At 34.0% G+C, this 72,089-nt stretch overlaps 2 protein-coding genes and 1 long non-coding RNA gene across 6 annotated transcripts; 2 read left to right on the top strand and 1 right to left on the bottom strand.

Annotated features, from left to right (window-relative positions):
• Nucleotides 1–29,033: 29,033 nt before the first annotated feature.
• Nucleotides 29,034–30,321, bottom strand: LOC140439441 (uncharacterized). Its single transcript, XM_072529346.1, has one exon. The coding sequence runs from the start codon at nt 30,101–30,103 to the stop codon at nt 29,048–29,050; it is 1,056 nt and encodes a 351-aa protein (XP_072385447.1). The 5' UTR covers nt 30,104–30,321; the 3' UTR covers nt 29,034–29,047.
• Nucleotides 30,322–30,504: 183 nt separating this feature from the next.
• On the top strand, nt 30,505–67,416 carry Bap111 (Brahma associated protein 111kD). 4 transcript variants are annotated; one of them, XM_072529343.1, is made up of 14 exons: nt 30,505–30,712; nt 34,093–34,168; nt 38,561–38,605; nt 42,282–42,322; nt 42,380–42,457; nt 43,784–43,993; nt 50,459–50,543; nt 54,067–54,159; nt 61,846–62,120; nt 63,141–63,311; nt 63,423–63,707; nt 65,151–65,361; nt 65,422–65,808; nt 67,301–67,416. In XM_072529343.1, exons 2-14 carry the CDS (start codon nt 34,105–34,107, stop codon nt 67,330–67,332), a joined length of 1,977 nt encoding a protein of 658 aa, XP_072385444.1. In that variant the 5' UTR covers nt 30,505–30,712; nt 34,093–34,104; the 3' UTR covers nt 67,333–67,416. The 4 variants fall into 4 exon arrangements, with proteins under 4 accessions (XP_072385444.1, XP_072385443.1, XP_072385442.1 ...); XM_072529342.1 differs by having other exon boundaries at nt 54,061–54,159; XM_072529341.1 differs by having other exon boundaries at nt 54,052–54,159.
• LOC140439442 (uncharacterized) lies at nt 44,002–50,223 on the top strand. Its single transcript, XR_011950624.1, has 3 exons — nt 44,002–45,778; nt 48,759–49,261; nt 49,319–50,223. It is a non-coding gene; the product is annotated as an uncharacterized lncRNA (long non-coding RNA).
• Nucleotides 67,417–72,089: the final 4,673 nt, after the last annotated feature.

Below are 72,089 nucleotides of genomic sequence, written 5' to 3'. Positions count from 1 at the left end.
AGACTAATATTAGACATGCATCGTCTAAAACATATATCAACTAGAGTAGTAAAACAAACAGTTAATTACAGAGAAACTTCAAACTAACTTTTGGAATGTAATAATAATACTTTATCACACGTCGTTTCTGTTCTAAGGCTTACTGCATATTACGAAATCGGTGGTAGTTGAATTTGAAGCATATTAGAAATATATCTAATATTTTATATTGCTTTTAAACTCTCTTATCATTTATTATAATAATTCAATTACGAAAGTTTAATTAAAGACTTATTAACCGAAGCATTAAAAAAAATTATACATCTAGACTTAGGAAAATATGCAAATTGCATATTTTGCATATAATCCATAAAAAATGCAAAAATGTAACATTTTGCATATTTTATAAAAGTGAGCATAAAGTGCATATACTTTGAAAATTTTGTGTTTTATATATATATTTTTATATTCAAACTTACAGATAGCACGAAAATGACAATATTTTAATTTTTGTTTTATAATCACTTGGTATTCAAATTCTTGGTATAGTAACTAATAAAAGACAGCGGCTTATAGTTTTGTCACGTTTTGTCCTGGAATTAAGGGTTTGTGTTTGCCAGTTTATGTCTCTAAAAATAAGAAAAATTTTTATTTTGACGGTCAGTTTCACTTGGTTTCACTTTTGTTGGTTTGTAAAATTGGAGGCGTAAACAACGTGTATTTCTAATTGTGAATAATTATTGTGCTTTGAAAATTCAGAAAATAAGGAATGTTTCAACTAGGATAAAATCTTACAAAGAGCTATTTATGGATATGGATAAAGTTTATTGCTCATGTTGTGGCAAAACCGTAATTACATAGGTATTATTTTTTATTTTATTTTAAGAATTTACACGGTGGTACAAACAAAGATTTTAAAATTGGAGATTATGTTTAAGAAAAGAACTGACACAAGGCTAGTTCGCAATAAATCGATGTATTTTTTCTTGTTTGAAGCATTTTTTAAACTTCTTGCGATACAAAATAGGACACCTATTTAAAATTTTAATCATTCAATAATCTACTGAAAGGTAGCTAACATTTTTTTTCTAACAATAGCACAGTTTGCTTTAATTTTGCTAAAAACAAAAACATATCATATACTGGACTTAATTAAGTGCTTTTAATTTATGCTCACAGTATTTTTTCTTTAAAAGTAAACAGAAAGGACCAAGAGCCTTTTGTAAATATTTGAGGGTTCTTCCTTCTTGCACAGTCATTTCTTGACATTTTCAAGATTACTACACCAATTTTTATTCGATTTAACTTAAATATTTTAATTGTTATGCAAAAACAGTTCATTTTTGGTTTATTTCTACAATCTTAGATTTTAAAAATCGGTACAACTATAAAATATGTATATTCTTTTTTAGATTTTATCTGATAGAAAATTTCAAATAGATCAGCATGTCAGAACCGCGAAACATTTAGCTAAAAAAGTAAACCTTCAGTGTCTAAGTGCTTTCAGTCAAGTTCCAAAAACCAAACCGAACAAGAAACTTTTAACGAAGACTTATGTCGTGCATTAGTATCTTCTAATATACCGCTTTCAAAATTATCTAATGACAACTTTAGTTGTTTTTTAAAAAAATTTTGCAAACAAAACATTCCCAAAGAACTCCGAAGAGAAATAATGTCAATTATACAGGATTTTAACAAATTTTTTTTGTCAATTTGTTATACTCCTCAGTTATCCACAACATAAAAGCCGAAATAGCTAATAATTACTTTTACATATATGTGGACGAGACCACTGACTCGTCAGGATGATACATTGTGCACTTATTGATTGGTGTATTTAGCGATGAAACCTTTCCAAAATCGTATTTAATTTTCTGTAAGCGAGTGGAAAAAACCAAAACACTTTAAACAATATCACGGTTTCTACAAGAAGCATTAGCAAACTTTTTTCTTCCTGCTGCTGTGCCCAATGGCAAATTATTGCTTATTTTATCTGATGCCGCACCATATATGGTGAAAGCAGGACAAAATTTAAAAATATTTTATCCAAACTTAATACATGTCACTTATTAAGCGCATGGAATAAACAGAGTTGCGGAGAAAGTAAGAAAAAAATTTTCTAGTTAACAGTTTAATAGCGAGCATCAAAAAGGTATTCCTGAAATCACCTGCAGGAATACAATATTACAGAGATATGCTTTCTGCTGTCCCATTGCCACTGTAATCCATTTTAATACGTTGAGGAACATGGTTGGAAGCAGCTTATTTCTATGCTGATTATTTTTTTTATTTAAAAAAAGTAATTAACCTTTTAACGGATGATAGTTACCAATCTTTGTTGGAAGCTAAGCAAGCCTCCAACAGCAACTGTCATTCATAAAATCAAATTATAGTTTTGTCCAGAAAACTATAACTCAATTAGAATCCTCCAAATTATCATTGTTAGAGAGTACAGTTTTAATAATGAATTTGAGTCATTGTGTCAAAATGTTAAAGATAGCATTGGAAAGGAAATTTTTCAAAAATTTAAAGCAACCATGGAAAAAATAGTGGTTACCAGGTTCTTTCTGAAGTGGTTCAAGTACTATCTGGGACATTTTCCGAACCACTTAATTTAGAACCATCTATTATAGTAAATTTGAAAAATGCCCCAGTTACATCAGTTGATATCGAAAGAAGTTTTTCTATTTACAAATATATGTATTCAGATAGAAGCCATAAACAAACAATAGATGTGTAATACCCACAATAAATACTATCGCAGAACTAGAAGACAGTGTGGTAAAACTAGAACAAACCATAATAAACACCATCGATGCCAGTTCAAAAGAAGAAACAATAATAACAAAAAAAGGTAGATTTAAAGACATAAGAACTGAATTAAAAGACCTGATTAGAGAGAAAAATAGGAAAATAAGAAGAGAATATGAAGAACAGGAAGATAAAAGGATTGCAAATGAGCTAAATAGAGAAGTCAAAAAATAACTACAAAATCACAACAACGAAAGCTGAGGCACCTATATCCAGGAATTAAATCCAAAAAGGCATTAAAAATACCAAAATAGGTACCACTAAGATACGGATTTAGAGACTGGCTAGAAAAGAAACCTAAGGATAATGGATGAAAGAGCCTATGACATTTTCAACGGACTCAGAAACCACCCCAACAGGATACTAAGAGAGTTGACAGACTACGACGCTAACACAAGAATGGTGCACAGACGGCCGAAACAACAATTAACTGCATATATAGGGAAGAAGAAGGATAATGAAGAATTGAGATAGTCACAGACAAGTTAAATTAACGTTTTTTAAACAGTGAGCACCAAAAAAAATGGGGCAGAACTGCTGCAGCCAATCAAGAGATGGTTTGGTTGGATGAGTTTGGATGACTGCAGCAATTCGGTCACAGTCTGGCGAGACTAAAATGATAGTATATAAAACCAAACCACGTCTTCAACCGAACATCGAATGTCATGTAAATGCTGTTTCGTCACAAATAAAAAACCCAATTCAAAATGTATAAAAGGCCCGTCAGACCTTTTATACCAGCCGTCAGGCATAGGCCCCTCAGGCAAATCGGAACAAAATTTATTTTGCCAAATCTTTTTTGTGCCAAAGAGCACACACTTTTTTCGGACAGAGTTATGAGTCCAGGCTGGTGGCTCTGTTCAGAACACACACTTTTTTTTAGGGACACCAGCTCCGATGTCAAGTTAGAGTAACTTCAATAGAGTCAGTAAAGTAAATAAGGAGAAATGCCGATATGTACGCTACCCCTACAGTTCCAGAGCAGAGGGGACACCCAAAGTAACTTTCAGGTCATAAGCCTCCTCACGTAAGTCACACGCTGAGGAGGGGTGGAGGAAAAGCCTGGGGGTCAGATAGGTACCACTTTCAATAGCGAAGTGTGACCGGTTTGATCTTCGGACATGTGGATCCCACTTTACAATGGTATACACATGTTCCTCAGGGGCAGGTATACACATGTTCCTCATGTGTGTGTTTGTGTTTGTGTGTGTGTGTGTGTGTGTGTGTGTGTGTGGGTGTGTGTGTGTGTGTGTGTGTGTGTGACAGAAGATCTAAATAACTTGGATGTTTATTAGTAACTTTTTGTCTCATTACTGTATGTATTTATATATTTAATATAAAAGTTCACATATTGTATATGAGAATGCCACACGATAAATAAATACTCTTTTTTAGATTCAGTATGAAAATTCTATCAATCAAGCAATCGCAAAAAGGGTAACAAGCAAAGAACACTTGGTATAAGTAATAGATTGTGCACTACTAACAGCAAACAATAAATCCAAATCCGTCGCTTAATATCTGTAATAACGCTCCTCATAAATCTTCCAATTTGGGGGTAATGTGATAATGCACCATTATATCGATATTGACTAAAGCATAGACATCAAATAACTAATTTTGTTTCATTGCGGTAATTAGGATTAGGGAATTGACGACATAAAAGACTGGTGTGATTAAATTAAATTGGAACAAGGTTTTTTCGCACAAAATAAAATCAAAAAGAATCTGGAATACACAGCAAATACAATTTTATAAATTAACAGGTAGATTTTAAATATTATGTTTATATGGGATTAATGGTTGTAATGACAATTTGATACTTGTTTTTGACGTTTCGACATCCATTTCTGAAATTGGTTTCAAAAAATTAAAATAAATTTAAATGAGGTAGTGATTATAGATTATAAATATACTTTATAATATGAACGATTAAGAATAAAATGAGTTGTATATTTGTGTATTGTGTGTTTATGTATTGTGTATGAATAGATGATGTGTCTTCCATTACTCCACTAATGTTTGTATGCTCTTGTTGCTGACTGCTTCTTTTAATATTATCAACCAGAGCCTGGTACATTCTGATGATAGGTTTACTACACATTTTTTTTCATTAAATAAAGTTTGTTAAGTGAATTTTGTTTCTTTGATTTTTCTCTTTTTCATGTCTGTTTCTTTCTTATCTATTGACGCATCTTTCCATTGTACTCCGCGCTCATTATCCCAGGAATGTTTGTGCATATATGTGATCTGTCGGAGTCTCCGTTTTTATCCTCGTTTATTCTGACACTGAGAATCTTTCAGTTTCTCCCACGTAAAAATCGTTGAATTCATAGGGTATTTTATATACAGTATGTCAATTTTAAAACTTACCATGGGCTATATCTCACGAACAAAAGCTGATATCGAAAAATGCTTGAAACAGTTTCTAGAATAGTAAGAGGGAACTTAAATAATATGAAAGAGAACTCAGCCCCCTAGGCCCCACCCACCACAACCAAAAAAGTTTAAATTGCAAACCCCTACTTGTGATACATCATTGAAAAGACTATAAAAAATGCTATCCAATAGTATAAATAATAATTATACAAGGTGAAGCAATAATTGTAAAACTTTGGCTTAAATGGAAAATTTAATGAGGTTTTTGTTGAACTACAAATTTGTTAAAAATGTCAATTACGTAAATGTCCAAAGTGGGTTCCGTTGTTTTGTAAACAATAATACAGCATATTTAAGCCTATATAAGAATCGAGGCTTTCAAATTCTGGTTATACCGCAAGGTATTAAAAATATCATGGACTGATGGAATTACAAATAAAGAAGTTCTGAAGAGAGTTGGTAAAGAAACAGAACTAATCACTACCATACAAACCAGAAAACTGGAATACCTAGGCCACGTGATGAGGGGACCAAAATATGAAATTTTGAGACTCATAATACAGGTAAAGATTCAAGGAAGAAGATCTGTTGGCCGTAGGCAGAACTCATGGTTGAAGAGATCTGCAAATTCAAAAATAAAAATAGCCATTATGATTGCCAACTTCCGTAGGGAGACGGCACTCTAAGAAAAAAACCAGAAATATAAATAGTAATCATCCCATGTTCCTGTGTTTTGCCACGATTGCAGTGTCATCTGCATAAAGGCTTATTAGTATTCCGGGTGTTCTTGGAACGTCTGCTGTATATGTGCTATACAGGAGGGGTGATAAGACTGCCCCTGTGGTATTCCAGCTACCGGGATTCTGTGTTCAGATAGGACTGATCCTATATGGACCCTGAATCTCCTGTGGCTTAGGTACTAGGAAATGAGTTTCGTCATGGCTCCGCTGTATTCATAATCTCTCATTTTGTATGTCAGTCACTCCTTCATGCCACACTCTGTCAAAGACTTTGCTTTTATCCAGGAGGGCTGCTCCTGTATATTGCTTGTCGTTAAATATCTCTGCTATGTATTTTGTAAATCTTGTAAATCAAGTACTTGTAGTTCGTTGGAATGTTGAGCTCCGAATCCGAATTGTGCTTCTGGGGTTAATCTTAGCCTTTCAGTCGATAATTGGAGTCTGGTTTATATGACTGGCTTTACTATAATACTGACTGCTGAAAATAAACTAATTGCCCTGTAATTTGGCGAAAATGGCTTCCAGGATTCCTGGCATTTTTATCATGATTATATGGGCTTCCTTCCATAGGTTTGGAAAAAGCTTTTGTCTTAGTATTGCATTTGTTGTTTGTCAAATATACCATTGCTTCCAAAGGAAGATACTTCAGAGTTCTGTTAGAGATTTTGTCTGGACCAATTGTTTTCTTTGGTGAACTTGTTTTGATTTGATAAATTCACTTATTGCTCTTCATAGTGGAGGATTTATTATTTCTTTTTGTTTTGTGGGCGTTTCTAGTTATGTTTCTTCGACTTCTTGGATAAAGTCTATGTCTTCATCTCGTTAGTAATTCAGTGTACACTCTCTCTCTTTCAAGAGTCCTACTCATCACCTTGGCTTTCTCTTCTACAGAGTAGACGGTTCCGTTTTCTACATGTAGTGGAGGAACGGATTTTTTATCGTTTCTTAAAGTTCTTTGAAGCTTCCATATTTCTTGCATATTTTGGCCCCCTTTTTCATTTCTTTTACGTAATTGTCTTGCTTTTAGCTTTTTTGTCCTATTAGTGCCTATTTGACTTGTCGATGCAGGTTTCTGATTTCTTATTCTTCTGGCTCTCTTTTTTTCTCTGTTCTTTTTCCTTATCAATTGGTTAATTTCCTGATTAATGTCTCTAAATGTTCCCATGTGAATTTCATATTCTTCTTCAGTAGTGCTATTTCTTAGTGCTTCTATTATGAGGTTTTCAAGCTTTAGAACGTTATCTTCTATTGTTTATGATTTTTTAATTTTGGGAATGTTTAAAATTCCTATGCTCACTAATCGTTTAAAGTTACACAATTTTTTTTTTCCTTGTTTCGTTATCTTCTTCCCATGTACCTATTTCTAGAAGTATAGGGTTGAAGTGTCCTGTTCCTTTGTTTAAGGTTCGGATGTTCATTTGTAGTCCTAGGTTTTTAGCCACTACTATATCCAAATGGATTGGTGGAGAATTTCCTGGAAAGTTGGTTGATTCGATAAACTCAATTGCCATGGTGCGTTGTTATATAGATAATTATTTAATATTCTTCCGTTTCTCTTTGTAGCTATATCGTTCCATGTAAGAGATCTGGCGTTAAAGTCTTCTATTAATATGGACAGTTATTCTAGGTTCAGGAACACATCCAGATCGTCGTCGTTTAAAGGATGTGTTGGCCTTAAATATACTGAAGTAATCCTTATTATATATATAGGCTAATAAGAACAAAACTAATAATTAACAAAAAACTAGAAAGAAAAAGAATACATGAAAAAAGATACAAATGGACATCTGAAGAAATCAAAAATAGTGAATTTAATAAAAAGATAGCGCATGCATTAAATCAAGTTAGCATGCAGCAGATAAACTCCAATGATATTGATGATTTGAATAACCTTATTACCGAAACAGTGAATAAAAGCCTTCTGCAACTGAAAAAACCAAAAACAACATACAATGAATTAGACAAAGAAATATTACAACAAATAAAAAGAAGGAAGATCTTAAATAAATCTAACAAAAGGGGAACCGACGAATATAGAGAACTTAATAGCAAGATTAGAAAAGGAATCAGACAACAAAAAAGAAAAGAAAACGAAAAATTAATAACAACAACTATTGAAAAAAATAAGAGTATGAAATGCCTCAGACCGACACTAGGACGACGTCAGATGATATCATTAATGGGAAAAGACGAAAATGAAATCACAACTAGAGAAAACATACTGACACGAATAGAAGAATTTTACACAGAACTTTACAGAACACATCAACAAGATGATGAAATGAGACCAGCACGGAAATTAATAAAAAATGTTGGATCAGAAATAATGCCAAAAGTAACAATTTCAGAGGTAACTACAGCATTGGAAAATATGAAGAGAAATAAAGCTGCAGGAGAAGATAATATTACCACAGATATGATATTAGAAGGAGGTAAGGAACTAATTGCAATTGTAACTAAGCTTGTGGACAGTTGTTTACATCAGGGCAAAGTCCCTAAGAGCTGGAACAACTCTAAAGTAATCTTATTACACAAGAAAGGTGATAGTCGAAAATTGGAAAACTACAGACCCATCAGCCTACTGTCACACCTGTTTAAAATACTCACCAAAGTCATAACTACTCGACGAACAAGGAAATTAGACGAATACCAACCATATGAACAGGCAGGTTTTAAAAAAGGCTATTCAACTTCCGATCACCTGTTAACCACAAAAATATTAATAGAAAAATGTAACGAATACAAGTTTCCAGTTTTCCTAGCATTTGTAGACTACGCAAAAGCTTTCGATACCATAGAACACACGGCCGTAATAAACGCAATGCAAAATTGTAGAATAGACAGCAGATATATTAACTTAATAAAAGAAACTATGAACCAAGCTACAGCTACATACTACCTAAATGAAAATGAACACACGAACCCTGTACCATTAAATAGGGGAGTCAAACAGGGAGATACTTTATCACCCAAATTGTTCACCTTAGTTTTGGAGGACGTTTTTAAAAACCTAAATTGGAAATATAAGGGAATAAACATCAATGGCCGCTACCTCAGTAATCTACGATTTGCAGATGGCATAATCCTGATAGCTACTGACCTACAAGAAATGCAAACCATGCTTTTAGAACTACATACCGAATCTTCTAAAATAGGACTGAAAATGAATTAAAACAAAACAAAAGTCATGCACTCCGAAGACACCGTGACAATAATAAACAATAAAGTTATAGAAAAAGTTGAAGAATATATATACTTAGGACAAAAAATAATACTAAATAGGGAAATTCAAACTGAAGAAATAAAAATAAGAAGAAAGTTAGCTTGGGCAGCATTCGGTAAACTGAACTATATACTCAGAAATCAACAAATTCAATTACATCTTAGATCTAAAGTTTTTGATGCATGCATTATTCCGATATTAACTTATGCGGCTCAAACATGGACAATCACAAAAAAGAATATGAATATACTTAGAGTCACTCAACACGCGATGGAAAGAGCAATGCTAGGTATATCACTTAAGGACAAGAAAACAAACACATGGATAAGACAGAAAACCAAAGTCACCGATGTGGTGCAAAAATCATTAAAGTTGAAATGGGAATACGCTGGACATGTAGCTAGGAGCGATCTAAACAAATGGCACAGATCAATTTTAACCTGGAGACCATACCAACACAAAAGACCCAGAGGCAGACCTCCTATGAGATGGACAGATGATCTGAAAAGGACTGCCGGGAAAAATTGGCTACAAGTAGCGTACAATAAAAAACAATGGAAAGGAAGACTTGAAGAGGCTTATGTTCAGATGTGGACGTGAATGGCTAGACGAAAAAGAAGAAGAAGAAGAATCCTTATTCCACCTTGTCTTATCTGTACTTGTATTGTTGTTGCTTCCATACTGTTTAGTGTTGGCGTCTGTTGTAATGTGTGGAGATAAAAGTTCCTCCTGAATTTGCTCTGTAGTCGTTTCTATAGATGTCATATCCTGGAAACTTGATATTGATGGTATGAGTCAGTTTGGTTACTTGTGACGTTACGAGATCCATTGCATATCTGTTTATTAGTTTATCCAGCACGTTTGCATTTGTTCTTATACCGCCTGAGTTCCAGAAGCCTATACTCAGCAGTCTCCTAGCTTCATACTTTAGTTCAGTGCTTTTTTACATTTTTGGACTTCCTAACGGAGTCGGAGTCGATGGAATTAATAGTCGATAGACAAATTTAGATATACGTTTGCAAACCTGTAATATGTCTATTTATACATACGTATATGTGGCAACACCCTTAACATAAATAAATAAATTTTAGAAATAAAGAATAATTATTATTTATAGTTTGTTGTACTTACATTTTTCGGTATTTTAGTTTTAAATTTTTTTAATTTCGTAATTTGTTTTTTTGCTTATTTGAATCTGTCTTTATGTAGGAAACAATTGAAAAAGGAAGTAAGGAAGAAATTTTCGTATTGACTACACCCTATTATATGCCTTTTCTATCGATTTTTTAAATATATCTGTAACAAGTTTTTAAAGTTGGCAGTGTGCACTGACATATATTCTGAGCTAAAGACAATTATTCTAGATCTTATGTATTCCCGAAACCTACATTCCTCTACTATATACGTCATTGATTTGTTTTGAAGTTAGCCCAGTTGGCGCCTCATCTCCACCGTTTCGGCGCCAAAAGGGCCGGAGAGCGGCGTCGGATCCACATTCAATATTTTTAGAGACGCTTCGGAGAGGAGAAAGAGCTGTTTACTTTTTTATTAACGGTATAGCTATAAATATGGTTTATTTTCGTATTACCAAGATTGAGGAAACTTTAATGCCTAAAATTAAAGGAGGATCTAACACATAATATTTGAAGATATTGTTTGAGTGAAGTGTCCTTATCATACAATCTCATTCAAAATTTCAAATTACGAATTTTCGAACCAAAAATAATCCGAGTACCTGATATTAAATCTTCATAGTGATTATTTTGAGGTAATACATTTTGACAAGAGCCATGAGTCATACCAACGCACGGCACAAGTTTACATTTTTGAGAAATATCTATAGTACATTTCACGAATTTGCGACAATTTCTCATTTGCTCCAGATTTCGCCGTTTGATTGATTGATTGATGCAAAGGTCAATCGAGAATAATGTTTTTGCAAAATAGAACTTGAATCAAGTATCAGATAAAGACAGCTCAGGTATCAGCTCACATAGCTCGAAAATGGCATACAGGATTCGGGCGTCGGTACCGTTAGTACCAACATCCGCTGATTCTGTTGTAATATAAGACTGTTTCATCCCACAATTGGCCTAAAATATACAGGTGCAGTTTTCTACACTCACTAACTTCATTAAACAGTATATTCCATGAATATACGATTGTTTTGAATTCGGTATGAAGGTATCGATTTAAATGGTCCAATGTGCTTAATTGTACAATAGTAAATTCTCCCGATTATAAGTGACGAGGGCATACCAGGAAGAAATAGATAGAAACCTTCAGAATGACGTGCAAGATAAAACCGATATTGAACAACTTAACGAAAGGTTGGTGGACGCTCTAAGGAAGGCACATAAGAACTGTCAAGTTAAGCAAACAAGGAAAAATGAAAAACTTACAGAAGGCACAAGGAACCTAATGCAAAAAAGAAGGGAAATGAAAGATAAGCAGACAGTGGTGAACATCGCAGAGATGAGGAATTTAAATAAAACCATTTCAAAAACTGTTAAGAAAGACATAAGGGATTTTAACACTAAAGAAACAACTAATACCATAGAACAAATTAAAAGCCTTAAAGTTCTAAAACGAAAGTTGAAGACAGGAACCAGGAACATTTATAAGCTAAAAAAATAGACAAGGACGTGCTGTATATGAACAACAAGAAATTATGAAAATTATCAAAGAGTACTATAGAACATTATATCGTCGAGATGCTTACATTCCAGAGGTGGAAATCCCAGCCATACAAAATCAAGATTTAGAGGAATTTCCAGATATAACCGAAGAGGAAATGGAATCTGCGTTGAAAGGTATGAAGAACAGCAAATTACCTGGAGAAGATGGCACTGTAAGTGAAATGATAAAATTAGGAGGCGAATGCGTCATAAAAGCTTTAAAATCAATTTATAATGCCTGCCTCTTTGAAGGTGTTACACCAGAAAAACGGAATAGTGCCATTATAATAATATTGCACAAAAAAAAGAGATGTAACAGAAATTGGAAACTACAGACCTACCAGCTTGTTATCTCATTTATATAAGCTCTTTATGAGAATATTGTGATGATTTTATTTCAATGTCTATTTAATTCATAATGTCTTGTTCTTATCTTAATTCATTAAAAAGCACAATAACTGATATTAATTTATTTATCACTAAATATACATAATTTATTAAAAAGCGAACGTAACATTTTATCGCGAGCGCGTCTTCAGAATTAACTGTTTTCTATTCTCCAAAAAGTCCTGTTATATATTCACTACTGTTACACTGGAAACGTCTACGGCCTTCTAGACAGAGCGGCGAATTGTTCTCAGAACCGGTATGGTTAAATCGGCTTGTCTCCAGAAGGTTCGAATTGTTGTTTTTATTACAAAGGGGGACCCATCGTGTGTCAGGTAGGCATTACCTAAAAAATACGTGAATGAATGAAAATATTAGTAATAAATATATTTACGGTTTTGGGTCAGAATTTATCGTAACATTGCCCCCCTCTTAAAAGATTGTTCCTCCTGGAACCTTGTCGGGACTGGAACCGGAACGGTATGCTGGTATCGGCAACTGGACCCTCTTTTACAACTTCCAGTTGTATAAAAATGACAAGGGACGGTTTTCTCTCCGCACCAGTAACTATGCGGATTGCAACAGACTAACACCTGGACTTCGGTGTCTTTAAAGATCTCTTCCACCATATTTCGGATAACCCTCCAATCTAATTGGCGGCACTCCAACTTTGGCATGGCTAACTTTTGCACGTCGGACTCCAGTACGTGCTCTCTCAATTGAAGTAAGGCTTTCCATACATCTCGGTAGGTAGGTTGGTCAAGGGCAGTGTCTTTTGTTACCAGGTAGAAAAGGTAACGTGATGCGCATCTTGGAGTTTCAAGGTTTTACCGGGAGCTGGCACTTGGCATTGAAGTTCTGCAACTCGACCAAACTTCCTTCGAAAGACGGATGCCAACCCTGGTGCGTCTTTGATACTGGCCGGGATGGTAAGGGCCAGCGAGTAGTCATCGGGGAGCGCGAGTAGATCTTGCTTTTCTTCAGTAGTAACACCATGTCTCGCTTTACCGGTACCTCCATAGGCACCCATGAATTCCTCAAACGTGAGGTCAGACACATCGTGGACTTGGTTTACTTCCACTTCTTCATCTACGTTGTGGTCACCTTCGAAAGACGCCAACCGGTTATGGTGTACTATCATCGGCTTTTCCCTCGGAATCTTGCTTATTCGGTAGATCACATCGTTGATCTTCTCCATGATGAGGTATGGACCTTCCCAAAACTGCTGCAATTTGGGAGAATAACCTTTTCGCTTCTTGGGATTATACAGCCATACTTTGTCGTTCTTCTTAAAGAAGAATATTATGTCGATCACATAATATTCACCTGCTACATCTTCTCCAGGTTTACATCCAAACTCGAGATCACAAGGTAGTCGCATTTCGCGTCCGAATAGGACTTTGGCTGGTGTCTGGCCTGTTGATTCGTTAACAGCAGATCTGTAGGCCATTGTGAAGAACGGAAGGTATTGGTCCCAGTCTCGCTGATGATCGGACACCATCTTTGTCAAATACTTGCCAACTGTCCTATTCATTCGTTCTACCATACCATCCGATTGCGGATGATACGCGGTAGTTCTTGTTTTCTTCATGCCTAGTCTATCACATATTCCTTGGAATAGATCGCTTTCGAAGTTCCTGCCTTGGTCACTATGTATCTCCAAAGGCACTCCAAATCGGCTGATATATTCTTGGATCAACTTATCTGCAACGGTGGCGGCCTTCTGGTCGGGAAGTGCGTAAATCTCGACCCACTTAGTGAAGTAATCCATTACTACCAGCATGTATTTGCCTCCATTTTCACTTTCTGGAAATGGCCCAGCGATGTCCAAAGCTATTCTTTCAAACGGGCTTCCAACATTATATTGTCTCATAGGAGCTCTCCTTTTTCGGTAAGGCCCGTTACTCGTGGCACAAATAGTACATTTCTTACACCAGTCTTTTACATCGTCGGAACTGTTCATCCAATAAAACCGTTCCCGAATTCGCTGAAGGGTTTTCCTTACACCAAAATGCCCTCCCGATGGACTGTCGTGTAACTGACGAAGTACTTCGGCTATTCTGCTCTTTGGGATCACCAACTGTCTTCTCTTCTCTGAACCGTCATCGTTTTCCAGGACTCGTTTGAGCAAGCCATCTTCGATGATAAATGAGTCCCACTGGGCCCAATACGTCTTAACTACTGAGCATAGGTTTGATATTTCCTGCCAAGGTGGTCGACGGTTTTCCTCTTTCCATTTTCGGATTTTCTGTATAACTGGATCTCTCTCTTGTTCTGCCCTTATCTTAGTAGGCGTCCAGTCGTCGTTGACAATCGTCGTTCTTAGCACTGCTGCTTCCTTGGATTCCGTTTTGTTGCAGTGGGAACACTCTGCTGGGCATGGCCTTCTGGAAAGAGAATCAGCGTTTCTGTGGCTAACTCCGGCCCGGTGCTCAATCTTAAAATCGTATTCTTGGAGTCGTTCGATCTACCTGGCTATCTGACCCTCTGGATTCTTAAACTGCATCAACCACTTAAGGGCGGCATGGTCGGTTCGGATTAGAAACTTTCTGCCATAGAGGTATTGATAGAAGTGCTCTACTGATTTAACTACTGCTAGAAGTTCTCTTCTCGTGACGCAATAATTCCGCTCAGGTTTTGAAAGAACTTTACTAAAATATCCGAGGACTCGTTCCTGTCCTCCTTGAATCTGAGACAGCACTCCTCCAATTCCCACATTACTTGCATCCGTATCTAAGATGAACTCTCCTTCTGGCAGTGGATACCCTAAAATTGGTGCTGTTATTAGATGTTTTTTTAAGGTCTCAAAGGCATTTTGGCAGTCTGTATCCCAGCGGTATTCTCTTGCTTCCTCTGTAAGTCGCGTTAATGGCTTAGCGATATCTGCAAACTTCTTAATAAACCTCCGGTAGTAAGTACATAGTCCAAGAAAACTTCTCACTTGATGTTTGTCAGTTGGTTTTGGCCATTCCTTAATGGAATCGATTTTTCCCTTATCCACGGCCACTCCTTCTTTACTGACTATATGACCCAGATAATTGACTTTACCTTGAAATAGCTGGCACTTCTTGGGGTTTAGCATCAATTGGGCAGCTTTAAGTCGATTAAAAACGTTTTCTAAATTCCTCAAATGATCTTCGAATGTCTCCCCCAAGACGATTATGTCATCTAAATAAACCAGGCATGTTTTCCAAGATAACCCTCTCAACACATTTTCCATAAGCCTCTCAAATGTCGCAGGAGCATTACAAAGTCCAAATGGCATAACGTTGAATTGCCACAATCCAGATCCTGTGGTGAAGGCTGTCTTTTCTTTATCGACTGGGTCCATTTCTACCTGCCAGTATCCAGACTTCAAATCTAAAGTAGAAAACAATTTACTTCCAGCCAATGTGTCCAATGTGTCATCGATCCGAGGCAGAGGATAACTATCTTTCTTGGTAACGTTGTTCAGCAAACGGTAATCCACACAGAACCTCGTCGTTCCGTCTTTCTTCTTAACCAGGACCACCGGAGAGACCCATGGGCTCGTAGAAGGTTCTATCACCCCGTCTTTCTTCATTTCCTGAACAATCGTTTCAGCTTCCTCTCTTTTCGCCTGTGGTAATCGTCGAGCTGTTTGACGAATTGGCTTAGCATTACCAGTATCAATTTTATGCTTAACAACGGTAGTTCTTCCCGTCTTTCCTCCTTTCGGTACGAAAATATCACGATACTGCCGAAGAAATTCCTTTAATTTCCTTTTCTCCATCTGATTTAGAGACTGTCCTGCAACTGCAACCATTTGGTCGAATTTGTCGTTGGAATTATCAGATGTTGTCGCCTGACGGATTATGGATGTCACAGGTACACAAGTTCCTACTTTTGTCTCTTTCTTTATGGTCACTGGGTAGTCATTGACATTGATAAGCCTCACAGGAATTTCCTTAGCCAAAGTCACCAATTCCTTTCCAATTATGATTCCACGGCCAACCTCATCGTCGTGGTTCCAAGGCTCCATCATAACAGGTCTCCCTTCGTCCACAATTCCCTTTAGCCGCGCTACTATGATCGTTTCACTTCTCGCAGGCACGACTGTATCTTCTTTAATGGCTGCTTGCACAGTGTTGTCATTATGTGGATGGAGAAATACTTCCTCGTTGCCAACTTTGATTACCTTATTCTTAAAATCCAATTGGAATCCATGCATATTCATTACGTCCATTCCTAATATAACATCCTCTTCGATGTCAGCAACTATAACAGTATGGACAAACTTTTCTGCTCCAATTCCCAATTGTACCTGGATTTCTCCATGAATGTTGGCATTTTCACCTGTAGCGGTCCGAAGTCGCAACCTCGTTGGTAATAGTTTCTTACGGCTGTTTATAACTGTTGGGCGTATAATGGTTCTGGTCGCTCCGGTATCCACCAACAACGTATGTCTTTTACCATTTATTTCTCCATCTACATATACACTATCTTCACGACATTTCAAAGAAGCTATTAGTATAAGAGGGTCTTTGGAAAAGTTCCGGGTCGAAGCTGCTCCCCTAAAGCCGACTCGTTCTGGTTTTCCTGATGGTGAGTTTCTTGATTTTATGGTCTTCGTTTTCTTGCATGTAATAATTTTCATCATATTAACGAGCTGTTCAAGTTTATCTTCATCTCCTTCCTCTTTTACAGTCCTAACTTTGCTGTACCCGCCAGAGGCCTGCGTAGCTGACTCGTATTCGAGGGCGGCGGATAGGACATCAACCAGCGTCTTGTGACGAGCTAATCGCAGTGTTCTCTGCATTTCATGATCACGAAGACCATCAATAAACGTTTGAACGGCCAATTTTTCCATCATGTCTTCGGGAGCTGTTGGATAAGCTTATCGTACTAATCTGGCAATATCTACCTCATATTCTTGAAGAGCCTCATCTTTCTTCTGTCTACGATTTTTAAGCTGTGACCGATATACATGCTCCAAATGTTCGTGGCCATATCGCATATTTAACCTCTTCTTCAGTTGTTCGAAATCATCGGTCTCCTCTACGGCTATGGTCTGAAGCACATCTAAGGCATCTCCTCGAAGAGCGATAGTCAGGTTTACAGCCTTTTCTTTTTCAGACCATCCATTTGCTCTTGCGGCTGATTCGAACTGTTTCATGTAGTTGTTCCATGATGATTTTCCGTCGAAAGTTGGGACTTTCACATGGACAGAACCTCCACTTCCTTCAAATTTCGGTCGTGTTTCCAACTTACATTTCGTCTCGTCTTCTTTTGTCTCCACTGTAATTGGATTGTTTCCTCTCTCTGCTGTCCCGGTTTCCTCCATCTTCCTTTCTATCTCTTTAATCTTTTCTTCGAAGGCCGACATATCGGCAGCAACTTGGTTTTTTAGCGAAGACATTCTATCGTCGAGGGCAGACATCTCAGAAGTTACTTTAGAGATGTTAGCAGAAACTTTACTTTCCAGAGAAGAAATCCCGTTAGAAACTTTGTTTTCTAATGAGGCGATGTCGCCGGAAACTTTCGAAATATCGCCAGAAACTTTGTTCTCCAATGATGCGATGTCACCGGAAACTTTGTTCTCTAATGATGCGATGTCGCCGGAAACTTTGTTCTCTAATGATGCGATGTCACCAGAAACTTTCGAAATCGATGAGAGGACAGCATCTTCAAATATATAAGTCTCTGGATCTAGTCCTTCTTCTAGCAAAGCGTTCTTTAGTCGTTGGACTAACTCAGCCTTTTTTCCGGTAGAAGCTAATTCTCTGTCTTCGAGATGTCTTCTTAAATTAGTCACTGTCAGCTCATAAATCGTAGCCATTTTCACAATTTATTTTATATTCACTTGTATTATTATTATAAGTCTAATTTATGTTCGATCTCACTTCTTACACCACTGTGATGATTTTATTTCAATGTCTATTTAATTTATAATGTCTTGTTCTTATCTTAATTCATTAAAAAGCACAATAACTGTTAAAATAACAATTAACTGTTTTCTATTCTCCAAAAAGTCCTGTTATATATTCACTACTGTTACACTGGAAACGTCTACGGCCTTCTAGACAGAGCGGCGAATTGTTCTCAGAACCGGTATGGTTAAATCGGCTTGTCTCTAGAAGGTTCGAATTGTTGTTTTTATTACAAAGGGGGACCCATCGTGTGTCAGGTAGGCATTACCTAAAAAATACGTGAATGAATGAAAATATTAGTAATAAATATATTTACGGTTTTGGGTCAGAATTTATCGTAACAATATTTACTAACAGAATGGAACCTAAGCTGGATTTTCACCAACCATTAGAGCAGACCGGATTTAAAAGTGGCTTTGGAACGAATGACCACCTAAAAGTAATAAAATCCTTAATAGACAAAGTTACAGAATACAACAAGCCATTGATATTAATATTTGTAGGCTTTGAGAAAGCGATTAATTTAGTCCAGTATAGCTCCATGTTAAGAGCTCTTACAGAGTGCAGTATTGATCATAGGTACACAACCCTTCTTCGGAATATATATAATAGCGTAACAGCTGCAGTTAGAATGTATTATGCCAACACAAATACATTTCCCTTCGAGAGGGGTATTAGGCAAGGAGATACCATCTCTCCTAAGCTATTCACCGCTTTGTTGCAGAGTGCTATGAGAAACAATAATTTGGAGATTATTGGAGTCAACATAAATGGAGAATTTCTGTACAACTGGAGATTTGCAGACGACATAGTCTTTATTGCAGACCGGGTAGATCATGCCTGCCAGCTTCTTCAAGACCTTCAGAGCTCGTGTACACGAGTTGGACTTAAAATTAATTTCTCCAAAACACAATATATGACCAACCTAGTACTGGCGAAAAACATCTCAACTAACGGTACGCAAATTGAACAGGTGTATAGCTATAAATATCTGGGCCACGAGATTAAATTAGGAAGAGATAATCAAACAACAGAGCTAAACAGGAGAATAGGACTGGCATGGACGGCTTACGGAAAACTGAGAGAAGTCTTTAGGTCAGATATTCCCATGTGCTTGAAAAGGAAAGTCTGATCAATGTGTACTCCCAGTTCTAACGTATGGAGCAGAAACATTGACCTTACCAAAAAAGTAATCAATAAAATACAAGTGGCACAGAGAGCGATGGAGAGGTCAATGAAGATTGCTATAATGGTAACCAACGTTCTGAAAGGACATGGTACGTGAAGAAGAAAATAATAGAGAATATTTTAATAGATAATTCCAAGATCTACAATTTTTATCTGATGTATTTTTATGATAAATTAATGATAAAACGTACTGTTTGGCTGAAAAACCGTAAAAAATCCATAAACGTCACATTTGACCTTGAATGTTGGCTATTTTTGTTGGGAATAAACCACAAGATTACTTTATAATTAAGTTTATTCAAGGTTTCGATTTCCACTTCGGAAATCGTTCTCAAATTACAAAAGTGTGTTATTAAAAATTACTATTTACTAAAATTACTTATTAGTAGTAAAATTGTAGTTTATTCCCAACAAAAAAATAGTAAATTGCATTGATGTCACAAGAAAATAGCTTTAGAACAATATTAACTTTTTTGCAGATATGCGATTGATAGAGACTTTTCACATTTCGTATATAATGATGTACCATTTGTACCAATCTTTAGCTCGTTGCGAATTTTTATAACTTTATCCCTATTTTTGGGCTAACTTGACCGGATTATAAACCTTAAATCGGTTTTTAGAAGTTTTTACATCATTCAATTGCATCCTCAAATTATATAAAACAGGACAGACTGCGCTGAATGTCCTATATTTTATTTATATGGGTTAGACAGTCAGTCTTCAACTCACTGTACTTAATGAGGTCAATAAAATTGGCTATGCTTTTAATGGCCACTGATATAAATTTTGATAGCGTACTTAGGAGTCGTAAATATTTATGGTAAATAGTGTTTTTACCAAGAATGTACATCAAATTACGAAGGAAAAATATGAGTCTAATAATATAAAACTATTTTCTATTTATGCATTTAAGGTTTATGCAGACAATAATCTCCGTAAATACCCCAGTCTAGAAAAAAAATATGTGAAACAAATATTACAACTATCTAATGATTTTAAGTAATATGGGGACTATATTTTGAAATAGCGTTAAATAATTATTACAAAGCTGTTGGAATTTGAAGACCTTCAAACCCTGTTGATCGCTGTAAACAACCAATACACTGAAAAGGGCTTAACAATCAACGAAGAAAATAAAATGGATAGTGGTCGAAAAAATTAATATCGAAGACTCAGTCCTAAAATTAGATAACAAAATTCTGGAAAGGGTGGAACACTTTAGATATCTGGGTAGTTGAATTGACTGGAAGGTTGAAAGTGACGAGGAAATTGCGACCAGAATAGAACTTGCACGAAAAAGCTTTAATAACTGTCGTTCTGTATTATGTAGTAGTAATCTGTCATTAATCATAAGTTTATTGAAGTGCTACGTCTGGTCCACTTTTTTCTATGAATGTGAAACAAAATGTAGTTTGTCTTTAACATTTTTTAATTAAACTAAGTAGTAGAAATTTTTGTATTGAGAAAGTATTGTGATATAAAGACGCGGTTAATTAATAAAGAAAATTTAAATAATTTGCCGAGATAATTGCAAAAAACTATTTTTTGTACTATTTAATATATAATGTTGACGTTGTAAAATTCATTAAGGTAGCACGCCTCAGATGGATAGGTCATGTAATCAGACGAGAGGAAGATGCCATAGTCAGAAAAGTTTCTGACCGAAGAGGGCCGATCGGACAACGAAGAAGAGGAAGACCGAGACTTAGGTACCAAGACAATCTAGAAAATGATTTGAAGTCTATCGGAATTAGAGCATGGAATAGAGTTGCCAGAGACAGGGGCGAATGGAGGATTGTTCTGAAGAAGGCTTTGGCTCATAAAGAGCTGTAACGTCACTGATGATGATGAATATATAATGTTAATAACGTTTACAATACTTACCGTAAGTAATATACAATAGCTTGACAATAAGGCCTATATAAGTTTACAATTGCTGATTGTATCCAACGAAAAAGAGTTGCAACTACTTAAGCTTCGTACTCACTGTGCCGCGGTTGGCTGTTGGCAAAGCCAATACAATGTAGACGTGGCCGTTGGCATGTGCCACTGAGCCAATGGTTTGCCAACGAAAATCGCTCTAGTGTTAGTCTCCATCAAAGGAAGCCAGCAAGAGCCGGTAGTGGGACGAGCCAACCGTTCGCTTCACGTGGCACGCACGTGGTTCAGTTGAGGATGAGACAGCGCTGTATGCAGTCATGGAGTGGGCCAACGCGAAAGTGTGTGAACTTATTGAGCTTTACCGTGATCGTCCTGTTCTGTGGGACTGTCGTTTGAAAATGTACAAAGATAGAAATAAGAAACAAGATGCTCTACAAGAAATCGCAGATACTTTTGGTGTTGCTAAAGAAGTTGTGGAAAGGAAAATCAAGAACCTAGTGTGTCATTTTTTACGTGAAGTAAAGAGGGAGAGAGAGTCAAGTAAATCTGGTGCCGGAAATTCTGATACTCTGTGTACAAGAGTAAATGGTTCTGCTTCAACAACATGCTATTTCTCAAGGATCGAAATACACCTAAAGAAACGACAGACACAATCACGCAGGTAAATATATATTAACACAGTAAGTTCATAGAATGATTAGTAATTATAGTTTACATTAATATACAACACACATGACATAGTTTAGGGCATATTATTTGTCGTGTTGGAAGGATACTATTCCAGCCGGGGAAGTAAAGAAGTCTGCAAAGTCATTTCTAACGACTTGTGCCTCAGCAGCGCTTCTTCTTGAAGTTCGAGGAATGTTGACCAAAGCTTGATTTGAAGGGGATTGTCTCCAAGTTCCTGAATTGATTTCACCTGTGGTTGAGCACTCAGAGTCGAATGTTCCGGATGGAGTGTACACTGTTTTGGAGTTACTTTTCCTCAAGTAGTTATGCAGATAAAGTACTGCCAACACAACCATCGTTAGTCCGCTCTGGTTGTAATAGCATAGATCTTCGTAGTATGCGGTACACAGAGGATATTATGCCAAACGCATTCGCTGACACTCTACGCTCTACTTAACCGATAGTTAAACACTCTTTCCTTGGAATTCTTATTTTGAACATCTGGGTATGGTTTCATAATGTTTTTTGACAAAGGGAAAGCATCATCGGCCACAAAAATATACGGTGTTTCATCTATTCTTCCAGGAAGAGTAGTAGGAGGAGGAAGATGCATTGTGTTCTTCTGAAGGCAATCTTTGAATGTTGTGTGACTAAACACACCTCCGTCTGATATTCTTCTTTGACAGCCAACATTTGCGTATGTAAAGTTGTAGTGCGCATCTACCACCGCAAATAGAACTATACTGAAAAACCCCTTGTAGTTGAAATATTCTGTGCCACTATGGATAGGTGCTTGCAACGTAATATGCTTCCCATCAAAGGCCCCCACACAGTTTGGGAAATTCCGCTTATCATTTAAATCTTTTGAAATCTTCATTTTTGTGGCATCTGAAACAAAATTATAACGATATAGCAATATTCAATTATTAATCTTTTCCTTTTTTTAGGACGAGCATTCAAATGAGGATGCTGCAGACGAAACCCAGATTGTCGACCAGGACCAAGTAAAGACAGGTGACAATGGAAATAAAAGTTTGCCAAAGGAACCGTCTGTTCAGCCAGGCTTCTTCTTCTTGCAGTACCGTCTCCTGTCGGAGGTTGGCTACCATCACAGCAATATTTACTTTGTTGGCTGCAGCTCTGAACAACTGTATTGAACTGCACCCATACCACTCCCTTAAATTTCGCAACCAGGAAATCCTCCTACATCCCACATTTCTTTCCCGAGATTTTTCCTTGGATTATGAGTCTAAGCAGAGAGTACTTTTCTCCTCTCATTATGTGGGCCAGGTAGAGGCCCACAAAAGAAACAAAACACATCATCTACAGAAGAAGCTCTGTCTATTATGAGAGCTATTCAAGGACGGCATACATCAGGTATGGATCAGTTCAAGTCTTTTGGAGAGCTAGTAGGACTGCGTATTAAAGACCTCCAATCGTCAAATGCTCAGAAAATTGTGAAACAACTTATTAGCAATATTCTGTTTGAAGCTGAAATGGGCAAGTACGACTATGGCAACCCATTGACCGGAAGTTAATCACAGCCTTTCTACCCAATACCGAACAACGTACACCAACCGATTCCTACTCCGATGCCATCAGCTTGTCGCAATCCAAACCCATATTTTGAGCAGTCGTCTTTTCAGTGAAAGGTGAGAAGAAACTTCCAGATTGGGTGATAAATAGTGCCAAATGTGGCTTCCCGATCTCGAAAACTGATCTAATAGAAGCTGTAGCAAAAATTGCAACTGATATCGTCAAGTTAAACTCCTTTCCTAATGGTAAACCTGGAATTAGATGGTATAAAGGATTTCTGAAAAGATACCCCAAAATTTCCCAAAAGGGAGGCAGAGGGAATCAACAGAGCGAGGGCTTTAGTAACAGAAGAATCGATTCGATCGTGGTTCACCACTTTACAAAAATATCTTGAAGGCAATGGTTTTCAAAATGTGTTAGAAGACTCGAGTGGAATATTCAACGGGGACGAATCGGGATTTTCCTTGTGCCCTAAGACTGGGAAAGTCCTGGGCCGAAAGGCTGGAAAAATTTAAAGTAATTAAGTCGGGCAAGGAAAAGAAAAATACCACTATACTTATAACATTCAATGCATCAGAAGCAGTATGCCCTCCTCTGGGTATTTTTCCATACGTTAGACCACCAAAAGTTCTTGTACAAAATGTCCCCAAAAATTGGGTTATCGGAAAATCTGACTCGGGTTGGATGACTGGGGAAGTTTTCTTTGAGTATAGCTCAAATGATTTTAACTCATGGCTCACAACAAACCAAATAAAGCGACCGGTTTTTTTTCTTAATAGATGGACATAAGTCACATATGACTCTGCCATTAAGTCAGTTCTGTGATGAAAATAATATTATTCTGTACGCTTTATTCCCTAACACGACCCATATTTTACAGCCGGTTGACGGGGCGTGTTCAAACCCCTGAAGCAAGAATGAAAAAATACAGTTAAAAATTGGCAGAAACGCCCTAAAAATTCTAATCAAATAATCACAAAGATTAATTTCTGCAAAGTATTTGAAGAGACACTACAAAACACGCAAATGCAAAGTCATATTGTAAAAGGATTCCGTAAATACGGATTATATCCGTTTAACCCTGACAGTGTGGACTACACAAAATATGTAAAAATATTCTAGAAAAAGAATGTCAACAAACTGTTTCTGCAGGTGTCTCAGAAAAGACATTAACGGTAAATGATTTCGAAGCTGCCAGGAGAGTAATTGAGTCTATTTTAAATAATTTGATAAAATATGGTGTCAATGTAGACGTTGTAATCACCGAAATTAAGTTCCTAAAATCACTATTGGAAAAAGATTCCAATACAATAATTCAACCGTCCACTGCACCAACTACTTAAGCAGATCAGGCTGTGAATATTGCTGTGAGAAGTATTGTTCCTATTAACCATGTAACTTTGCTACCTGTTGATATAATGGAATTTGAGAAAGGTGGGCTTTTGAACTTTGAAAATAATTTGTGGATAAATAATGAAAGCTCAGAATCAGAACTATTTACTGAACAGGGAAACTTACGCAAAGAAAACGACATTGACATCGAGAATGAAAAAGTAACCGTACTAAAGAAAAAGAGTAAAATGGCATCAGAAAAACAAGATTGCATTGGATCAATCGAAACAGGCGACTGTTGTGAAAACGAAATTCTAACTTTGTCCGAAAATGAAAAATAAAATCGAAATGAAAACAAAAACTCGGGAGAAATTGAGATATTTTACAATGAGAAAGAAAAATGTGATGAAAGCGATGCAGGTGATACAAAAGAAAACGAAGTGCAAACTGAAACGGAAATAGACAGATACAAAGAAAATGAAGGACAAAACAAAGAAGAAAATGAAAACGAGCATAAGAAAGTAAACCAACAAGAAAGTAGCAAAGAAAGTTGGACTGGAACTGGAAAAGAAAGATACACAAAAAATAAGCAAGAAATTCTAGGTCTGGTCAAGCAGACTGACATGAACACAGCTGTGATATTACATGGTAAGTTACATGATACCTATTACAAATCTTGAGAGTAGGGATGAAAATGCTCAAAATAAAGAAACAAACAAAGATTTAATGGGTAAGACTAAAGAAGTAACTGAGTCCAATGACAAAGATGAGGCTATCACTCCTGATCATTTTTAAAAACATCTGACATTCCCAGAAGTATCTTTAAAAAAAAAGAAGGCAATTGCGTAAAAGAAAAGTTACCTAATGCAATCTCGTCGGCAGCATGGAGAGCTTATTACAGTCGCAAAGATGATGAAAGGAAAGAAAAACTTAAAAAGGCTAATCTGAGAAGAAAAACCGGGACGCAAAAAGGGGCAAAATCAAACAAAACCCTACACCAAGTCCAAAAAAGAAAGTGGAAACGAGTATGAACGATAAAACAAATGTACAGAGCTCAACAAGCAAAGATAAAGTTTTATGGACTCTTTGTGAAGAAGAGCTTATTTTATTAGTGATGTCGAAGATGATGGAAACACAAACATAGGCTGTGGTCTTAGAGTAGAGAATGAGTAGAATTCGCTACTCTAAGGCTGTGGTGAATGCCCCCGGTGGTATCACTTTAAATGTACTGATATGTCAGACTTGGCGTACAGTGATGCAGCTCAAAAAGACTAAATATGTGACATGTGCTGATAAAAATAACTAGGTTTTGTTTTCTTACTTATTATTATTTCATTTAACTAACTATTTAGATGCCTTTTTATACAAAGGTAGTATTTGTTTTTTTATCTGTTTCTTTACGTTGTTTACCAAAATGTACGGTCAGAATTTTTATGATTATAATAGTATATTACTTTATGAGGCGGAGAAGCATGACTTTTCTTGACGCGCCCGATATTACGCGCCGAACGAAGTGAGGCGCGTAATAGAGGGCAAGTCAAGAAAAGTCGCTTCTTTGCCGAATAAAGTATACTATTTTTTCTTCAAACGTAGCAATTTTCAACCATAAATAGTACAATTCATACGCTATTTTTACTCGAAATTAACTGTGACAACTATCAAAGTCGTCTAGATGTTAGAAATTAAAATAATTAAGTCGTCGGTGGGATTTGCGTCGCTATGGTTACAGTTGTTTGCAATTATTAAAGACAGCTTATTGTTGTTGCAACCGCAAGCGCAAATTTAGTGCGAAAATGGAAAACCTAAACGAAATTGAGTCCGCGGCTAATGATGCAGTAGCACGTTTGGGGCCCTCCAAGTCTGATAAGAACGATAATGCTCAAAAAATTTTAAACCTTCATGACTCGCCAACATCTGGAATGATTGCTGAAAGTTGTTCTCGACCATCAGTATCATCAACAATTACCAATGCGTATCAAGAGTCGGGAACATTTTTGCACGGTTTCAATTTTGAAAATGCCTCATTAACTAATTGTATTTTTAATATTACTATAAATAAAAATGATGTTTAATTGTTGTTAATGACATTTGTATTGTTGCTTTGTGACATGTTTCATATTGTTGCCATGACAACATTTTTCCTTCCGCCGTAAAGAAATGGGAAAAAAAACTGCTGCCGGCGGAGACATCAAACTTTGACAGGATCAAGTTAGATAAGTAATGTCATAATTATTTGACGTTTGAAGAAAAAATACTTTCTTTAACAATGTTGTATTTTTCTTGCCTGTTTGTGAACTGATGTTGGGCTCATACCTACCTATCTCCGTCAAATTTTTGTTTATAATTGCCAAGTAACTAAAGTATCGCTCTTCGACCAGCTATCTGAAAATGGTACATCGGTGTCTGGAAATGTGTCAATGGTGTCTAAAAACTGGTAAAATTGACTTTGATATTTAAAAATCATATTTAAAATATAATTAGCCTGTAATGCTTTTTTTTAAACCTCGATCCATTCTTCACATTTCTAAAAATGAATTTAAGCCTACAGAATCTGTTTCATGGCATAAAATAATTATTAAATTAATGTATAAAAACAGTGCTACCTTTTTTTCAAGAGTTCATCCCTCCCTGTTCTTTTTTCTTTTGTTTTATGTCTATATTTCTTGTGATTCCCTACTCTATAGAAGACCCCGCCAATAATCTACCAGGATTGGGCAACGGTGGCTTCGAATCACATTGTGTATCAGTGTTCTAAGTTTACTTCTTAGTAATCTAGTTCACTACAATATTATTTATCTATGGTTCACTATGTACCTATGGCACAACCATAGCTTAGCTAGTAGCTTCTTTGGAACGCGCTGTCCGCTCACAATATGGTCCCCTTTTGATTTATTCAAAAATTTAATTAAATCTCACATGATCCTTTGATACTCAATAAATATGTTTAAAAATTTTATAATGTCCGATAGATGTGCTTACTTTTTATTATTATTATTTAATATTCTATTATTCATAAAAAAATGATTGTTTAACTTGTAGCACTTTCTAGATTATTCTCATGAATAAAACCTACCATAAAAACTCTTACCATGGAAGGTTAATGTCCATATGGTTCAATTAAAAGTAAGTAACGAAGCAACAGATGTTAAAGTTTTGAAGGTAGAAATGGTGATGAATATTCTACCTGTAACTGAACTGGGATAACGGTTGACATAGCGACTGTGACACATCCTTTCCGCAGATAGAAAGCAAATATCACATATAAAAAATGGATAAAATCAGCATCAAATAAATTACTTTATGTCAAACAAGAAGTTATCAAGAATGTCAAAATTATTTAAAAATTAGTTTAGATTTAAACAATAACATCAACAATGGCTATAATTTTCATTTTAAAGCAGTTACTGGAACATTTTGTACAGTCATTCATCTTCACAAAGTTCATGACACTCTTAGCACTACCAAGCACAAAACCCCGAAAGGTTTTGAGCTTGATAATGAATAAGGAAGAATAGAATATTTGTGCAGAATGTGTATATTATAATATTTACTATCTTTAATGCAGTAGCGCACCTAGAATTTGCCTCTGGGGGGGGGGTTGCTTCGTCACTGAAATTTTTTTATGAATAGGGTCCTGGGGGGGGGTTAACCCCCAAAAGCCCCCCCCCCTGGGTGCGCCACTGCTTTATTGGCAATTAATCACAATTTAAGTTAAAAATATGTTTATTTTAACTTTTAAATTTCCACTTCAGACACAAAAACAAATTTGTATTTTGAAAAAGTTTTCCGAAGTGGAAATCCGAATGTCAAAATAAATGTATTCTCAGAACAATATGTATAAATAATTATGACATCCAATAACTAATATTATTCATTATCTGTAATTGAAATCAACCACAATTTCAGTTGAAAATACATTTATTTATTTAAGAGTATTTTTGAACTAAATAAAAATTTAAACAAGTTGAAAAATGTTCAACTAAAATTAAGGTTAATTACCATTAGTAACAGTATTAGAGCTAAAGATAGCTAATAAAAGCTAAAAAGTGGCCATATGTTGAAATTATAAGAAAATGTTTAACTTACGACATGTGAATAAGCCAATATATATGTTAAGTTACCCGAAATAGGAAATATAAGAGGAAAGGAGCCAATATGCATATAAAGGGGAATATTAGTATGGCCCGAGATAGAAACATATATAAAATGTAAATAATCAAGTGAACCTACATAGTAGTAGAGATAAAGGAAAGGATTATGGTATGTATCAAATAAAATATAGTGAAATTTTTCATAGCTTTAGCATAAGTATCAAAGGAAAAATAAAAAAAAACAAAAATCTATCTGAAATATTTATTCTTGTAAAGTCTGTACAATATCACGTGCTCTCTTTAACTTGCTTTGATTTTCCTCATCAGGATTGTCCTCATCCGCTTTATCATTTTCAATTAGTTTTAGTGCATCTCTTAATATTAAATTTCTAACAAATCCCCTAGAGTTTGTATAGTATTCTAATGTTGTTGTCCAAAACTCTTCAGGAATCTTTGCAGAATCAAACAGATTCTGTGACAGCCATATCTGTTTCAATTTCTCAAATTTCCACTCACTTCTACTATGCTTCCATTTTGACAGATAATTAAGAACACTTTCTTGTGTGACTAGGGTGGCTTTTAATTTTTTAGCAACTTGTAACTCCATATGTTTTTTTCGTTTCTTAGCTCTTTTAGATTCTGCAGTATTTTCTGTAGGATTTTCTGATGCATTAGTAGGATCTTCTTGGTCTTTCACATCTTCGGAATTGACTTTCTTTTTCTTTTTGGATATTTTGTCTGGATCTAGATTAACATCATTTATTTCATTATTCATCCCTTTCTTTTTCTTTTTAGAAGCTTTTGATATAGAATTCAACTGTTTGGAATCATCTTGTACAGTGTCATCTATCTGAACTTTTGTTTTATCTTTCTTTTTCAGACTTTTTACAGTTTTGTCTTGGGATGTATCACTTATTTCGTTATTAACCCCACTCTTATTCTTTTTAGAAGCTTTTGATACAGCAATCACCTGTTTGGAATCATCTTGTACACTGTCATCTACCTTACCTTTTACTTTATCTTTATTTTTCAGGCTTTCTATACTTCTGTCTTGTGATATATCTTTACTTTCAAAAGTACTTTCCTTACTATTTGTATGTTTCGTTTTCTGCTTTTTAATTTTATTTACATTAGTTTGTGGTTCTTTTTTGTCACTACCAACTTTCTCTTTATAGGAGTCTGATTCAATTTTTGATAACACTTCTGTAGCTCTATCTTTGCTTATTACCTCGTGTTCAAAACTGACAATACCCTTTCTTTGTTTATTTTTCTTACTTGATTTTGTCTTTTTCGGTCCGTCCTGCGTTTCAATTCCCATTTTAATAAAAACGTGCCTCTACCTACAACTTCTGGTCACACATAGGTAATAATTTTAGGTTATGTTTTTATTAAAGGTTAAGAGTTATATGAGTTTACTCGGCTCCTCTTCTTTTATTTCATTTCTTTTTTGAAAAAAAATTTTTAAATATATATTAATTTTAAATCATTAGTTGTATCAATTAAATCACATAAGAACATTTTGTAGTTACATACATTAATTAGAACTTTATAGAATAAAATGCAAAATTGATTAAAAAAGAAACGATAATACGGGCAAAGAATATAGACGCTTATCTATATTCTTTGATACGGGTTTTCTTGTCATTGTATAATATCACCAAAGAATATAGACGCTTAAGCGTCTATCTTCTTTGATATCACTGTCAAATGCCAATATATTATGTCATTTTTGACATGACATGGATAACGCTAACGCTTGTAAATTGTAAACTACTAAATTATTTGGAATTTCAGATCTCATAGTTATGGCTACTATATTTTAGACAGAAGTCCCGATTAATTAAGTTCTTAATTGCTAATTTCGTTTAAAACTGTTCTTTTTAGTGTATTTTAAGTATACAGCATTTTATGGTAACTCAAGTATAAGGTGAGTGACCCTTTTAATACCATCTCTGCTCCACCGTTTGTTTCTCAAATCTAGCGATTATACTGAAAACATAATGCAAAGTTTCTTAAAATTCTACCAAAGAATATAGACGCTTATTATATATATTATATAAGCGTCTATATTCTTTGATTCTACTGTATAGTCGCCTCGTATTTCGGTGAGACTGTGTAAAAATATGTTTATCTGTAATAAAAGCAGGTAATAAAAATTAAAATAAAAGTACTCTACCAGGAGTAGTTATTAACTGCAAAATTATCAATGACTGAAATGTATAATAATACAAAGTTTTAATATTCTCATCGATATTTACATTGAGATGAGCCTGGTAAAATATGTACAGTCGCTCAGATAAAGTTATCATCGATGCATTCTTTGCGTAAGATAACAATTTTTGCCTGAGCAACCGAAACCATAAAGTAGTTTACCCCAATAAATTTCGTTTCGACCGTCCAGTGGTTTACACTTGGGTAGGCAGGTAAAATATTTTATATTATTTTAAACATTATTTTAAAACGAAATATTGTTTATTTGGATGAAACCTGGTATGTTACTCATGACACCGTGAAAAAAAGTTGGACGAATAATAACTAAAAGTGTTCTAATTCAGTACCGCCCAATAAAGGACAGAATTATAATTTTACACTGCGGTGTAGAAAATGGATGCATCGACGATTTATTATTAATATCTGCAAAAAAAATTAAAGACGTGAATCTAGATTATCATGAGGATATGGAGGGTTCAATTTGTGAATCATTGTTTGAATATATATATATATATATATATATATATATATATATATATATATATATATATATATATATATATATATATATATATATATATATATATATATATATATATATATATATATATATATATATATATATATATCTATATCGAAAAAGAAGTTCGAGCGTCAATTATAATGCTTTCAGCTATCAATATGATGGAAATGAAATATAAAAAAGTTCAACTCAGGAACCATAGATGTAAACGTTTAATGTTTCTTTGAAAAAAACAACAGAAGTTAGTTTTTATGAAACTCACAAAGAACGGAAGTACGTAAAAATATGTAAAAGAACAGTAAACTTTATAATTTTACGAAAATACTTTTGAAATGTGGCACCCGTGGTGTGATAATAATTCTGCAGCTGAAGAGCCAGTGGAACCCTCTAATCAATTGGAATATTTTTACAAAGCCGTGTAGTAAAATGTAAGCGACATTTTCAATACCTCTCTGATGATACCATCCAAACATATGCTGAAACATGTTTATGAAGAATTGTGTTCTAAATTGTCTAAATCAGAAGCAATTCTAGAAACATGTTTATCAGAGTGTCCAAAGCAATCTGCTACAAGACTATAGGAGAAACATCTTCTAGACAGAGGAGAAAGGATTATGCAAATTCACACAAATAAAACCGCACCTAAAGGAACCTATAATCAGAACAATATACAAAATGGATTCGGCTAATATTTTTTCAACTATTGAAAGCCTTCGAAGTGAACTGGTTCGAAAGGATATTCCCTTATATTCAGCAACAACAATTTAATGATTTCTTAAAACCCATAATTTTAAGTAAAAAACTATAGACAAGCGCCATAATGGAAAGTACTAGAATAATTATTTCTTTAAAAAACATTTCTATCAGATAAATAACTTAGTATCAAAAAATGAAACGAAATGTTGTTTATTTAGATGAGACCTAGTGTGATACTCATAACAGGACAGAGAATTATAATTTTACACTGCGGTGTAGAAAATAGATGGATCGATGATGTATTATTAATATCTGCAAAAAAATATTAAAGACGCGTCTCTAGGTTATCATGAGGATCTGGAAAGTTTAATTTTTGAATCATGGTTTGAAGAACCTCTTCTTCCGAGATTACCTAAATATAGTGTGATTATCATGGACAACGTATCATATTATTCAAGATTAATGAGAAAATTCCAAATATTATTTGAAACAAATTACAAATTCAAGAATTTTTATTTGAGAACGATTTGTACTTTGAGGCATCATATAGTTAAAAGCAATTGTTGGAGGTTGTTTACAGTAGTACCAGAAGGAATATGTTGTTGATAACTGTACTTGCAGTAATGGGCATACCGTGCTTGGTATGCCCAGTATTACAATTTACAATAGTACTTCCTCCTTACTGTTGTAAATTAAACCCAATAGAGTTAATATGGACACAACTTAAAGGAAATAGAAGAAGAAGAAACGTGACTCCTAAATTTTTGTCTACTGCTCTCCAGTTAATTAGAAGAGAAGTCACAAAGATCACAGCAACCAACTGGAACAGTGTAATCAAACATGTAATCGCAGTGGAAAATGACTGTGTTAAATATTTACCAGCATTAACCAAATTAACTATAAATATAGAAGATACAACTGATACTAGTGATAGTAGTGATTCTGAGTAGATTAGTAAGTTCTTATTTCTAACTAGGTGTTAGTTGAAACCTTTATTTTTATTGTAATTGTACAAATTCTCGTTTTGCTTATATATCTTTGAAAATAGAGTACAAATACACTTCATGATAGAACAAAAACATACAATATAATTTAATTTAAAATAATCAAAGTACAGGTTAGGTTATTATAAAATACCTGCTAGATACATATATAAAAAAAGATGTTCATAAAAGTTTTAGACCTCTTACCCATTTTTAAATTATTGAGGTACTGAGTCTTCTCTCACAAGGTATCAAACCAAAGTTGTTAATATAATACCCTGTATATAATTTAAAAAATGAATTCTCTATTTTTTTTATTACAATAACTAACTTATCAGGGATAAAATGTGATCATAAGTTTTAAAACTTATGAGCAATTGTGTTATTAAAACGTTTGTATACTAAAATACTTGTACATAAAAAATTTGTTTAATTGTATGTGATAATTACTTATATTAACAATTTTTTATAGGTATTGTTGTTTTACAATAAGTTCTATTCAACCGAGTCGATTAGTGTTATCACTTCCTAGATATATCACAGAAGTTAACAACACCAATATTTTTTACTTAAACTTTATAGAAAATGAAACTTTTTCTTAACTAAAATTAAATAAAAATAAAAACTTCAATTTAATTAAAAATTAGATATCTACGCTACTGTTCAATAAAGTAGTGGTAACTCTAACAGTGTTGCCATTTTACTAGTATTTTACCCTTCTGGTTCCTATAAATTTTCTCACGAAATTACGTGTCGACTATACTTATATGATATAAGGAAAATTGATGCGAGATACTCAAGAACACCGTTCGAGTTATGTGTATCATCATCAAACTACTACATACTTTGATCAATTCCTCAAAAGAAAAAATTCAATATTATATTCTTTTGTAGATCTTCACAACAATGGCACTTCCAGCCAACTACAAGCAGGTGGCAATGCAGGTCACAAATACTCAATCTTCAAATCGTAAGAGCCTCTATTTAAGTATTTTGTACTAATATATTTTTCAGAATAATTTTTATTGTTAGTAGTTTTTCAGCAGTGTAAATTTAGTTGAATTGTATTCTAATTAAGCTTAAGGTCGCATGTGTATTATTGATCAAGATGCCATTTGGATAAAAGTTTTAAAGTATGCATCTGAAGTCTATTATTACATTAAAAGCATGATTAATTTTATTTATTTTGTATATCTTTAAGAAGCCTGATATACTACAGTTTTCAGAAATGTATCACTACATTATTTAAAATTGATTAAAAATGATTTTTTATCATTAAATATATTTTGAAAATGGCTTAGGATGGCCAAAACATCAAAATAAAGTATTTAAACTTTTTAAATTGTGGTTAATATATCATTTTAATAAAATTTAACATTTCCTTAAATATCTAAAACCTAATAAAGTTCAAACCAAAGCTTTCTTTCATTAATTTTTAGGTCAAGTAGGATTTTAAAAAGTTTTGTTCTTTGATTTGTATAGTTGTATAGATTGTAAGTCTCTGTAATTAAGGAGGGATTGTACAAGAGTGATTTTTTATATAAAGTATTACACAAGGTGGTAATCAAAATACCATCCAGGTATTTTGATGAAAATAAATTTTAATGTTCCATCGTATAACAATTGCATATTTGAAGAAAATGTTGTGGTTCAGAAAAGAATTGTTTTAATATATACTCAACATCGACAGCAGTAATATTTTAAGATATTTCCTCAATATTATTTCTAAATTCACAATGTGATTCATTTAAATCAATGACTACATGAGATATATGGCTAGCATCAATTATTTTTGCTCTCTCTCCTAGATTCATGTATAATATTTTCTGAATGCCTTAGATATTTCTTCCATGTTTCTGGTGTAACTTTAAATATAGCCACAATTATTATCTAAGAATTTTAGTACTCTTGAATCACCTTTTGTAGTGCTTCTTTCCAAATACTTAACATACTTTCCTTTACAGTGCCTGCATAAGTTATTTTGGCATCAAGATATCTTTTAGAAGCAGACCAAACATTCTCAATTATGTTAAACTAGTAATGATATGGAGGCAATCTTAATAGTCGATGACCATGTTGAAGTGCCAGTACATCTAATATAAGAAAACAAATACAACCTCATTTATTAAATAATATGTATTAATACATACCTACTTGATAACTTTATCTGGTAAATATTCTTTTACAATCTCCATTAATTCAAGTTTCATCATTGTTGTTGAAAAATATATATATGCCTCTCTTTTAACCACTATATTAAAGAGTGTTTGGTCCAACTTAAATTTGGTATTTTTCCACTAAACTGAAATGGTAAAGTGCATTGTCCATAATATTATTAATGATGGTTTTTCTAACTTTGGCAAATGTTGATACTCAAACCATTTTTCAAAATTTTCTGAATTTATTGAATCATTATAGTTACCAGTTTTTTTCCACTTTTGAAAATTAAGCTGCAATTATCAATGAAACCATTTTCAGAACCTGTATGGAGCACAATATATGATATACCCTCTCTGTTCCTCTTTTTAACAGCATTAACACTGTCATCTTGCCAGCTGTTGCTGACTTCTCCTTTGCTGAATATCCAGGTCTCATCCAAGAAAAAAGATTGTAACAGTTGTAAATCATTTTCATTTTTTTTTTCATTCTTTTAAAAATTGCAATCTTTTATACACCACATGTGACTTATCCATTAAATATTTGTTTGATGGTGTTTGATATGTTTGAATTATTGCAATTTAACCATCTGAATTTCAGATCTTCTAAAACCCTACCTACCTATATGTAGTATATCTGGTGAGTTCACAACATCAGAAAATGAACCTCAAGGAAAAATAATTATTTTAAGCATGCAATAAGGTGTCATTAATAGAATTTTCCACAGCAAATGTTCCTGAAAGGCAATCAAACTTGTATATATACCATATATATAAACCAAATATATAAACATCTATAAATGTACTTTTCTTCAAAATCAAATTAATATTTTAATAGAAACCTTCATTAAACATTCTATATACATGAATTCTGATGATATGTTCATATTTATTGGTTAATGTAGGTCCAATATTAACAGACACTGAATTACTCATTATCACAGAATAGTTCAAATTCAGCACATTAGTTCAAATACCTTCTTTTGATAATTGTCTTACTGTTGACATTTCTTCTCGCAAGACTCTCCCCAACAAAATAATTAAATCTACCCAATAAGATTATGGACATTCAATATATATATATATATATATATATATATATATATATATATATATATATATATATATATATATATATATACTTGAGTGCAAAAAATTCGACTCAAAAGCATTATTTGAGATTACACCTTCTGTTTTAATGCAAGAAGTATTAAAATAAAAAGATGTAATGTGCAAACAATAATTTTATTATTGATCTTACAAAAACTGCTATTGCATTATTTGGAAGACACATTTAAAAATAATATGCAATACGAACAGAGTTTCCTAAATATTCATCATTTTAACTAACTCAAGAAAGACATTATGCACAGAGAAATCATCAATTATAAAACAAATTTCTTTATTTTTAAGTATTTGATATTACCACCCCTATTCCTAATTACACTTTGCAGTTGATTTCACATAGATCGGATGACTTTTCTAATAAATTCTTGAGGCGTTGCATCCCATTCATCATTAAGCTCAGCTCTCAGTTCCACTATGCTCCTTGGTGCATGATTTCTGTTGCAGACCTTTCGTTTAAGCTCATCCCACACATGCTCTAGTGGATTTATATACGAGCTCAATGCAGGCCAATTTATTGTGGGTATACCGATCTGTCAGATAGGTGGTGTTAACTTGTGCGGTATAGCATCATGCACTAAAATAAAGGCATCACCAATAAATCTTGCGTATAGAACCACATGTTCCTCCAAAATGTCTCTGATGTAACGATCCGCCGTTAAACCTCCTAGACCAGTCACGAAAATCAACTGGGTTTTCCCACCCACGGAAATGCCTGTCCAAAACATACAAGAACCGCCTTGATTTGACACATAATTTCTCGTATACAACACTGAGCAAATCAATGACTGATGTATTAGTGGTTTGCTATGGAAATTGATGCATACAATTTCAATGAGTCAATGACTCTGACCCCTCTCTATGTGTTGCATTATTTATTTGTAATATGTGATCGATTCACCAAAAACAAAACTCTTTTAAAACTCAATAATGAGGTTAATGATGTTACACTAAATATTTTTATATTTACACTTTTTTTTAATCGATTATTTTGCACACAAGTGTATATATATATAAATATATATATATATATATATATATATATATATATATATATATATATATATATATATATATATACATATATGAGATGACTATTGGTCATCTTCAGTATGGTGCAGCCAAGTTAGAAAAGGAGCATGTTAACCTGGGAAAGGATCACTACAGGAGCAATGCGACTAATTTGTGGCATTAGAACTAACAATAACCACGGAGGAAGCTACAGCTTTCTGAAGAAAGGAATGCCAAATGTTTAAAACAAAAAAGGTTAATGCGAGTGAATAATAAAAGTAAAATATAATGCCCTTGAAACCATCGGGGTCTACTAACTTTAATGCCGCGAATTCTTCTTATTGCTCCTGAAGTGCTCTTTTCCCAAGTTAACATGCTCCTTTCTCAACTTGACTGCACCATACTGAAGATGACCAATACATATATACAGTTGCCTTCCATCAATATGCCTATTTTGTTTTCCTGTTATGCGAGACATACCATTACATTTTACTTTTATTATTCACTCACATTAACCTTTTCTATTTATTTTAAAAGTTTTAACATTTGGCATTACTTTCCTCAGGTAGATGTAGCTTCCTCTGTGGTTATTGTTAGTGGTTGCCCTGGAAAAAACAAACTAAACTTTGCCTTTTCCTAAGCAAAACAACAGATTTTGAAACAAATAAAATGCTTTTAAATTTAATAAACCTACTGATTGTACAGTTTATATATTTGAAACAAATATTATATGTATATACAATATTTATACATTTCTTGATTGTTAAAAGATCAATATGTTTAAACTAAACAAACATGGAGGTAAGAAAGTCATGGCCTCTTAATCTCCCAACACAACTCCATTCCTATTAATTTACTGGTGTGTTTGCTATTCAAAGCCTGCAATACTGTTTTCAAAATATAATTTAATTTTTAGTTCATGTCATAAAATTTTAAGTAAGTAAACATTAACTCGATATCTAATTTATGTTAATGAATTATATATTCCAAACTGATGCGATATATTTTTGAAAATCACTGTAGTATTCTGTAGATTAGAGCTCATTGCTTCGTTTGTGTTTGTTGTTCAGATTTGCTGTCGGCAGGTGCGCCCATGACTTTCAACATATTGAAAGGTAACTGCGAAATTACTTTTTAATAAATAACACTCATCTATTAATATTCATCAAAATTCATTTGTGTAAAAGTATATTTAAAATTTAGGTATTCGATAGATTGAACTTAGAATCCAAGTTTTCATCTTAAAATCTGTTCGAAACTAGTTGAATATTTTGCAGATTGCTACTTTGGTCTCACTGCCTGCCATATGTCTTGTTGTTTAATAATATACAGTAAGTATATTTGCTCGTGTTATGAAAATGATCATTTTTTTTTAATAGATAAAAGTGAAATTAATTTGAATTTTTAATTTATTACTTTATTGAAAAAAAAACAGTATCTATATGACTGAATAAGAAAAAACCAATATTTCTTTGCTATTATTATTAGTATTATAAAGTGTTTACAGTAAAACTATGAATCTTTTTTGCATAAATTAAAAAAAAAAGACTTGAACCTCAAATTCATATAAACATGTACGGGCTAAGTGGCTAGTCAGTAGTAAGTCTTAATTGTCACTAAACAACAAGATACACATATACACAGCCATACTGAAATCAATTTGAATTTCTTCCATAGATTTGCACACATAACAATTATCACACATAACCACACAGCAATTTCAATCGAAGATTCTCGGACCATCTAATGCACAGTGATATTTCAGCAATCAAATGATCCATATATTCCCTTCTTAAGGGACGATATATAGCTTATATCAACAAAATTTGAATATCGAACAAAAAACCATAACACTGAATTAATTAAAAATCCATATAACAGTATATCAGCTATGAAGCAACTGCTGCGAATGTGGCTACAAGATTCATTGCAATAATGAAATAAAGATACACGAATAAACAGGTAAACAATCTGCACCCTTTGATGTTAAAGCCCATCTTCCAACCTCGTCACTGTTTAATACTCACCATATTTCCAGCTAATCCAACTATTCAAGGTGTCCCATAGGTGCTTCTTGAGATTAGATCCCAATGCTAACAGCATGAAGGTACTGACGAGTTATTATGTGCGAATGAGGGTTTCTGAAATAGACAGGGAATTTTCTCTGGAGAGGCACTCCCTTATGTACCGTTTAATGTTAAGACAGTATTTTTCTAAAAGTTATAATGCTGTACAAGCTTCAAACTAAATTCTCCCCATATCAGTATATTTTCACTAGCAAAGTATACTCTAGAGAAATGTAATTTTGGTTATATTGCTCTTTAGGAGAGCTAAACTCAAGTTAATTTTTGTTTCACTGTACCATGTTCATCTGCCAATCTTCTAGCCAGAGCTGTAGCAGTCAGTTTCTGTTCTCATATAACTTATGAGTCAAAGAAAACAATCTTCACTAATTCATGGTTAGCTTTTCTATCTCTTTCTCTCCAATGACGCTACAGCCCAAGTCGGGCCTTGGCTGCTCTCCTCCAGTTAATCATTCTAAATATCTCTAGGATCAGTTCTCTTCTTTCTACTGGCCGACTTCTCACCATAGTTTCACTAAGCGTTCTACTAGGTCTTCTTTTATTATTCTTATAAAGTGACCTGCCCAGTGTAATCTTTGTATTTTTGCATAATTTGCTATTGGAGTTTCTTTGTAATATTGATATAACTCGTGGTTGAACCTTTTTCTCTGCATTAGGCGCAAAAACTTAAAGGTAATGTCCCCACTGACCGGCACATCTGCTGAGGGATGTGAAGGAGCATTATCAATTATTAGGACAGCTTTAACTGGCAATTCACACTCTTTTAAATATTTTGTTACACCTAGCACAAAACAAAACCAGTTTTTAAAAGTGATGCTGTCCATCCATGCACTCCTTTGAGACTGGTAGACAACTGGTAAAGAATCCCGATTTACGTTTTTTAGTGCCCCGAAGCATTGCTACAGGCCATTATTGTCAATCGGTCTCTGCTTTTTGTATCCTTTTGCGGCTTCTTCAGTTTTTGAGGCCAAAGTTTAGCTTGGCAACATTTCGTAAAACAGACCAGTCTCATCGGCGTTATATATTTGATCTGTCGTTAAATTTTCTGGGTCTTTCCTGCTCTATAGTCATGAGCAGGGTTGTTGTCCCCAAATAGACATCCTCCAGTGATATATAGTTGGCGTATTCCGTGCCGTTTTATCCATCTATCCAGCCATTCTTGACTCGCAGTGAAATTTTGGTTCATAATCAGACAACATTTTATTCAGCTTGAGTACTGTTTCTTGAATAATTGATCCAGACACTGGTAAACCACGTTCAAGTTACGCACAAAACCAAACATACAAGGCGACGTCGAGAGTCTCATTTTTAGCTTTCTTAGCTTTGCAACGATTGTCCAAACTGTCTTTTGTTATCATTTTGAAACAGATTTTAGTTCTATTTTTTTTTTCAATCTGATACTGTAAATGTATCGACACCATATGATGCTGCAATTGTTTTTAAAGATTCGCCTTTTTAATTCTACTTAATGCTTCTAGTCGCTTTTCCATTATCACTATAACATTTTTACGTTTTTTGACACTACACACACAATACGGGCATAAGAGAGAGTGAGGGCCGGCGGCGACGAAGGGGGGGGGGGTGGGAGAATACACGAATATTGCTGTATTGTGGGTGGATATGTTAATTCATTATTCTGGTTCTGATCTTCTGTTATTTCCAAATCCGCTACTCCATGGGCTGTGTTTGTTTGTTAGCAGACCCTTTGTCCTCTTTCCAGCCTTTTATTCTTGCATCATCATTGTAATTTGTCCTCCGCTATTCCTACAAAGATTGGTGCCTTTCCTATATACATAGGTAATCCCAAGTTGGTAGGTTCCTGAAAACGTCTAAGTGCTTCAGATACTTTATTCTGGGCTGTATCATATATCAGATGCTGCGTTCTTCTTTATGGCATCAATGACTTGGTCTCATTAGGTTGATTTTTACATTAATACCAATAGCTCTTTAGCCATCCATCCTTACCTTTTCCAGGTATTGGACATTGATTACTTTTTTTTATTAGGTGATTATTATGTGATCGTTGAATGTGTCCCATCCATCTACGCTCTCTCAATATGGCATATAATTGCTTTCAATATGGATTGTGCAAAACCACGAAAATTATAAGATGAAAACTTATTTCTTGTTCAATCTTTAAGTATTTAGTGTCATTTAGGTTTTTTTATACATAGCCTTTTAACAAAAATTACGCTGTATTAAAACTAATAAATAGTTAAAAAAATATGATATCAAAAGCCTTGGCTGCGTACTACATTATAGTTGCACTAATATAAAATACCTCGAGAAAGATAATTATTTGGTACTGACTTAATTATGTTGTATTCATAATTTTGTAAATGTTTCTAGTTTTGATTGAATCGAGAATTACACGAACTCAGAGATACATTTTAGTCAGTACTTAAGTATATTTTTGCTGTAGAGTATTTCAGAATCTGGTAAGTTCGTTAAAAAATTTAATGTGGTTTATTTTTGTGCATGATTTAGGATGAACGTTAAAAGCATACCTTTTAGTACTTGTTGGAATACTCTAAATTTTAATACCTCAGTAATTATATCGCTTCAATGTTTGTAATTATTTTCTCCTCTTGAACTAATATAATTTTTGTCGTAAAATCTTTTATCATCACCAAGCCCGTTTTTCATTTGCACATATATGTACAGTTTCACGAAATTTTTATATTAAACTAATTGACTTATTTTATAGAGAGATTAAGAGCTTCAGGAGGAGCTAGTTCTACTGCAGCGGTAAGTTAGACAGAAGTAGATAGAATCTTGAAAATATATTGTTGATTTTATTTTTAGAAAGAGGCGAATCCATTTGTTGCTTCAACTAATGGAAATCCTGGATTTGTGCCCCAGAAAATCGGAAAAAATACAGCTGTAAGTATTCACAATATTGTCAGAATTTTTTTTTAGTTTTATATTTTGGTAATAATATTTACAGTATTGTGCGAATTAATGGAATCATTGTGACATTTTTTAATATTCACAGTTGGCAATATTGTCCACACATGTATAAGTGACCAAGCATTGAAAACATAACCTTACTTTTCTTTGCTTCTTATTTGAGGGTCTTTTAGGACATATCTCACTAAGCTTGTGTTGTTTTGTACTATTTTGTATTGTTTTCGGTAATTAGTGAGTTTGTTTCGTTTAATCCCATGATTGATATTACGCGTAGGAACAGTGAAAAGATTATCACGTTAAGTGTACACACTTCTATGTCATAAAGAGAAATCGCAAGAACGTGTGGAGTGAGTCAGGATGTAGTAAGCAAGATTTTGAAACGTAAACGAGAAACGGGAACAATGGATGTGAAAATGTTGCGAAAATGCGGAAGAAAGATAAAATCAACACCAGCAGATGAAATATTTTTACTTCGAAAGAAGTAAGATTCCAAATTGGAGCCAAGAAAAACAAGTCAAGAGTTTCAACAAGATCTAGCAGCATCATGTGTAGTGATTCATGACTCAACTGTTCGGAAAGACTTTTGGAGAATAAGAGAAGAGCAATGCGTCCACAGAAAAAACAGCTTCTAACTGAACGAATGAAGAAATAATGGCTATTGTGGGAAATGAAGTGTGGGATATACCACACAGCTTAAAAAATAGTTCAGTATTGTCACTTTTGGATATTTATATATAAATATTCATATATGTACGATCACAACACATCATCATACTACAGCTTCACCTCCTGTATTAAAACAAAATACTTATTTTTACACTAATACTGAATAAAAGGCACACAAGGTAACCATCTTATAAACAATTATGACTAACGTTGAATGATCACTATACACGGCAGTACTATTAGCTTTCTGTGTTTAGTACTTTAGTAGACGTATAGGCAACACAATTAACAGACAATAGTGAGTAAATGATTTAAGAGATAGGCAATTTGAATATTTGAAAATGACGTAGCCTATAAGATTATCCAAAGACAAATACAAATTAGGGGTTAATCAGTTTATTACATTATTTTAATTATCCATTTCATTCACATCTGTTTTGATAGGTGAACACTGTTACTTTACTATTATTATATCCCTTTTATTTTATCTTCTGGGTTGTTACTGTACATGTATTTTATTATAATTACGTTTAAAGGATATCCAAGATTTTTGCGTTAGAAAAAGGCAATAAAAACTGTTTTACCTAATACTTGTGAAATTAAAAAAATTTTATTAAATATTTATATTTTCAGAAAAATGAGTCCAAAACACCCAAACCGCCGAAAGCGCCAGAAAAACCGCTAATGCCGTACATGCGGTACAGTCGTAAGGTATGGGATGCTGTGAAGGCCCAACATTCGGACCTGAAACTATGGGAAATAGGAAAAATTATTGGACAAATGTGGAGGGATCTTCCAGAAGAAGGAAAGAATGAGTTCCACGACGAATATGAACAAGAAAAGGTAAATTTTCATAATTTTTCATCTTAGTCTTTTCTGGCTTTCAAATGATAAATTTCACATCTAAAGTACATTCGTTCAGCAAATTCCCAACTGTCAACAAAAGCACGTGTTGATATTCGCCCTCTCATTCGTCAAGAGGCTATTAAATATAATTTATTGCCTTAAGCCAAACTGATTCTCATTTTACAGATCCAAACTTGCCAGTATGTTTAAATTCAAATTGTAGCGTGTTCGTTTTTAAGTTAATATATTGTGTGTTATATGTTATAGTTATTGTTAAGTTATTTACTGGTCATGTTATTTTTTAGAGTTTAGTATTAAGTTTTATAGCGTGTAGTGAACTTTTAGTATCCAAAAACAAAGTATTTGTTTCAAAAGTAAAAATAGCTTGCGGTAATCACTTTAATAAAGGTAAGAGAAACCAACATTTTTAATTTATTGATGTTTCGAAAAGTTTTATTTCCTTTTTAGTCCATTTATTCACGGTTTTTGCTGTAATTATTAAAGAACCTCTCAGATTGACATGAAATTTGGCATATACATAGCTAACGGCAAAGACAGAAAGTGATGTGCCGATGTGTGCTTTTGCCATGGGAATGAGTTTCACCCCTTCTCCGGTGTGAAAAAACATGCGTTCAAAAAAGTCCAGAATTGAATAAACTGACTAATTCTAAGCAACTTTTATTTTATACAGTTTTTGCACAAAGTCAATACTTATCGAGTTATTTGCGAGTGAATATGATCATTTTTCAATAAAAAAATCTTGTTTTTAGACGGTTTTCCGCAAATAACTCAAAAAGTAAGTATTTTATGGAAAAACATATTCTTAGCAAAAATATAGTTTATAAAAAAGTTAAAAAAAAATTGTGTACTTATACCTATATGAAGTCTGTAGACGCAGTAAAAGCAGAGTTGTAGCTAATGAAAAGTAATTCAAATTTCAAATCGAATATTTCAACGAGATATATCAAAAAAATTAAGCACTTTTCGGGGAAAACTCGCTGTCGAGGATTCTTTTAAGTTGAAATATTCGATTTAGAATTTGACGAATAAGAACCAACTTTTCATTAGCTACAAATGTGCTTCTGGCTTTATACGTACACCTTTTTTTTTGTCATTTTATAAGCTATATTTTTGCTAAGAATATTTTTTAGATAAAATACTCGCAAATAACTCAAAAAGTATTAACTCTAGTGAAAAAACTTTATAGAACAAAGATTGCTTAGAATTAGTCAGTTTATCCAATTCCTGACTTATTCCGAAAGTATGTTTTTTCACTCCTGAGAATGGGTGAAACTCACCATAGGGCAAAAACACACATTGGCACAATATAACTTTTTTTATTTAACATGTTAGCTATGTGTATGCCAAATGTCATGTCAATCCAAGCTGTTCTTTGGGGAGGTTTTATCATGAGTGAATGGAATATTTTTGGACTTGAAAAAGTATACAGAATGCAGTTTCATAACTTTACCGATATTTTCGAAAATGCTGGTTTTATTACAATACATATTATTTTTCCCTAGGCTATTTTGACATTCTATCAATCAACTAAGTACATTAAGTTATTGAAGATAAATAGAATAACAAAACTGTCAAGCACTGATACAGCCGATGAACTCCTTGATATTGATTTAACCCTCACTCCACCTAAAAAAAGACCAGTAAAGGGACATTTTGACGTTAAAACGAAGGAAATTATTATAAATGTATTTAAAACGGAAATGCAGGAGAACCCTACAATGTCGAAAAGTGCGATTTCTATTAGAGTAGCAGATAAAACAGGTACTGATATTGTTTCTCCATTATTTATTTTAAGCGGCAGTTTCACATAGCAGTTCTCTGTTATCGCAGCGACTGTTAGGTAGGCGTGGCTTGACTGTCACCCGTTCTTTGGTGTGAATCACAAAACTTCGATCGCAGTGGATTGTTATAATGATTACTGCAATAAGTAGAAATAATTCTAGTTTTGCTATCGCAGTAACTTTTTTATAAGATAAAAATGGCGACATCTGTAAAACGCATTGCGTTTTCGGACGAAAAAACGTTTTTATTAATTGAATTATACCGCGAAAAAGAGTGCTTGTGGGATATAAAATCATCATTTTACAAGAATAATGTGAAGAGAAAGGATGCAATTGCAAAAATTGCGGAAAAGATGAAACCGCAAAAAAGAAGATAGCTTCCATAAGAGCAACGTATTTACTAGAAAAAAAAAATCCATGATAGCCAACGAACAGGAACGAGCACAGATGATATTTACTGTCCAACAGTGCCATGGTTTGAACATATGCAATTTTTAAACGATGTTATAATTACTCGAAAAACCATTTCTAATTTGGAAACGAAACTAACACAGGTATGTTCTTTTTTATTTGATATTTTTCAATTACATACATGTTTTTAATACACTGACACACATAAAATATATATTCGTCCATTGAAAGTCTATATCTCCTTCATTAACAAAATAGTCTACAAACTCGTCTTGGATCTGCCAAGCAAAATTTTTTGAAAAATTGCCTCCCCCATGGCCAATATTTGGTAACACGTTCATTGTTGTTCTATTTTCAAAATTTACAAGAGTCTCTGGGCGTAGGAAGTTATGTAATACGCAGCAACACATTATTATAGATTCTACGGTGCATAAATTAACGTCTATCGCCCTTGTAAATATACGAAATCTGCTACAAAGGATACCGAATGCGTTCTCTACAACTCTACGTGCTCTACATAATCTATAATTAAAAATTTTTTGCTTTATGGACAAATTTGTTGATCGCGGATACGGCTTCATTTAATTATGGCTGAGCGCAAAAGCATTATCACCAATAATGACATAAGGTATAGGTGTCTTTCCTGGTAAAGGTTCAGGTGAAAGAATTTGTAAGGCATTACTACCATTAACAACGGCATATAATGAGCTGTTTCTATATACTCCTTCATCAGAAATTCTTCCATTTCCACCACATGTCAACATAAATGAAGTTGTAAGTTGCATCCACCAGTGCCAAAAGAACCAGACTGTGGAATCCTTTGTAGTTGTAGTAGTAGGATCCCTCATTCGCAGGTGCGCGTATAGCTACATGCTTGCCATCTAAAGCTCCTATAGCATGTGGAAAGTGCCATTTTTCTTTGAATTCAGATGAAATCTTTAGCCACTCTTCCTTACTAGCTGGCACCCAAAAGAGTTAAAAAATGTTTCAGATAAATTGTAGCATAAAAGGTGATGGGTTGTCGACAAAAATTTTAAAAATACTTCTTTCTAAGAAAATTACTGTAGAGGTACCTATTACACAACATTTTGGTAATATCGCTGTTTTATTTTAGGACAAAGAAGTTGAACAGGATCAAGAAGTTGAACAGGACAAAGAAGTTGAACAGCACAAACAATATATAGACGAGAATGTAAAGGCAACCAATGTTTCACGCTTGTCAAATAATGGTGACCCTGAAGCTGAACCATGCACATCTGTTCACGTTCCATTTAAGGTAAAGCAAGGAAAAAAGAAAAGAAAACATGAAGATGTAGATTCCTCAGTCGACGAGTCCATAAGAACTGTAGATGGTGCTTTACATAAAATATCTTTAATACCAGAGCAAGACATATTTGATCATTTTGGCAATCTGATACCTTCGCAACTAAGGAGTATTCCTCTAGAGGAAGCTTTACGGTTACAAACAGAAATTAATGGAATAGTTAACACGAGGTTATTGCAAATACATCTCGCAAAATCTAACAACTCAGCGCCCACGCAATCTTCCCGCCCCTATATATTTGCTACAAATTATGATAGTGCCACCGATTATTCGTCAGAAAATACATAGCCTCCAACACCGTTACATCAAGAGGTAAATGAATCTCAAGAAGATACCGAGGGGAACAATAATTATGCGACCGGAGACCTTGTAGCACGAGCACTTCAAGAAATAATTTAATGAGTTGTTTATATTTTTGTTGCAAACCATATATTCTATAAATAAATTTTTGTTTCAAACCGCATTTACTTTAGTATAAACAGTCTGAACTTACCTTTAAAAACTTATCTTTTAAGACAATGACAATTGCATGACATACTTCTGGTACGAAATTTCCTATTGTAATTCGTGATATTCTGCTTAGGAATTCAAGTGACTTGTATGAATTTTCACTTGCCAGGTATCGTAAAGTAACCGCAAGACGAAGTTTTGAACTTATCGAACTTCTCATATGCGTTTCTTGTTTAGAGATCAAAGGAGCAATCTACAAAAATTATAAGTTAAGTACATATTATTTCTTTTACTCTAGTAAGTAAATGTATATTATAAAAGATAATATTAACTGTATTCTTCGTTATACTTCGGCAGACGGGTAAAATTCTGAAAATCTCCATCTACAGTTAATAATTCTGTTAATAAATTATTTTCCATGTCAAAACGAGGTCTGTTTAATAACGGTGTTTTCATCCAATATCTTTTTTACTGTATATTCGTTTAGCCACCGAGGGTACTTTTTTTTCAATAATAATTTTTTCTTCAATAATAATAAATAAGTAGTTACACGAGCTACAACTATTTTTTTATTCGGCGCCATCTTCAAAAACTGACTGTTCCATATAAACATACGAGTAGTGAATCAGTAGATAACAGTAAAACCCATCGCAGTAGATATATCCCCACCGCTAAAAGTCGCTGCGATAACAGTGAATTGCTATGTGAAACTGCCGCTTTAGAGTTCGCATTTTCACTTTATTTAACAAATATTGTTACTGTTTATCTCTTGTAGGCGTGTGTAGCCGTAGTGTACGCAATGTGGTTCATGAATATGAAATTACGGGAACATTGTCGACACGAAAATCAGTTGAGCAAAGTATTGTTAACTCGCTGGATGAATTTGACAGAGAAGCAATAAGAAGAATAATCAATCAATTCTTTTTTCGAAATGAAATACCCACAATAGACAAAGTTCTGAGGGTTGTTAATGAAGATCCGGTTTTGCCTAACTTCAAAAGAACTACTTACGTTTTTTAAATTATTGAAAGAAATAAATTTTAAGTTTCAACGTCGTCAGCGGAACAGCATTTTGATGGACAGGGACGAAATTGTCTTGTGGAGACGAGAATTTCTGATAAAAATTCAGTCCTACAGAAATGAAAACCGCAAAACTTACTACTTAGACGAGACTTGGCTAAACGCTGGTCACACCAAATCTAAAGTATGGCCGACAATTCGGTAACGTTTTATAAACAAGCGTTTTTAGATAGACTACGGGGTTAAAAAATCCTGCAGGTAAATGTTTATGTGCTTTTTCACTTCAAGTAAATTTTAAAATAATAAAATTTTCAGGAAAAGGAAAAAGACTAATAAGCTGTCACATTGGCGCTGAAGATGGGTTTGTTCCAGAAGGGCTGTGGGTGTTTGAATAAAAAAAAAAGTGGGTACTAACATGAAAAGATGGACGGGAAATCTTTCGAAAATTGGTTCAAAAATAATCTGCCCCGATTAGAAGACAACTTCATCATCGTATTGGACCACGCGTCTTATCGTTCCAGAAAATTGGAAAAAAATACCAACTACTGCTTCTAGAAAAGCTGAGATCGAACTGTGGCTGAAATAAAAAAATATAGGGTTTGAGGATTCCATATTAAAAGTGCAACTGCTGGTTATGCTTAAGGAACATAAGGGACAATATAATAAATATATCATTGATCAGATGTCAAAAAGCCAAACCAAAGTAGTGTTAAGGCTGCCCCCATACCATTGTGAGCTCAATCCGATTGAGCTTATCTGGGCAGAAGTAAAAAATTATGTAGCAGCCAAAAACACTACTTTTAAATTTGCAGATATGAAAAATATATTTTATGATGCAATAAATAATATTAGTCCAACTACGTGGCAGAAATGTGTGCAACACGTTCAACAAAACATCGAGTCCAAAATGTGGAAGATGGACAATATAATAAAGAACCGTATCGAACCCATAATAATAAATCCAGACGACAACAGCAGCGCATGTAGCTCCTCAGACTCTGAGTAATTTAAATGGTATGTTTTTATGCTTTGGTAAACTTATGACAATGCTACTTTATTCAAAATGTTCACTTTGTTATGTATCTCTCAGTTAATGAATATTTTATTTTAGCACATTTTTCTTCAATGGAACATTAAATTTTTCTCACAATGATTAAATTTCAAGAAATTCTTACACTAATAGTTTCAAAAGTAAATATTTTTAAAAATCATATAATACACCTCAGTACGACCCTGTTTAGCTTTCACGTGCGTTTGTTGACAGTTGGAAATATGTAAAATGAATGTAGTTTAGTACATACATTTTTTGTCTACATTAATAGTTACACCTTGTCAATACATACAAATCGCTGAAATATATTCTCCTATTCATTGGATTTAAGGAGAATAAATGGCTTCATTATTAGAATTTTTTATTGTTCCAATAGTAAACCTAAAAGATTTATTTTTTTTTAGGTTGAATACGAAAAAACATTAAAAACCTATCATAGCTCACCCGCTTATATTGCCTATATGGCTGCAAAGAATAAAGGGAAATCTGGTAAGCACATTATTCTAATATGGAAATACACACCTCACTAGTCACTGTTAACATGTCATTGCCACAATTAATATCACGTGCTTTTTATTAATAACCTACACACACCAAGTAATACCTTTTACCTAACCTAACCTAACATAATCTTTGCTCGTAGGTATCTAAGAATTTTTTTTGATTTCGTGTTGAAATAACAATTTTGTATTAGCGCATTTTAAAGCATTGGTTCACAACTAATGTACGGACCATAGGTGCTCTCACGTATTAAATAAATGGAATTATAGTATATAAAATAATTTTTATGTTGGATGCTGTTGGAATCTGTGATCCTCTGGAGGGAAGATGCTGGTTAAGACAATATTCTAGATTTTGAGTCCAAGTATAGCGCAAGATTGGATAAACACAACCAAAGATGTGGCAGATTTGAACAAAAAATAAATAAAGTGAACTGAATAAAGCGACTGGAAAGTGAAGACAAGCTGCTGTTATTAGAAGAATGTAGAAATAATAGAAAGAATAAAAAATGTAAAACATATTATATCCATCTTTCTAGGAAAAAACAAAACTGTCATGAAAGTGAGTTCTTAATAAGTACTTAGTGAGTAATCTAGAGGTTTCATGGATCGAATTCAGGCGCTAGCCGGAGAAACACAAATCTTAACGTTGTAGTATACATAAGCAGGTCGATTGGGTCTGCGATGGAAGAACAGTACACTAAGGCTATCCGTACATGAAGCAACTAAAAAAACTAAGCAAGTTGGAAACTACAATCACCAACTGGTTACTAACTGTGAATCGCACACTACACAACTGAAATTAATAAAAATGAGACACTTCTCGATTATAGCTTTATTATTAAATACGGTGTTTAAATTTTACACCTTTACTAAATAATATTGATTGTAATTAATGCATTAAAATGTCTAGTGATTCAAGTGATGAAGATATTATCCTTTATTATTGTAACAGAAGACGCAAAAAGCAGAAAAAAAGAAGGTATGGAGTTCATCCCTACATTGCAAACAATATCAAATGTCGAGTTACAATAGTACATTAAATCAGAATAAATGTTTTTCTGATAAGTGTCACGAGCAAAAGAATATCGAAACCAAACACATCCGTAGCACTGTGATGTTTTAATACAAATAATTGACTTACAGTGGACTCAATTGTCAATAGAACTAACTTAACAAGCACTGTATCAGCTCAATGTGCCCGTGTGTCTAGAAGCGTGGTGCTGTATATATATATATATATATATATATATATATATATATATATATATATATATATATATATATATATATATATTACGTACAGGGTGTCCCGGAAAATAGTGCGTTCCTTAAAGGTTTGGGCTGAGTGCAGTATTTAAAATAAAAAGTCTTATAACATTTTTTTTATAAAGTCAACCGTTTTCAAAAAAAAAATATTAATTTTAATCCATTTGATTAGTGTCCACCAAAAAGCAAATACAGCCGGCAACGTTGCGCTCCAAAAGGGTATGGGTAGAAAGCATCATTTAAAAGAAAGCTTTCTTATCAATTCTTTTCTAAAGTCATATGTTGCCTCAAAAAATAAAAATAAATTTCTTTTACTAAAACTTACATTTGGCAACTCGACAGTTTGTTTTATTTTGATACAGAGAAGGTACATTCTTTGTAAACCGTCGTAATTACCGTAGCTCAAGAATAAATCGTATTGTTATGTTTTCGATTCGCGAGTATGACGATATGTTAATTACGTACGGTGAAGCTCACTGTGACAGTAATAGGGCTGTTAGACTTTATGTTGAACGCTATCCCGAACGACGGCATCCTAATGCCCGAAGTTTTGTGAATGTGTCCCAAAGGTTATTAGAGACGGGTTGTGTGGTACCAAAAAAAACTAGCGGTAGAACACGAACTAACCATAGACTAAATGCAGAGGATGTGATTTTGGATATAGTCAGTAATAATCCAAGAGTAAGTAACCGATCTGTGGCTAGAAGGGTTGGTATTTAAAAAACATTGTTCACATTTACGGAACAACTATTACATCTTTACCATTACCAATGATTGCAAGATTTACACCAAGGCGATTTACCTCGAAGATTAAGATTTTGTAGATGGTTTCAAAACAAAATCACCAGAGAACCCAAATTTCCGTGCAAAGTGTTGTATGCAGATGAAGCTTGTTTTACGAGAAATGGTGTGTTTAATTTTCACAATTGTCACTTGTGGAATGATGAAAATCCGTATACTATACATAGGACAAATTTTCAAAAACAATTTAGTATAAATTTATGGGCTAGGATTATTGGTAATCATCTGATTGGACCGTACGAACTTCCTAGAAGATTGAATGGAGAAACCTATTTAACTTTTTTGCAGCATGTTCTACCGATACTTCTTGAAGACGTTCCGTTACAAATACGCTCTGAAATGTGGTTTCTTAATGACGGGGCTCCAGCACATTTTACGAGACATATTAAAAATTTATCGGTAGAAATGGAAAATGGACACGTTCTGTGGCCACCCAGAACGCCAGAAAGCAATGTTATAACCTTTTATTTTTGGATACATCTAAAATCGTTAGCATACGACAACCAGGATGAAATTAAAACAGAAGCTCAATTGCGACAACAATTTTTGATGCTGCTGAAATAATCTGACGTAATTTACGTACTTATAATATTAAGAATAATTGGATTCGTCGAATAAATGCATGTATCTGTGCAAATGGTGGCCACTTCGAACATTTATTGTAATAATAATTTTTCATGTAAGTAAAAACAGTATTCAAACCTTAATTATTAAATGTTTAATAAAAACAAATATGATTTTTCTCTATCACTGTTATCATTATCAATACATATTATGCCTAACGATCGATGATTCATGATAGCTGATTTACAGTAATTAACGAAGGATAACAAGGAACGCAACGTTGCCGGCTGTATTTGCTTTTATGTGAACAATAATCAAATGGATTAAAATTAATAAAAATTTATAATTTTTTTTTTTTTTTGAAAACAGTTGAGTTCATAAAAAAATGTTACAAGACTTTTTTGTTTTAAATGCTGCAACAAGTTCATGATTACAACCTGCGGAATATTATCCACATCCATACAACTTTTATGAAGACAGCATTAGATCAAAAAAAAATATTGTCTGCAGAGTTGGATTATTCGACAAGATCTCTGTGCTCATAAATAATGAGAAATAGATAATGGAATATTCAAATTATAGTAAACGAAGAAAAAATAAGGATGCAAAATTATTAACCACGAAAAGTGTATCCAGCTACTCGAAAAGCAGCTGCTTTAATTACTTAGTTTTGATTTTCTCATTGTTTAATATAAATATGTTTAGTTAAATTGATTTGTTCTAGCAAACTAGCACTTTCCTATCGTTTGGTATGTATTTACTTGCCAAAGCTTTGGGCTTTGTGTTGGTGTATATATATGCTTTGATCACGCTACTGCATCATCACCATTGTCATCATCACATTTTCGTTGCACTAATTTCAGTTACACAAGGTACAGATGGAGAAACCCACGAGAGACAAAGCACTTCAGCGAAACAGCAAGCAGCCGCTGATAGAAGAATCGAGATTCAACCTGCAGAAGATGAAGACGGTAAGTTTCCTATTATTAAATTATTATTACGATCTTATGTTTTCTTTCACGTAGTACTTCATTCTATTTATTTTTTTTATATGAATTATGTCTCCGATTACATTTGTTTTTGAGTTTAGTGATTGGCCACTTTTTTATTAACTGTAACCAAATCTTACCACAGTAGACTCCCTCTTAACCTGGCCGGTTGACCAAAGCAGGCATTTTCATGAGAAAAATCAAGTACATACATACATATATCAAACACATGTACAGGAAGGTGTATATTAATAAAGATCACGGAGTATACAGTTGAAAAATACTATTTATTTCTATGTATACATATACACATATTTAAATATTTTACAAACTTGTTTTAAAAAAAATCGGTAACTTTCTTCTGTTTCTTGACATTAAGTGAATTTTTAAAAGCTAAATCTCTCCATTTTTTAAAAACCAAGACGTCTATTGAAGATGACCCAGGTTGTTGTTCAATATACCTCAATGCCACCTCCATTGCAGCCCTTGCTTCGGTGTGGCCGACCTTTTCCTCTCCGTCAACATCATCATCATCAGTCTCCTCATTTTCATAGGGCTCTTCATGTATTGCTAGTGTAATTATTTCATCGTCTGCGTCTGTAAAAAATTTTCGTTTTCAAGTTCCTCGTCACAGTTCATCCATTCTTCAATATCTTCGACCTGCAATTGGACATTTTCGGATAACGTTTGGAGATCTTGAAGAATGGTGGTAGAATTATCTTCTTCGTGTGATTGTTGACACTTAACAAGTTCCTCAATGTTGGCCCAAAGTTTTCACCAAGACTTAACGAAAGTAGAAGAAGGAATTTCTTGGAAGGCGGAAGCTAACGTGTAAATTATGTCCTTTAAGTTAATTGTTTTGATGATATCAATAAGATTGAGATCTTCATTTTCTGCGCATTGTAAAATTTCGGACACTAATTTACGTCTGTATCGTCTTTTCAAGCTTTTAATCACCTCTTGATCCATCGGTTGCACCAAGCTTGTCACATTAGGAGGAAGAAAGATAATTTTTATGTCATCTGTCTTACATGTTAGGTTTCCAGGATGAGTTGGAGCATTATCCAAAAGTAGGACTGCTTGTACGGGTGCATAATTAACTCCGTGACGTGCCTTCCAGCGAACCAGCTAACCTTCACTTACAATAAATTCGCCTCCGTCTATAATTTTGCTGAGTATACATAAAGCCTTTTCCCTTAGAATCGGACCGCTAATAGGTGTGCCCCTTCGCCGTTCTTGAATTAACCAGAAGTTTTTAAATTTTTATCTGATTCCATTTGGGCGCAGAGATCCTCGATTGAACGCCGATCCCTTCGCCAGTCATTCACTGTACTTTTCCCCACATTCAACTCTGAACAAATTTTCTTTACCAATTCACCTTTGTCGATCCGCTTAAGCACACTTAGACGTTTTTCCATCGTCACAACCACGCGTTTACGCTTCTCACTCATTTTCGCACAAGACGAATTCAATCTTCCTCGAAAGAAAAAACAGAACTGACAACCGAGGGCAAGAGACGATCATCAAGCAGCACTTGATGATCGTCTCGTACGCAAAACAATAGGAAGGGGAGTGGCCAGTTAATGCGGGACCAGTTAAGAGGGAGTCCACTGTATGTTTTACAGAGATATTTGCACATCAATTTGTTTTCTTTAGAAACATAAGTACATCGTATTTAATATTTTTAATTCTTTTAAAATTCATCATCATTTCTTTCACTTTATGCCTATGCGGTGTCGGCTTTCCTAATTACATTTCTTCATAAGTGTTTATCTTGGATCATACCAATATCAACCCTCTTTACCAACATGTCCTGCCTAGCGTCTCCCCCAGGTCTTCTTTAGTCTTTCTCTGTTACTATTCCCAGGAACTTGCTTGAACATGCCTGAACCATCTTAACCTATGTTCTTTCATTTTGGCTGTGTCACCTGTAGTTCCCCAAATAGACTTATTCTTAATTTTATCCTTCTTTGTCATTACACTCATCCATCTAAGTATTCTTATTCCCGCCACATACATTCGTTGGTCCTCTTTCATTTTAACAGTTCAACATTTTGTTCCGTACATCGTATAAGGGTACCGTCTCGTTAATTTAAGACTCCTGTTGCTAAACAGAGTTCTCATATTCGTAAATGTTGCTCTTGCCTGTTCGATTTTGCCTCGTATCCAGCTTCCGAGATATCTGAACTTGGAGACTTGACGAATATTGTTGCCCTTCACATTTATTCTCAAATGTATATTTGGTGTTCTGCTAATCACCATTATCTTAGATTTTATCTGTGTTAATTTTTAGACCAAATTGTTCTCCTTTTGTATTTAATCTGTTGATAAAACGTCGTAGTGCTTTCTGGCTGTCGGCTATTATGACTGCATCATCAGCATAGCCATAGACCTTTATGTATTGGGAAGTTTAATTCCTCACTTTTACCAATGATGCTTGATTTAAATAGATTAATGAATCCTAAATCGTTCTGCTCTGCCACTGTATCTTGAAGCAGTGTTATTAACTCTGTATGTTTGACACAGTTAGATTAAAGTCAAGCAATAAGACATAGGGGGAAAGGTTAAAATATCAATATCCAGATTTAAATCATCCGGGTCTCAGCAATGGCGAAAATTCACTCATCTTAGATACATAGGGTATCAAAACGATTGATCTCTGCGGGACTCTTTCTGTGTTTTCTCGAGTCCTAATGGACCTGGCATGTTGGAGTATCACAAATTTTGTTACAAATATAGGCGTCGCTAAAAGTACTACTTTTAAAATGATCTTATACTAGGTGAACCTAGATAAAATAGATACCACCGGTATCAAAAGAATTGAGCTCCGGGATCTTCCTTTGCTGTAACATCTCGTTTTAAGACCCATCTCTTTTCTAAGACCTCCGGTCTATTATATGGCACTATATTGCTCTATGAGCATAGTAAGGTCCCATAATAGCTTGTAGTTGTAATTCTGAAGCATACTACTAGGAACATATTTACGAGTATAGTTAGTAAGGGAGGTGGTTCATCATCCAGCCTTCTGCGTCCAAAGTTGAAAATAGGTCTCCCTAATTTCTTGAAGTTCTGTCAGTCTTAGCTTCCTGCTTCTCCTATCTGCTGTTGGTCTCCACACTGTAATTTTTCTGGTCCAACTCCGTTATTCATTCTGGTCACATAGCCCGCGCAGTTTCACTTCAGCCATGCTATGCGCTCTATATCTGTAACGCTTCCACTTCTTATGTCCTCGTTTTTAACCATTTCCATTTTTATTTGGGCTACTCTTAGTTTGGTTTGGAGTCTGGGTTAAGGAAAATGTTGCGGTGCCGTAAGTCATGACTGGGAGTACACATTGGTCGAACGTCTTCTTTTTCAAATAATTTGGTATGTTGCTCTTGAAGATGTCTGAGAGAGCTCAATATGCGGCCCGTGCTAAAGTGATTATTTTTTGCTTCAGTGGTTTGGTTGTCCCTAGTAATTTGGATTTTATGACTTATGTAATAATGTTTATGAACAAATTTTATTTCGTTGCAGCCGACCTTTGCATGTTCGGTTGGTACCAGATTTTTCATGTATTGTGTCTTTCGAAAATGTATGTTCAAACCAATTTCCTTGCAGACGACATTAAACTCGGTAAGCATGGTGCCAATCTGTCTCATGTCCAGGACTACCGTAAAGAGTTTTGGAGATAAGGTGTCTTCTTGTCTGATTCCTCTTTTTATTTTTATACATTTTGTATCTTTGTGTAATCTTACAGTCATGGTTACGGAGTCATGAAGATGATTAGTTTGAAGAAATTCCAGTCTAGTGGTCTGCTCTTAGTGGAGTATTTTGCCTGGTGCCATGTTGTTCCTTATATTTAGTAGCAGGATTCAGTTACTTTAGAATCTTTAGCGATATATTTAGAATAGCTTCTGGTTGAAATTACCTAATCCTGAAACACAAATAGGAAATCCTGTTTCGGGAAACATATCCCGATATGCATTGTTGACACATCCCTAGTGGACTTCATTGAGATGCCGGCCATGGATATGTTTTCCCATCCAGTTGCGTGTTTTTTCTTCGTTGGATATTATATTGTATGCGCATTTCTTGTTGATCAATTTAAGTAGTGCTATCTCAGTTGCTACGTTAAAATGCATATTTCAGACTACTTCTCAAAATCAGTTTTTAAATGAGAATTAAAACTGTTTTTGTAATTTTGTGTAATCTCTTCTTCCCAGATATCGTGATAATGTTTTTTGTTGTGTCGCTTTCCGACGATTATGTTTGTGCGCATTCGTGAAAAGTACCTTGAAGATTCTCCACATCCATCTTACCCCAATTATACATAATTATTAATATTATCCAGGTTTAAGCTGAATGGCTGTCGTTTCGTCCAAGGGGAAAATTAACTCATTCCAGAAATCTGCGGTATCAGAAGGATTGTGCTCTAGGATGATCCTCACCGTGTTCTCGAATCCTAGGGGACCGGGTGTGCTGAATTATCTCCCATAAATCTTCTGACTATGCTGGGCGCCTATTACAATTATAACTATATATATATATATATATATATATATATATATATATATATATATATATATATATATATATATATATATATATATATATATATATATATACAGATTGAACGAATTTAAAACGGAACATACAATTTAATATATGTCTGTTTGAACTGCATTTGAAATAGTGGACCAATATAAAACTTGGACAAAAATCCATATCCGGTGATAGACATTGTATAAAATATCGTTCAACTATCTGTCTCCTTTAAAGGAAAGAGGAGCTTGCCTAATAGTCGGAGAGCCGAAATTTTGAACTGATCAGTAATATGACATTTCTCTATTGGAATATATTCATTGTAACTGGGTTAAGACTTTGCCTTACAGGCGGACGCCCCTCGTGGTACAGGGGGTGGCTATACAGGGATGAAGTTGTAATTTTTTTCGGAAAAATTAACGATCGATAATATGGCTGAAAATTTGCCCAGAGTAAGATCTTGGTATAACTAGACGAAATATTATAGGGCGGACGCGAGAGTTGATACATAAGGGGCGGCGGACAGGGGTGAAATTGAACTTTTTTGGGGAAAAATTAACGATAAGTAATATGTCCGCCATTTTCATGACTCATTATTTAGCCCCTAAAAACTCTAAATCCAAAAGAGCGGACAGCTGGGTTGGTACAGAGAGCCATAAAACGGGGTCAAATGTACCACTTGCCTGCGCATTTTAGGTCTCGGTAACAATTTTCAAACTGAATTTATTATGATATTTTTATACCGATTGATTTGAAAATTTGTATGCTCACTTCTGTTACTATTCTGAAAAGCGTCAAGTAAAGTTTTCCTCAAAATTTTTCAAAAAAATTTCCGTAAATGAAAATTTTCGTAATTTTTTCTCACTCTCATTGATGTCATCATCTTCGTTACTTTCACTTTCAATAATATCACATTCATTATCTGCTTCATTTTCAATCACTACTTCTCGAACTGATTCTGGCATCTGAGGTCCACTAAACCATTTGAATTTATATGTTTCATCTTCAAACTCCCAACCACGTTCTTCATCAATCAATTCTGTTGGTACTTTTTTATGAGCATTTGTCCAAATATTTGAAATATAATGGGCTCGCAGTAGATGTTGGTGTAATTCATCTTGACATAGTGGTAAGCTTGAAGTATCGGAATTTTTTAGTTTTTTTTTTTAAAGGCTCGTTCACATTATGCAACTTATACTGCCGGTTAAATAGTGAAAATCTGACATCGTTTACTTTTCTTTTTGGAATTGTTCTCGTCAGTCATGTTCCCTATAAGTGACATATGAAAGTTTCTAAGGTTTCAAAAACTTCATTACAATCGAAGTCATTTTCACCAAGTTGGATAAAAGCATCTTGATTCTTATTACATTTAGCGCATGTGTCGAGAATTACTGATCTAAATGGAACGCGCATCATTATTATTTTAATATTTTAAAATAATAATGATGCAAAATTAATGTCCAAACAGAATTTGTAAAATTATAATTAACTAATAAAAAAAAAATTCAATCAATTTAAAAGTTAAAAAAAATATTGAAAATATCTACAAAGTAAATTTCAAAACTTAAAAAATTGATAATTCAACTATTAAATTGATTTTTATTAATAATTATTTGTAAAATGTTAAAGAAATTCTACAAATTGAATTTTACCTATTGATAAATAGAAATAATATATTTTGTATTTGATTATTAATGTAATAATAAATCAAATTTTTCTTATATCTGAACAACCATTATTTATGCAATATAAATTTAAAAACCTTTTTATTGTAATAAAAAATAAACAAATGTACTATTTGTTATACCAAAAATATTTAATAGTTAACATTATAAAATTACTTTAATTTAATAAAATATCAAACATTTATTCAATTAAAAATTAATTCGTAAAATATTTATATTTAAGAAAAAAATGTGATTTGTAAAGTAAATATGACTTTAGTTTGAAAAAAAAACATTATCATAATATCATTTTAAAACTACAAAATATTCTATAAAAGATTCAGACGATGACGTAGAGTTTTATCAAATGTTTTTGAAAAGTTTTTCTAAATTTTTTTTTCTTATTGGAAAAATCGTTTGAAATTTTTGGAAAAAAATCATGGTACCTATAACTTACAGAAAATGGAAAGGATTCCACAAATTAGATTTTACCTCAAAAAATTACAAAAATTTTCATTTACGGAAATTTTTTTGGAAAATTTTGAGGAAAACTCTACTTGACGCTTCCCAGAATAGTAACAGAAGTGAGCATACAAATTTTCAAATCAATCGGTATAAAAATATCATAATAAAATCAGTTTGAAAATTGTTACCGAGACCTAAAATGCGCAGGCAAGTGGTACATTTGACCCCGTTTTATGGCTCTCTGTACCAACCCAGCTGTCCGCCCTTTTGGATTTAGCGTTTTTAGGGGCTAAATAATGAGCCACGAAAATGGCGGACATATTACTTATCGTTAATTTTTCCCCAAAAAATTGCAATTTCACCCCTGTCCGCCACCCCTTATGTATCCACTCTCGGGTCCGCCCTTTGGGATTTCGTCTAGTTATACCAAGATCTTACTCTGGACAAATTTTCAGCCATATTATCGATCGTTAATTTTTCCGAAAAAAATGACAACTTCATCCCTGTATAGCCACCCCCTGTACCACGAGGGGCGTCCGCCTGTAAGGCAAAGTCTTAACCCAGTTACAATGAATATATTCCAATAGAGAAATGTCATATTACTGATCAGTTCAAAATCTCGGCTCTATCTCTTGGACTATAAGGAAGCGATAAGTGGTTTGACAGTATAATAACTGCTTGTGTCGTCTAGTTTTTTCAGTGATTCTAGGCAACCTATTTGGGTGGAGTTTTGACTTGTTCTTGAATGAATTCAGAATCCAGCAGCCCGCTGAAGTATTGGATTTTTATAATATAATTATTTGACAACCTTTTGTTGGCCAACCACCTAAAGCGGAGTTGAGCCGAAATACATTGATTTCTTATGTTCCGTTTTAAATTCGTTCAATCTGTATATATATATATATATATATATATATATATATATATATATATATATATATATATATATATATATATATATATATATAAAAATCGAGTAATTACTTCGCATTTAAATTATTAATGTATTTATTAGATCAAGATGATGGATACTCAGTGAAACATGTGGCGTATGCCAGATACTCGAGGAATCACCGTCTGATTAACGAAATATTTTCTGAAAGTGTCGTACCAGATGTTAGATCAGTTGTTACAACTGGTCGTATGCAAGTATTGAAGCGACAGGTTCAGTCGCTGACGATGCATCAGAAAAAGTTGGAAGCCGAATTACAGCAGATCGAAGAGAAATTCGAAGCCAAGAAGAGAAAATTTATTGAGAGCAGTGAACAGTTTCAAGAAGAACTTAAAAAAGTACGTATGACTTAAGTTATTTGCTATAAGAATTACGAATTTTATATGAATATATGATTATCTGTTATCAATATCTTGTAATTTGATTTACTGAAAATATATTCTCGGGTTTTCCTTGTGCCTCGATTTTTTTTTTGTCTTAAGTCGTTTTTTGTGTTGTTGCTTGTTCGGTTTTTTGCAACCGTGATATATTTAGAACTTCAGATTTTTTTGAAGTGAATACTTCTTATCAGTCGGTATGTCCTTATGTTTTTGCACGGGTGCGAATAAATCTCACACGAGTGACCGAGACGCTTGCAGATATATATATATATATATATATATATATATATATATATATATATATATATATATATATATATATATATCAAGTGGTGATTCTTGAGGATGCAGTCAGTCTATTTGGCCCACAAGACAAAGAAAACTCTTTGACTTACTGTCAAGCTTTCGAATTTATTTTAATTCTTTTTCAAGACATCTGTAAACAAATCAATATAAAAATTATCTAGTTATAATGATGTCTTGAAAAAGAATTAAAATAAATCCGAAAGCTTGACAGTAAGTGAAAGAGTTTTCTTTGTCTTGTGGGCTAAATAGACTGACTGCATCCTTAAGAATCACCACTTGATATTTAAATGAACAGTTAATAATACCACCATCGTGTTATCCGTGCGATCAAATCAAATCTGCGTTGACTTATTAAAGATTGTTCCCATATTATGTAACACGGCATCTCTTATAGTCTTTTCTAACTCTATATTGAAGAGGAAACAAGCAAGCGTGTGTCCCTGTCGAACCTGCAAATGTCTTATCGTCTCGATCTTATAGCTTTCGTCGGTAGAGTACACTAAAAATGTGCTTCTTGTAATTTTTAAAGATTAATGATTGGGTACCATCAGGTGTGTTCTCGATAGAGTTTCTTATGTTTGAATTAAAGAACTTCTGTTCGTTTTATTCTTTTTATTATTTGCTTTAAATTACTGACACGAATGGCGATTATCGAGTTTTTTTAAATTTTAGCACTGCAAGCCAGCTGTAGATGAAGATACCTTCCAGAAGATGGTTGAAAGGCAATATGATATAATAAAGAGAGATAAGAACAAAACTCAAGATGATCATAAAATAAAGACAGAGGAAAATGGCCACGTTACTTCTCCTACTACTCAGGAAAATGGGAGTAATCAATCTGAAGTAGGTTTATATTACATTTGGTTTTAATTATGTACATGCAACACAAACCTTTTTTATTTCGATATAATTTGTTAGTTGTATATCTTGAAAATGCGAATATTTTCTCAACAGCCCATGGAACAAGACCAAACCGACAAAATGGACCAATCTCAAGGTCCTGCTGCACCAGCCGTGACAAACGGTCCCTCACCACCCCAAGCGGAAAAAACAACAATGGACCATCCCCAACAGTCTCCCCACCCAGTTGGCCCACCACACTATGCCCACCCTTCAGCTGCTCATCCAGAACACCATCAACCACCACCACCACCCACACAATCTATGCATTCTGCACACGAACCTTCACCACCTCACAGTAGTGGAAATATGCACCCACATGCTCCACCACCACATCAGGTTAGTTTATTTTTGGGAAGGGATACCCTAAAGAAGCATATTTTTAATTAAAAGGGGTTTTCGCAATTTTGAAACTAATTTTAAAATAATTTAATGATGTGTTACAAAGTAAAGTGGATTTAAATAAGGAGCACAAAATGTGTGGTCCAAAATAGGAGGATGCCAATTTACGATCGCTAACTTTATTGGATAACTAACCAAGAGACAAATTCTAATTAGAGTAGGATATGAAACTGAATACTTTTGGGCAGAATACTGTAGGCACTTCCACAGAATGACATGTATTACTACATCTATTAACTTTCTGATATCCAAGATCTAAGTCCTTTCAGTTATAAATCGAAGTTGAATAGATCATTGATTGATGGCGATACAAAAAAATTACATGTTTAAAACAGAAAGTCGGGCTGGATATAGGATTTAAGTATTTAATATTCAGAGCCGGATGAGAACTAGAGAAGCTGTGTTCAGTTTACTAGTTTTGGTTTTATAAACTTTGTAAAAGCATTTGATAGAATAATACACAACCTATTATTACAATGTTTGCAAGTCGATTTAGATGGACAGGACATTAAGTTGCTGAGAAACTTTTACTGGAACGAAAACGCTAGAATTAAGATCGAAGGTTCTACATCGGCAGAGTTAGAGATTAGAAGAGGAGTTAGATGTGTTTTATCATCCCTGCTGTTATCTGTATTACGAGTTTCTATTTAAAAAGGCAGAGGAGAATTTCAAGGACGGAGTCGAGGTGAACGGCGTAAATATCAACAATATCAGATACGCCGATGATACGTTGTTGAATGCGGATTCCAACGTAGATATCATCTATCACCAAGTTTTAACTTATGCCCAGAAAAAAAAAGGTTACAGCACCATCAAGATATTCATTATTTGATATAATTTTTCTGTATAAACGTTGATATAAAGTTTTTAAATGGCTAAAAATTGGTTAAAAAATTCTTATAGTAAAAATATATATTTTTGTTTGTTTGTTAGTCTATACTTAAAATAATCAGTGGTTTATTAAAACTATAAATTTTCTATTCAGCAAACTATAGAAAATTTTCGAATTTTTCTGATAGAAGATTATAAAATTCTTATGCCAACACAGAAAAAGGTGTCCTATATCTTAAAACGTTATTTTTAAAACTTTTTTTCGCAAATTTTCATTTATATGCCAAGAATCAGGATATCAGCAAACCTAAAAACGAGTTATCTCCTTCAACATATTATATTAATGTACCTAAGTCAGTAATAACCATGTATCTTTTTAACGATCTCATTTTATGTGGATCTTTTATACAAAAATTAGTACGCATACTAGCGCCTACTAACAAATGCCACAGATAACTGTAAATTACAATCGTTTTTCACTGCATACTAACTATATACTATTAAACTTAGGCTTACTCATATACTTAATTTGTTTACAAACATTTTTAGTCTGGTACGCCACATCATCCACCACAACAACCGCCACCGGGAGGACCTCCTTTAAACGTGCCACCACAAGGTCCACACGGTCCCATGCCTCCTCATATGCAGCAAACTCCAGCTCACCCGCCTTCGCCTCAAGGACCACCACCACATCAGAATCCGATGATGCCACCTTCACAGGTCCCTCAACAATATTCTCAGCAGTATCCGCCGCAAGGTATATAAAATTAAGGTGGCCTGTTTGTATTTCTTTTAACTGTACATATGAAAATTCCAGGACCAAATCCGCAGTCGGTACCTTTGCCACCTAGACCACCTCATCCAGGCTACCCAGGTTATCCACCGCAACAGCAACCCTATCCTCATCCACAAGGTGGATATCCACCACCGGGTCCACCTCCACCGGGCGGTCAATATCCTCCACATCCCGGATATTATCATCAACAATATCCGCAGTATCCTCCACATGCTGGTGGTAGACCTGGCCCTGGTCATCCTTATCCAGGAAGTCCCGGTCCACATGGAGGTCCACCTTCAGCCGAGGGTCAACCACTACCGCCACCTCCCCAAGATGGACAAATGTATGGTTCCCCCCAAGCAGGACCAGGATCTGCAGAAGCTGAACGAAGTCAGGGATCGGAAGATGGCGATGATGGAAAGATGGGTAACTAGTTTACTTATATAGTATTAACAAAATGCATACACTTCAATTAAAACAGTTCTCAATTCACGTCATATTTCCTTTGATTCCATATTTCGAACCTAGCATGACAAATTATGATTAGTTAGATTTTATTAGTAAACGACTGACATAACACAATTTACATTTTATGTAATGACATCGTATCCAAAATTATAATAATTAAACTTGTTTGTCACTTTGTTCTTGTGTGTTTTTATGTTTGTTTATTACACGTATGCATGATGAGCATATGTAATAAAGTGTAGGAAAGTACTTACGTACTGATTATAACACAAATCAACACTTGTTCACCACGAGTGCTCTCGAGTAAGACGAATGGTAAAAAATGAACGTTTATATTTATTAAAAAAAAACACAAGTAGTTTGGATGAAAAATTTAAGTAAATAATAACAATAATTCGGACATTTCATTTATTCTTACTTAAGTAATGTTTCACTTCCATGCCATCACGAGAGTCTTTCTGGAGATATTCGAAATCTCATCAAACGTTCGGTTGAAAATATCCACGTTTCTTTTAAAGTACCCAATAATTTGGGTCAACACATATCTAATTCTAAAGATCCCATCAATTATATGAACCGTAGTGGTGTTTATAGACTAAAATGTTCAGATTGTGATGCCACCTGCATAGGAAGAACATGTAGATCTTTGTCTTCACGCTCTCTAGAGCACACAAAACGAGAAAACATCTCTACTTTCTCTCAACATCTAAAAGAACATAACCGCACCCTCAATATCCCAGAAGATGTATCACTTATCCACTTCTTTTCGACACAACTAATCTTCTCACAACATTTTAAAACATCACATTTTTCATTTTTCTTTTTAATTTTCATTTTTCTTTTTACTTACATTTAATAGAGCCACTGCAACCATTCTATTTTTGCAGCTCTTACACGTCAGGTCTATATACACCAATAGCAATAGCCTATCAACTTTTTCTACCCACCTCAAGCTCGTGAACTTATAACTTATCCTTTTTACATTTCTCATGTATCTAGTGTTGCTTTATAACAGATAGGGCCTTTTCTCCTTAAGTTATAAGCTTAGTCTACCTATCACAAAACCACTCACATATCTGTTTAAACAAGATCATCACCTTTTCATCCTTTCCATCCCTCATCTTATTTCACTTACCCATATAGCTCCCTCATTATTTGGTTTTGGAGACCCCAGCCTCCCGTATTGTCTTTCCTCTTCTCACAACTTTTTAAAATTACTCATTCTCTCTTTTTTACTTAAATTTAACAGAGCCACCTACAAACATTCTACTTTTGCAGTTCTTACATATCTTGTCAATATACAACAACAGTTTATTAACTCTGTCTACCCACTTTAAGCTCATGAACTTATAACTTATGCTCTAGATTTTTTTTAATTATCTGATCATTCACTATTATTACAGATAATGTACTTACTGTCTATCTGTTTTTAATTATATATATTTTTCAGATTATCGAAATGTAGAAAAGGATGAAAAATAAGTACAGAACATAATAGGCAAGGAAGCAGATTTTTATATGGCATTTTAGTTACTAAACATTTGTAATAAATTACTTTTAGATTAATGACTTTGTTTTATTTCTTTTTATGCGCTCGATTACAAAAATGGTAAGAGTTTGTAAGGTGAAATGTTTACATAAACCTGCAATATTGTGAACTATAGAGAAAGATTAATTTTTCCCTGGAGGTAAAGTTCTAAAAACATATTTGGACTTAAATATTAACTGAGAACACGCGTGTGATGATGTTGGAAAAACATCATTTGGTCAAGAATTAAATCTCTAATTGATTGTTCATTGTACAAATTGATCGAGCTCCTCTTGGTATGTAGATGTCATGGGAATGCTTAATACTATAATCTAGTCAGAAATAGATCCCGGAGATCTTCTGATCAGATCTCCGGGAAGAACAGTTTTGAGTTTATCAAAAAATAATAAACTGAAGTGCAGAAAGAAGATCTGCACATGGGATATCAAACCCTTATACAAAGCAGGGAAAATCCACAATGCAATACAGGAGATGAAGAGAATGCATATTGAAATCATGTAAATAGCTGAAATGAGATGTCCAGATTCTCGAGAAACACAAGTGGAATATCACAAGGTATACTACTCGGGAAAAAGTGAGGAATCACTTGAATATGGAGTCAGGAGTAATCGTATCACCCAAGGTTGCCAAATGAGTTACAAACTTTACTCCAATATCAGAAATAGTGATGTTACTACAAGTACAAGCCAACGTCATCCAAGTTTATATGCTCCCATTGCAGACAAAGAGGAGTAAGAAGCAATTGAGTTTTATCAGAAAATCAACAGAATCATTCAGAAAATTCCATGATAGGAAGTTCTCATTATTATGGGAGATTTTAATGCCAAGCTTGGAGCTACATCGGAGCACATGTACTTGGAGTCAGAAACGAGAGAGACCTAGAAAAATTCGCAGAAAACTCAACTAGTTTTCATTCTTCTAATTACCATCTTAAAAGCTGCACACGTGGAAATATCCTCAAGGAAAACCCGGGAGTGTTATTAGAAATCAATTAAATTACATTTGAATAAATAGAAGATTCCGAAACAGCTTCACATCTGTCAAGACATCAGGGAGCAGACTTGGAGATAGACCACGTTCCACTGGTGGGAGTATTCAGAGTAAAACTCAAAAGAGTGCAGAAAGGGAAACAACAGTCATACGACATACATATACTGAAAGACTAATACTAAAATGGGGGTCTACGTTAAACGAGCGATTAGAAACTGCGATTAGAGACGAATCGAACAAAGATTAAACAGATACAGAAATAGTTGAAAATGTAAATAAAAACAAAGCCAGATAAATTAATCAAGAAAAAATCAAGTACATAATCAAATCATGACACAGTAAAATAAGAACGTGGAAAGAAACTTGAAGACCAAAGAGATAACACCTTTGTTTTTAAATGCTGGAACAAGAATATTGCCGCAGGAAGTTTATTCTGCAATAACACAGCTAAAGGGTGGTAAAGCAGCAGGACTCGAGAATGTACAAGAAAAACTAGTATTCATATCAATAATGAGTAAGATACTCATTAACAGATACAACTCTGGAGAAATACCAACAGAATAGCTGAAGTTTGAGTTTATTGCACTTGAATCATGAATCATCTAAAACTCTTCCTAAAGGTAATCCATAAGTAAATTGCGACACATACGCATATTTGGTTGATTGTGAAAAAGCGGTAATTATTCAGTAAGCCGGAACGCCTCAAAAATGCCCAATTTTTTGTGGACTGGAAAAAAGTAAAAAAAAACCTCAAATTTTAATGTTTTCTTTGCTGTAAACTAGTAAAAGTGCACAAAAAATGTATAGTGAACCAACAAAAATTTACATAAAAAGCAAAGGAAAGTGTATATACATGTCTTAATAAAAAAACGTAACTATTAAATATCACTGTTTTTACTGTTAAATTATGAAAAAATGCGTAAAATTGTTTAAAATAATCAAGATTTTTAATATTCCAAAACAATATGGCGGCCAAGCGCAAGAAGTTAAATGTTATGTACATTTGACATTGTTGCCAGTTTTAACCTTTAAAAGATTTAAAAATTTCATGAAATTACTTACCTTAATAAATAGGTGGATGCAATCTTAATAACCACGTGCAAAACTAGTATTAGCATAAAATTTCATATTTTTCTTTACATTTTACTATTAAAAATGTAAACCAAATCTAACCTAACACTGGTAAAAAAAAGCAGTAATAAGAATAAAATGTTATAATATAATTAAAAATCAAAATTTTTATATTTCATAAGAAAACATGACAATAAAACTAATCCAACGTAACCAAATCTAACCTAACGCTGGTAAAAAAGCAGTAATAAGAATAAAATTTTGTAATATAATTAAAAATCAAAATTTTTATTTTTCATAAGAAAACATGATAATAAACGTAAAGTAACGTAACCAAATCTATCTTGACCCTTGTAAAAAAGCTATAATTTTCAGTTAAAAGTAGGTATTAATAAAATGTTATTTTAATGTCCAATTTTAAGCTAATTATGTCCAAAAAAATTTATTTTTCATTAGAAAACATAATTTTGAATAACTATGGCAAAACTGGTTAAAATTACCCTTCGGGTAATAATATATAATAGTAATAAATGGCGGTGGCTTTCAAAAATCGGTCATATTTTAAATGGAAATTACATAAAAAAGAACGTTTTCCACCTAATAAAAATCATTGCACAATCATTAGTAAGTGAAGCAGAATTCATTGATATAAATTTCATCTCCGGAGACATCGTTCCGGCTTATTACACTAGTACCAAGCGGGTGATTGAGTACTGCATAACAAGATAATTCAAATACTAAAAGAAACAGGAATTGACAAACAAAATCTGAAAATAATTAGAAACCTTTACTAGATCAATCTCTCACAAGATCTCCTGGCAGAAAGAAATCACAGTTCTCAAAGTTATTAAAGATGGCCCTGTCAACAAATGGACCTTCTGAAGATCACCGACAGAAGAACTTGGACGCAGTGTACGAGTTTGCCAACTTAATATAGAAGGCATACGTAAAGCAAAATGCCAAATTCTACACAAATTATTAAAAGAAAACGATATTGACCTGATCGCAATACAAGGAACATATACCAATTGAGTTCAAGAGGACAAATCCCAGGATATGATTTACTTGGTGCTACCCACGATAGAGTATACAGTGTACCCATATATACACAGGCATAAGAAATGCAGAAAAGCGTTAACTTCCACTTCTACCAACAACAACATCTACACGGTAACTGAAAATCGGCGATATCACAAAGGCTAATATTTATAAGCCCCCTACTCTGACCTGGCCTACACATGTTCTTAGTCCCTACGAAAACCCAGCCATATACGTAGGGGATTTTAACAATCACCATGAGATGTGGAAGTACTCTGAACATGAACAAAAATGGCCCGTTTCTTTTGGAGTAGTCAGAAGAACATGGTATCCACCTCCTTTTCGATGCCAAGGATAGATGCACTTTTAGGCACAGGGAGTATAACCCCGATCTTGGTTTTCTTATCACTGACAACAAATGGCACCCTCTACTAGCATCAAGAATGGTCATGTCCGATTTTCCCCATAGCCAACAGCGCCTCATTCTCATCAAAATCGATATTAGCATTCCAATTATAAAATCGTTTCCACGTCTCAAATGGAACTTCAGGAAAGCTAACTGGTCTGCTTTCTCTAGTAATCTTGATAAATGCTTAGGTTGGATCCCACCAAAAAGCCTAAACTACGAGAGATTAACAGGAGCAATAATAACATCCGCAAAAGCAACAACTAGAGGGTACCGCAAAGAGTATATTCCTGGATATGAATCGACAGCGAAAATTGTATGAAAAATTCTGTGAAGACAAAAGGCAGGAAATTGCAGACGAGTTACTCCACAGCATTGGTGTGGATTAAAGGCACAGCTTCATTTTGAATGAAATTAATTTTATGAAAATGAAAAAGGTCCTATGTGGCAAAGATTTAACATTAGCTCTTAAAGTACGCCTAACAAAATGTTACGAATACAGTGTACTATACATGGAGTGGAATCATGGACGAATCATGGACGTTAAATCTAGACACAATGAGACGACTTAACGCCTTTGAAATGTGGACCTATAGAAGAATTATGAGGGTTTCCTGGGTAGATACGAGTTACGAACAATGAAGTACTGAGAAGAATGGGTAAAGAGAAGGAAGTTGAACTAACAATTAAAGAAAGAAAGCTACAGTATCTCGGACACGTGATGCGGGGCGAGAAGTATGGCATCCTGCGACTCATAATGCAAGAAAAGATAGATGGTAAAAGAAGCATCGGAAGAAGACGAATTTCATGGCTCAAGAACCTGAGAGAATGGTTTGGATGCAGCTCAAAACAACTTTTTAGAACTGCCTCAAAAATTAAAATAGCTATGATGATTGCCAACCTCCGTAGCGGAGATGGTACCTGAAGAAGATCATTTTGAATGGTAGTAGTAAGTACTTGTTCTCCTCACAAAAATATCCATAAAGCCATGTGGCAATTACTAGACGGTCGGACAAAAACCAAATTGACCATGTATTTATTGATAGTTGAAATTTCTGCGATGTATTAGATGTAAGAGCATGTAGAGGTGCACAAAACACTTTAACATCACAAAATATACGAAATATAATACGAGGTGCTAAAATCTGAAACCGCTAGAGATAGTTGCTCGCAAATTTTAACCAG

Source organism: Diabrotica undecimpunctata, chromosome 4, assembly GCF_040954645.1.
Source record: "Diabrotica undecimpunctata isolate CICGRU chromosome 4, icDiaUnde3, whole genome shotgun sequence".
NCBI classification, from domain to species: domain Eukaryota; kingdom Metazoa; phylum Arthropoda; class Insecta; order Coleoptera; family Chrysomelidae; genus Diabrotica; species Diabrotica undecimpunctata.
The sequence above is the reverse complement of the archived record's forward strand: the minus strand, read 5'-3'. Positions and strand labels throughout refer to the sequence as shown.

What these genes read in the sequence shown, in the direction of transcription:
- LOC140439441 (XM_072529346.1), bottom strand. Translation starts at nt 30,103, where the DNA reads ATGGGAATTGAAACGCAGGACGGACCGAAAAAGACAAAATCAAGTAAG.
- Bap111 (XM_072529341.1), top strand. Translation starts at nt 34,105, where the DNA reads ATGGCACTTCCAGCCAACTACAAGCAGGTGGCAATGCAGGTCACAAAT. An exon ending in AAATACTCAATCTTCAAATC is followed by an intron (nt 34,169 to 38,560) that starts GTAAGAGCCTCT and finishes TTTGTTGTTCAG; the next exon opens with ATTTGCTGTCGGCAGGTGCG. An exon ending in GAGCTAGTTCTACTGCAGCG is followed by an intron (nt 42,323 to 42,379) that starts GTAAGTTAGACA and finishes TTTTATTTTTAG; the next exon opens with AAAGAGGCGAATCCATTTGT.